General features: G+C 48.7%; 2 protein-coding genes and 1 pseudogene across 5 annotated transcripts; all 3 read right to left on the bottom strand.

Annotated features, from left to right (window-relative positions):
• Positions 1-19,330: 19,330 nt before the first annotated feature.
• C13H1orf216 (chromosome 13 C1orf216 homolog) lies at positions 19,331-25,418 on the bottom strand. 4 transcript variants are annotated; one of them, XM_072771983.1, is made up of 3 exons: positions 25,278-25,418; positions 20,981-21,674; positions 19,331-20,439 (listed from the first exon to the last, which is right to left on the bottom strand). In XM_072771983.1, the coding sequence occupies exon 2, from the start codon at positions 21,667-21,669 to the stop codon at positions 20,983-20,985; it is 687 nt and encodes a 228-aa protein (XP_072628084.1). In that variant the 5' UTR covers positions 21,670-21,674; positions 25,278-25,418; the 3' UTR covers positions 19,331-20,439; positions 20,981-20,982. The 4 variants fall into 4 exon arrangements, with proteins under 4 accessions (XP_072628084.1, XP_072628082.1, XP_072628081.1 ...); XM_072771981.1 differs by lacking the exon at positions 25,278-25,418 and adding exons at positions 22,709-22,945; positions 23,707-24,012 and having other exon boundaries at positions 19,331-21,674; XM_072771980.1 differs by having other exon boundaries at positions 19,331-21,674.
• An 11,678-nt stretch (positions 25,419-37,096) lies between these two features.
• On the bottom strand, positions 37,097-67,305 carry CLSPN (claspin). The gene is made up of 25 exons (XM_072771979.1): positions 67,157-67,305; positions 63,798-63,906; positions 62,834-63,282; positions 62,055-62,219; positions 60,492-60,569; positions 60,089-60,161; positions 59,321-59,429; positions 58,560-59,137; positions 53,375-53,566; positions 50,507-50,760; positions 49,361-49,536; positions 48,965-49,029; positions 47,958-48,157; positions 47,473-47,627; positions 46,294-46,520; positions 45,622-45,733; positions 43,416-43,491; positions 43,078-43,181; positions 41,093-41,257; positions 40,880-41,001; positions 40,511-40,638; positions 40,086-40,188; positions 39,444-39,526; positions 39,026-39,187; positions 37,097-38,493 (listed from the first exon to the last, which is right to left on the bottom strand). Exons 1-25 carry the CDS (start codon positions 67,178-67,180, stop codon positions 38,383-38,385), a joined length of 4,020 nt encoding a protein of 1,339 aa, XP_072628080.1. The 5' UTR covers positions 67,181-67,305; the 3' UTR covers positions 37,097-38,382.
• Positions 44,131-45,552, bottom strand: LOC140603205 (ATP synthase F(0) complex subunit C1, mitochondrial pseudogene; annotated as a pseudogene).
• Positions 67,306-70,465: the final 3,160 nt, after the last annotated feature.

Here is a 70,465-nt window from a genome sequence, read left to right as displayed (position 1 = left end):
TAAAAAAAATAAAATCATCTATTTATGGACAGAAGCATTTAAACTATCCTGCATTTATTTACTTTTATTTTTATTTTCTTTTTACTATCCTGCATTAAAGCACATTATTGATATTAGACTCTTTTCTTTTATTTCCCTGGACCCTCAAATAAGTAATAGTGACCTGGACTGTCAGACTCTGAGAGGCCCCTGACAGGCTCCCCTCCTGAAAACATGAGTCTCAGCTACCATTGTCACACCTCCGATCCCCTCTCTGCCCCTTCCCCCCTTCCCCAGCCCCTCTGTGCAGGCCTTCATTCTCTAAGACTCCCGGGGCCCCTTCATCTCCCATCACCTTGCCCCACTGCCCCACATCCACCATTTTTGTCCCCAAAGCTCTCTCTCTCTCAAATAAACTTTCCTCCCCAATCCAGATAACTACTTCCAATGGTCTGGAGTTGGTTCCCGGAAGACAGACTCCAAGATGGAAATCCGTAGGCAGGAAGGAAGTGTATTGGGGAGGGCTCTTGGGATTAGCATAAGTGGGGGAGGACGGAAGAAGTAGACTTGGGCAGATGAAGGAACTGAATGGTCAACACAAAAGTCACCACCACTCTCATAAAGCGCTCTGGAATCCAGACGGTCTTCAGATTTGGGGGGGCCTGGCTCTGGTCTGTCTCTGAGGTGGATTGCCCAGGAAGGCCATGTGACCTTGGGCCTCTTCAGCTGAGGGCAAATATGGAGAGGGATTCCGCTGGGAGCCCTCAGCCACTGACACTTCCAAGAATGAGGGAATGAGTGTTTTGGCCCCCAAAAAAGGGATCTGGGTGATGTACCGCAGCATGTGGTACACCTGCCACCACTTGGACGTCCTTGGGTAGCTCAAACTTGATATGCCCAAGACTGAACTGCCCCTGCTCCTTTTCTAGGTTCTCATGTTGTGGCCTAATTCCTAGACTTGTCAGGTCTGAGTCAGTTATCCCCCACTCTCCTTTACCCTACATCCAGCTGATACCTCATAGAGGGTGTTAGACTCGGCCTAAAGCCTCATGAACTCATCCCCATCTCCTCCTTCCCCATCACCACGGACCTGGCTGCTCGGGCCCCCACAGCCTTGTTAGGGCACCGTACTTCAGTTATCTTTGAGTATATTTAGTGGAAAGAGCCATGTAGCTCGGAACAGGTGCTGCATGAAAGATTTATTGGGATGCTGTTAAAAAAATGAATGAGGGGCGCTCAGGTGGCTCAGTTGGTTAGATGTCCAACTCTTGATTTTGGCTCAGTTCATGATCTCAGGGTTGTGGGATCGAGCCAGCCCCCCAGCCGCCACCCCCCCAGGCTCCATGGTCATTGGGGAATCTGGTTGAGATTCTTTCCCTCTGTCCCTCCCCACTTGTGCGCGCTCGCATGTGTGCTCTCTCTCTGTCTCAAATAAATAAATCTTAAAAAAAAAAAAAACAGTGATTACTCAATCTCATTAAAAATCAGGAAGGAGGGCAGCCTGGGTGGCTCAGAGGTTTAGCGCCTCTTTCAGCCCAGGGCATGATCCTGGAGTCCCAGGATCGAGTCCCATGTCGGGTTCCTTGCATGGGGCTTGTTTCTCCCTCTGCCTGTGTCTCTGCCTCTCTCTCTCTCTCTGTCTCATGAATAAATAAATAAAATCTTTAAAAAAAATCAGGAAGGAAGGAGAAAAGGAGGAAAATGAAAATAACAGTTTTCATAACATATTAATTCTAATATACATAATAATACAGAGTATATTTTGCTAGGTATATATACAGTTATATCTGATAACTATTGATTTTGTATTTATTAAATTTGCAAAGAAGCCTTCATTTCTCAAGAGCAATAGAGACCCTTTGATCCAGAAATCCTGAGACTCTACCTCAAGCACATGGTTTGAAATATGAGGGGAAATATGAACAAAGATGTCAATTATAGCATTATTCGTGATGGTAAAAAAAAAATGGAAGGATCTTAATTATCTAACACTAGGGGATGAGTTAAGTATGTTGTGGTTTGTTCTATGTAACATGATAAAATTATCAAAACTAATGGTCAAACAGTCAATGTAACAGCATGGAAAATGATTACTGCAATGTTGAGTAAATAAAATTGGGATTCATCATGCTTACACATCATGGTTGTGATGATGTAGAAAATATGGTTGGGGAAACAATCTGAAAGAAAATACACCAGCACGCTGAGTCATTGTATTAGAACAGAAGAGTCATTCCTGGTAGCGTTAGCTCCTCTTCTTTCACCATAATCTCCTCCTCATCCTTGGAGATTGACATTATTTTCTTATATATACTAGAGGTGAAATTAGTGGGTTGTGGAATTATAGTAACTCTATTCCAACCTTTTGAGAAATCCCTAGATTGTTTTCAAAGTAGCTGCATCATATTACATCCCCACCAGCAGGTCATGAGAGTTTCAAGTTCTCCGCATCCTCACCAACACTACTTATTATCTGTTGTTTTGGTTATAACCATCCTTGTGGGTGTGAAGTAACATCTCTTTGTGGTCTGATTTGCATGTTCCTGAGGGCTAATGATGTTCACTATTATTCATTTGTAACTGAAAATAATTTTTTTGAACAAAATAAAGTTGAAATGTTCCCGTTACAAAAGTAATTCATGCATATTATTAGATATTTTGAAAAAAAAATTTTTTTTAAAAATTTAACTGTACCCAAACAGCACCATCTAGAGGGCATCAGTGTAAAAATTTCAGTATTTCCTTTGATTTTTTTTTTCTTTCTACTCTTTCTAAAATATGGCTGAAGTCACATGACGTTTGCAATTTTGCTTTAGGCATTTTTACCTAATACGATAAAATGGAAACTTTCCCATGACTGGGTGAACAATTTCCTTAGCCATTCCCTTTGATGGACCTTTGATGGGCCTTTCCAGTTACGTATAATATTGTAAACAATGGAATAATACAGTAGTTTGATGCTGTTTTTTGATCTGTGTTCCATTTATCCAGTGTGGCTGAGATCTTTGGGGGCAAAGAACCTGTTTTCTCTTCCCTTTCCATCCACCCACATCCTCCTGGGACAGTACTTGGTACAGAGGACTTACTGAGTCTTCACTGCAGGACAGGCACTGCTCTGAGCACTTGACACACATCAATGCATTTAATCCTCTCAATCTTCCCAGGACTAAGTAATATTTTTATCATCTCTGTTTTCTACGTGAGGAAGTTGAGGTAGAGAAATTCGCCCAAAGTCATCAGCAAGTAAAGCAAAGAGGTGGAATTTGAATCCAGGCAGCCTGGTTCCCGAGTCTGAACTCTTAACCAGCAGCCTATACTGCTTCCCTGTGATGCTGGAGGCAGAGGGAACTGGTGATGGGAGACAGTCATCGGCGCTTTGGGGGCCGGTTGGTTTGATGTGTGAAACCTGGCACCCAAGCTTGTCTCTTAATTGGGAAGGGAGTGTCAGGAGGGCTTGGGGGAGGGAAGTGATTCAGATCCAACTCACAGGCTAGGCGCTTCCAAGTGTCTCCAGCCTCGCGCCTTTCCACTAGCCCACGAAGCGCCAGTGGTCTTTCTTGTTGCAAATCCCATCTTGTCACTTCCCTGCTCAAAGCTCTCTACCACCCTCAGGATAGAGACCCCAGCCCGCACCCAGCGGCCGAGCTTCTCTCTAGCTCCATCTCTCTCCACTCTCCACCTGGCCTCTCTTTGCCTTACCCACAGGCCCTACAAACCCCGCCACACAGGGTCTCACTCTTGTCCTTATTGGATTAGTACCCTGGACAGCTCTTTCTACCTCACCCCTGATGACTTCGGCCCCCTCAAAGTCCGCTTCCGCGCTGCTTGCTTCTAGAAGGCATGCTCCGAACCCCTTGACTGGATTCTGTTCCCCTTCCCCCGCCACAGACCTCTACTTCTCTCTTATAATTGCTTTTCTTAAAAACAATACTTTTTTGTTATAGAAAATTCAAATATAAGAAAAACAAAAGGGGATATGCTCACCCACAAACTCCAATTATCAGTTCACAGTCAAGCTGGTTTCACCCGAGCTTCCAACTACCTCCCTCCTCCTTTATTATCTTGAAGCAATTAATATAGAGCATTTTATTTCATCTGAAAACATTTAGCAAGCGTCTCTAGAAGATAAGGACTTTCAAAATGATAAGTACAGTATCATCATCATGCTTTTAAAAGCAAATTTTCTTTTTTCGCCTTTTTATTTTGAAAACTTTCAAACTACAGAAAATTGCAAGAGTAATTCAATGAACAACCCTACGTTTCTTTTTTTTTTTTTATTGGTGTTCAATTTACTAACATACAGAATAACACCCAGTGCCCGTCACCCATTCACTCCCACCCCCCGCCCTCCTCCCCTTCTACCACCCCTAGTTCGTTTCCCAGAGTTAGCAGTCTTTACGTTCTGTCTCCCTTTCTGATATTCCCCACACATTTCTTCTCCCTTCCCTTATTTTCCCTTTCACTATTATTTATATTCCCCAAATGAATGAGAACATATAATGTTTGTCCTTCTCCGACTGACTTACTTCACTCAGCATAATACCCTCCAGTTCCATCCACGTTGAAGCAAATGGTGGGTATTTGTCATTTCTAATAGCTGAGTAATATTCCATTGTATACATAGACCACATCTTCTTTATCAATTCATCTTTCGTTGGACACCGAGGCTCCTTCCACAGTTTGGCTATCGTGGCCATTGCTGCTAGAAACATCGGGGTGCAGGTGTCCCGGCGTTTCATTGCATTTGTATCTTTGGGGTAAATCCCCAACAGTGCAATTGCTGGGTCGTAGGGCAGGTCTATTTTTAACTGTTTGAGGAACCTCCACACAGTTTTCCAGAGTGGCTGCACCAGTTCACATTCCCACCAACAGTGTAAGAGGGTTCCCTTTTCTCCGCATCCTCTCCAACATTTGTTGTTTCCTGCCTTGTTAATTTTCCCCATTCTCACTGGTGTGAGGTGGTATCTCATTGTGGTTTTGATTTGTATTTCCCTGATGGCAAGTGATGCAGAGCATTTTCTCATATGCATGTTGGCCATGTCTATGTCTTCCTCTGTGAGATTTCTGTTCATGTCTTTTGCCCATTTCATGATTGGATTGTTTGTTTCTTTGGTGTTGAGTTTAATAAGTTCTTTATAGATCTTGGAAACTAGCCCTTTGTCTGATATGTCATTTGCAAATATCTTCTCCCATTCTGTAGGTTGTCTTTGAGTTTTGTTGACTGTATCCTTTGCTGTGCAAAAGCTTCTTATCTTGATGAAGTCCCAATAGTTCATTTTTGCTTTTGTTTCTTTTGCCTTCGTGGATGTATCTTGCAAGAAGTTACTATGGCCGAGTTCAAAAAGGGTGTTGCCTGTGTTCTTCTCTAGGATTTTGATGGAATCTTGTCTCACATTTAGATCTTTCATCCATTTTGAGTTTATCTTTGTGTATGGTGAAAGAGAGTGGTCTAGTTTCATTCTTCTGCATGTGGATGTCCAATTTTCCCAGCACCATTTATTGAAGAGACTGTCTTTCTTCCAATGTATAGTCTTTCCTCCTTTATCGAATATTAGTTGCCCATAAAGTTCAATATTAGTTGCCCATAAAGTTCAACCCTACGTTTCTCACCTGTTCACCAATTGTTAGCACCTTGCCACATTTGTTCTCTGAACCGCCTGACACTAAGCCACAAATATCCTGGTCCTTTATTCCTATACATTTCCGTGTATATTTCCCCCGAACAAGGAGATTCTTTATTTTTTTTAAAGATTTATTTATTTATTTATGATAGACATAGAGAGAGAGAGGCAGAGACACAGGAGGAGGGAGAAGCAGGCTCCATGCTGGGAGCCCGACGTGGGACTCGATCCCAGGACTCCAGGATCACGCCCTGGGCCAAAGGCAGGCACTAAACTGCTGAGCCACCCAGGGATCCCCCAAGGAGATTCTTCTATGTAACCATAATACGCTTTTCATAGTCAAGAAGTTTAAGAGGGATATGATAAAATATGTATAATGCAATACATGTTCACATTTTTGCCAAATGTCCCAAAGCTGTCTTTTACAGAATTTTTTTTTTCCAGTTCAGTATCTGACCCAGAATCATGCTTTGCATTTAGTTGTCTTTTTACCCCGTTTAATCTGGAACAGTTAATTCTTCTTTCGTGTCTTGACTTCAATGTTCCTAAAGAGTGCCTGCCTGTTTCCTACCCTGACCTTGAATTGGGGTTTGTCTGGTGCTTTCCGTGCTAGTTCTGCACCCCTCAGGTCCTGCACCTTTGGCAGAAGTGCTACCTAGGTGACAGTGTGTCCTCGGGGCTTCATACCAGGGAGTGGAGGGCCATTTGTCTCACTAAGATGATATTTTGATTGCTTGATTAAGGTGTCCTGTAATTGCTTTTAAGTGTTTAAATAATCTGGGGGTTTTTTGTTTGTTGTTTTCCTGCCAGACTGTGAGCTGCATGAGGGCAGAAGCCATGTCTAGAGCTCCACCTCCATCTCTGGATCCACCAAGCAAAGCAGGTTTAAACTGGGGATGTGCACCTGCCCTGCCCCCCCTTCAGCCTCACAGAGCCTCTATGAGGGACTGAGACCTCAGATAAAGAAAATGAGGTTTAGAAAGGGCCTGGCTCCCTAACACAGTGATTTCCTCCCACTTTCACCTCACCTGAACTGTCCCTCCCTTCTAAGACTCTCTAGGGCTGGCACCTGGGAAAAGCCCGCCCCCCCCAGCCCCCCCCCCCAATAAAAATTGGTTTCGATGGAAACAGAAATTCCCCCAAAGAAGGAAATCACATTAGCTGTCCAGAGCCTAGGGGCTGGAGGAGAGAGGTGGGAGGCCCTATTTGCATTTTTTCCATTAACAAGCTAGAGTCAGAGCTCGCTTGCCTGGGGAGATAATTTGAGAGGGAAATCTTTGCATATTTTATTTAAAAGCACGCTGCGTTAGGCGGGTAATAATGCGGAGTGCAGCGATTAGGTGAGGCCTGCGGGCGCCGGGGGTGGGGTCTTTTCCTCCCTGGCTCCCACCACCCAGCCCACCCCCAAGTCCTGGGAACCAGCCTCCTTGAAGGAACAGCCTCCTTAGGCCTCAGAGGCCGGTCGGGGCTCCAGCCTCAGCCGCCTGGACACTTTCTTGCTGAGTGAGCCCAAGAGGAAGGGCTCCCAAACGGGGACACTGGCCCTGCGGTTCTCAGCGGCTGGGGTGGGGGTGGAGTGGGGTGGGGTGGTGGTGGTGGGGATGGGGGTGGGGATGGGGGTGAGGTGGAGGTGGTGATGGGAGTGGGGGTGGAGTGGGGTGGGGGTGGGGTGGGGTGAGGGATGGGAGTGGGGGTGGAGTGGGGTGGGGGGGTGAGGGATGGGAGTGGGGGTGGAGTAGGGGTGGGGATGGGGTGGAGTGGGGTGGGGGTGGGATGAGGGATGGGAGTGAGGGTGGAGTAGGGGTGGGGATGGGGTGGAGTGGGGTGGGGGTGGGGTGGGGCGGGGAGGGCAGTACCGGGCTCTAGGGGGGGCTCTGAAGGTGTGAGAGAGGTGCGTGGGCTCAGCCACTGCGGGGGGCCCTAATGGCACCTGGCACCTGGGGACACGATGCTAACACCAGCTGCCCGGGGCACGCGCTCCCGGCGCGCATGCGCGAGCCTGGTCCCTAACTCCTGCCGGGGCTGCTAGGGCCTCTGCCCAGCCCTGAGGTCGCGCGTGGGCCAGAGGGGCCGGGGGCGCGGGGGCTCCACGAGCTGTCCCACTCTGTGCAAGTCACTTCACCTCGCTGGAGTCTGTCCTTCCTCTTTTTTTTTTTTCTTTAAAGCTTTTATTTATCTGTTAGAGGGAGGGAGAGCGTGCAGGAGGGGGGCGGGGGGTGCAGCCTCCCGCTGAGCTCACAGCCCTGCGCGGAGCTCCTCACAGGGCCCCGGGATCATGACCTGAGTGGAGAGCAGATGCTTAACCCACTGACCCCCCGGGCGCCCCTACTGCCTCTTTTATTAAAAAGGCACAACAGTGTCTCCTCCTCGGTGAGAGCAACGGGGAGAGAGCGGGGGGGGGGGGGGGGGGGGGGGGGGGGAAAGGTTTCAAGTAGGGGGGGGCGCAGTAGGGGACGTGAGGAGCTCCTGGGGGTTAGTGACCCTTCTCCCCGCCCAGTTTGCGAGGCCAAGGCGACCCTAACCGGTCCCTGCTCACCAGTGGGGGACTCATCAGGTCACAGGTCGGTTAACCCTGCTTGCCCTGGACCGTAGCTTCGCCGCCGGAGAACGGCCTTCGCTGCACCTGCCAAATACCAGAACCGGAGGCGACTTGAGATAATCTCAAATGTTATGAGGCGGCCCGGTGCTAGAGGTTCTGCGGGTCCTCGCCGTGTCCAGCCGGGCCAGAGCAACCTGCCTTCTCCATCCCCTCCAACCCCGCCTCGGTCCCCTCCTCCGTTAGGTGAGGGCAGGGCCATTGACTCGCCTCCCCCAAAATGCTTTCGCGTGCGTGCACCTCCCCCCCCCCCCATGACCTAGAAGGTCTTCTAAAGAATTAGGGGAGTGTCTGTGCGTCTCACACAAAAAGAAGTCTCATTATGGAGAAGAAGGTGATGATTGCACCTGAGACGAATTGGGGGGAGGAGAGGGATAGTGGGGAATCAATAAAAGATCCTGTTCCTGTCTGCCTGAGTTTGGGGATAGGAAGGAATTCGGGGTGGGGGGAGGCTGGGGGGCTCTATGGGTATCTGCCTTCCGCTTGGGTCAGGACCCGGAGGTCCTGGGATGCACATTGGGCTCCCTGCTCAGCAGGGTGTTTGCTCCTCCCTCTCCCTCTGTTCCTCCACCTGCTCAGGTTCTCTCTCTCTCTCTCTCTCTCTCTCTCTAATAAATACAATCTTTTTCTCCTAAGTCACTTAAATAAACAAAATCTAAGGAGGGAGAGGAAGAGGAGTGGGAGGGGAAGGTGGCTTGTGAGTCCTGGGAGGACCCGTGAGGATTCCAGGCCCTCTGGGCCCAGGAAGCAGAATAAGTAGGACCTTCCCTTCCCTCCATTTTCCCCTAAGAAGGAGGAAACCGTCATTTAAAGCATTAACTGGGGGGATCCCTGGGTGGCTCAGCAGTTTGGTGCCGCCTTTGGCCCAGGGCGTGATCCTGGAGACCCGGGATCAGGTCCCACATCGGGCTCCCACTGTGGAGCCTGCTTCTCCCTCTGCCTGTGTCTCTGCCTCTCTCTCTCTCTGTGTCTCTCAAGAATAAATAAATAAAACCTTTTTAAAAAATAAAGCATTAACTGTATAAATAATAATAGTAAAGCATTAACTGTAGGGGTGCCTGGCTGGCTCAGTCAAAGAACGAGTGACTCTTGATCTTGGGGTCATTAGTTCAAGCCCCACATTCCGTGTACAGATTTCTAAAAATAAGTCTAAATTTTTTTTTTAAATTTAGAGCATTAACTGCAAAAGTGTACCAGGAGGCAGACACCAGCTATCATTTCTCCCTCCCCCTTCCATTCCCATGGCAAGCTCCCCCTCTTCTCTGCTCAGAGCCACTTAGCCCCAGGTGGGCTGGTGGGGATGTTCCCTAACTTATAGAACCCTTTCTAAGTGCAGATGTTTCTCGGGCAAGGAGTGTATAACCTCGCTTCTTCCTGCTCAGGGTTTGAGGGGGAAGGTGAGAATGCAGAATAGTTTGTGGGGTCCTACCATCAATGGAACCCACATAAAGTAACTTCTGTTTATTCACCTGTAAAATGGGAAAATAGAGAAATGGCCCCTCGGAAGGCCTGAAAGACACCCATGCCCCTCGTCTGCTCTTGATCTCTACCTTATTCCCACCCGCTTCTCTGTCCCACTCCCATCTCCCCTCCTTCCCACCCTGTTCCCCAGCTCCTTCATTCACAAATATTCCACTTCCAGGAATCCTAAAAGTAGAACCTCCCATGGAAAGTATTCCCAACCTTGATGAATAAAAGCAACCTTCACTTTTCTTTTTAAAAGTTACTAATCAGATAAAAAAAATAAAAAGAAAAAATAAAAATAAATAGTTACTAATCACAAACGATAAAGGTGACCATTTCAGTAGACTTCATTACAATGAATTTCAAAACAGCATAAAAGGGACACCTGGGTGTCAGCGGTTGAGCATCTGCCTTTGGCTCAGGGTGTGATCCTGGTCCCTGCATGGAGCCTGCTTCTCCCTCTGCCTGTGTCTCTGCCTCCCTCTGTGTCTCTCACGAATAAATAAATAAAACCTTAAAAAAAAAAAGGTCAGCTTCTGAAATAACATTTGCTTCTAGAAAGGGTGAAAAATCATAGCAAAACCAATTAACAAAAAAAAAAAAAAAAAAAAACAAACCCACAACGCATTGGCCTGTAACAATTTTGCAATTTATAAAGCAATTTCAAGAGCACTTTTTTATACTTATAATAATCCTGTAAAGTAGATGATACTTGCTTTCTTACCCCCTTCTAACAGATGTGGGAGCTGAGGCTCCAAAAAATTAAATGACTTCGTCTCTTAGTCACAGGGCTAATGAGCTTGAGAACAGAATGGAAAGCTAGTTTTCTAAGGGCCACAGGGAAGAGGAGGGGAACAGAGATGGGAAGTCCCGAGGGGCTTGCTTGAGGTGAATGGGATGAAACCAGACACCACCGAGGTGGGAAAAATACACTCAGGACAGGATGCTAATGGCATTTGGGCGCGGAGACATGCACCTGCATGTTCTAGATGGAGCCTGTGTTGGGCTCTTGCGGGGCCAAATTCAGTCGACACCAAGCAGGCCCTTTTGAGGGACTTGTAAGCTCCCGTGATGATACCCAACAACCCTGGTACAGAAGCCCTCTTTCCAGAGGACTGGCTTCTGGGGTGCCCAGGCTGCACCCGTTACTACCCCATATGCCACCAAACCATGAAGGTGCTGGGTGCGCCGCAGACAGAGGTATGCCTGGCACACAGACGAGTGGGGTATTTTACCGACCGTAATACATGCCCCAGCATCCCAGGAAGTGACGTGATGCCAAACTGTTGAGAGTGAACATTTGTGACAGTTGTACAGACAAAGCCCCTTTCTGCACCGCAGTTGCTGGCTCAGAAGGACTCCTCTGTCTTTGGGGCAGTGGCCTGCTTCTGAACCCTCCGGCCCCGGGCCTGGCTCCCCAGGGCGAGGCCCCTTCCCTGTTCCTACAAGGCCCTTCCCCTCACCTTCTTTCACCCATTCTCCAGGTTGACACCAGCTCCTCTGTGAACTCTTTCTTGATCGGCCCTTACCTCCCTCATTGCACTTTGCACCCCAGATGCAGTCTTTCCATTCTCCACGTTCACAAATCTGATCTCCGGAACACTCAGTCGATAAAGAGGATCTATGGAAAAAGGGTTCCCTGCTCAAATAGGTTTGAGAAGCCCTTTTCATACAGCGCTCTCCTCTCAGGAACTCACAAGACATGCGGACACAGTAAAGGCCCTGAGGAGTCCTGCGAGAAGAGGTCCAGTTTGCATGGTTAAAGCCGGTGTTCCCCAGGCCCCTGTGATCTCGGAAATCTTTTACTTCCTGCCTATTATTCTGGAAAGTGTTTCCATAGCCCTGCGTACACAGTCCTATTAGCACTTGTCACACTGCACTCTGATTACTTATGTCTGGGCCTGCCTCCCTGGAGAGACAGTGACATCCCTGCGGCCGGGACTGTCTCTGCTCCACCTGAGTCCCCAGTGCCTAGCGGAGCCTGGAGCCTGGTAGACAGCAACAAATATTTGTTCAATGCAGGGATTTCCTGTCTGGGACTAAGATGAGGACCTGAAGGCAGCTTCCGGGCAGTGCCTGGGAGGAGGTCTCTGGTGACAGTGGTGACGGGAGCAGGGTGACACAGATCCGCTTGCAGACTGTGGGGTTCTAGGCCTTCTGGGGATATGATCCGTCCTGAGGGGTCTGGGACAGAGGGTGTCCAGCATCTCTGGGGGTTCAAGCCCCTCAAGTGGCCTCTGGGGCTGCCGTGGCCCAGGAAGGGCAGGACCTTGTTCCCGCGGTGTGGGTAAGGCAGGGCCAGCTGGGGGGGGGGGGCCTCCCTGACTCAGCCACTGCCCTGTGTAGCTCCCTGGACCCCGGGGCGCTGAGGGCTGGTTCTGTGAGGAGCGAGGCCAGGCGGGCGATTTCATTCCTTCCCCTGAGAGGAATCAAAATCCCCGTGAGGGCTCTTGAGGGAGGTGTTTGTGGACCAACCGGGAACCTGCAGCCCCGCAGGCGCTGGGGAAGATGGGCCAGAGGGAAGCAGGGAAGGCCTGGCCTGGGGAGTCAGCGGAGAGCTGCGGGGGGGGCGGGGGAGCCCAGCAGGAGGGCCTGGCGAGGCCCTGGGGAGGAGGACCCTTGCTGAAGGTGGGGAGGGGGGCGGGGGAGACGGGGGTGGGGGGAGGACAGGGGTGGGGGGAGCCCAGCAGGAGGGGCTGGAGAGGCCCTGGGGAGGAGGACCTGTGCTGAAGGTGGGGAGGAGGGAGGGAGGGACAGGGGTGGGGGGGAGCCCAGAGGAGGGGCTGGAGAGGCCCTGGGGAGGAGGAAGCCCGGCATCTGGTGACCCAGGGCCCAGGGTGGCTGGTGGGACGGGAGGCGGGCTCAGCTTGGGGATGGGGGGGGCTGGGTCCTGCGCACCTGGGGGGCGGGGCCTGAGGACGTGAGGCCGGGAGGGCGTCGCGGGGTCACCGGGAGGGGCCCCGGGGGAGGTGGAGAGCCCGGGTGCTGGGGGAGTGGGGGGCCAGTGCCGGGCTGGGGGATGGGGGGGCGCCAGGGGCCGGGCCACCCCCGTGTTCTCACCTCCGCGCCCCAGCGGGGAGCCCCGCCCGCCGCGCCGCCTGGGTTAATCCGGCAGTTTAGGGGCGCTGCCCCCGCCAGCAGGGGCGCGGGGAGGGGCGCGGGGGGGACACGGGGGCGGGGGGCGGCAGCTGTCCCGCGGGGCCGCGACAAAGGGCCTGCTGGCTGCGGCTGAGCCATTTGAGCCATTTTCACGCCTGTTGGGATTAGGCGCCGGGCCTGCCCCTCCCCTGCCCCTCCCCTGCCCCCCGCCCCGGGCTTTGTGCTGGGGCGCGGGCTGGGGAGGGTGCCAGGTGTTGGGCCACCAACGTCTCTACCCCGCTGCTCGCATCCCATGGCCCCAGCCCTCCCTCCTCTCCGGTGGGGGGTGCAGGCATCCGGGGAGCCCTGACCCTATAGTGGGATGAACCCCCTTTCCTGGAGTGGTTAGAGGGCCCTAAGCCCGAGCCAGCGCAGGGGTGAGGTGGGCGGGAGAACCCCCCAGGCCCGGAGGAGAAGCAGACCCCCTGGGGGGCACCTCTCCCGGGCGGGGCACCTTCTTTCCCCTGAGAGGGGGGAGCATGCATGCAAGGTCTGTGGCCAGAAGTGTGCATTTGTGAACGTGAGCGGGTTTGTGTGTGTGTGTGTGTGTGTGTGCTCGTGCATAGGTGTGCGCCTCTGGCCTCTATGTCTGGGGGCGGCCTGGGAGGTGTGCACTTGTGTATGAGTGTGGGTTTGAGGTCTGGCTCAGACCCCAGAGCACCCCCATCCCCTGCTCCTCTGCTCGCGGCCACTTCATTAAACTCCCAGGGTCTGGGATTCCAGGCCCTTCAGCAACGCTTTTCATAGACAGTGCGTGGCCCAGCGGCTCCTGCTACCTCATGCCCCTCCTCTCCAGCTCAGGAGCAGCTCCCAGTGGGTGGGCTGCTAAGGGCTCAGGTGTGAGCCCTTTCCATGTGTAAACTCGTTTATCTCTCACACGATCCTGTGAAAGTACAAATTATCCCCATTTGAGAGCTGACAAATGTGAGGCACAGCTAGTAAGGGAGGATCCGAGACAAATGGGTCCAATTTGCACTAGACATCACCATCCTCTGTGGCTCCAAACTTTTACTCCTTCTCTAGGCCCTTCTTCCTCCAGGGAGCCTTCCTGGATCAGGGGCTCACAGATTTCACGGCTTCCTGGTCCTGTCACCTATTCACGGCGAGATTAGGAGCCGCCAAAGGCTTATGGGGCCCGGAGACAGGTCCCAGGCTGCCACCAGGGGGGTGTTGGGCCTCCAGAGCCCCGCGGGGGGGGGCGCCCCCAGCACGTGCTGCAGCCTCCTTATGCCCCCAACTCCTTAAGCTCCTCCCTGGTGCACGCTTCTGTCCCTGCACCCCAGGCTCTCACCGCATCTGCCACACGTAAGGGCAACGACCTATTAGGAGACATTGTGGTCACAGAGCTAGGCCTCTGTCTCTCCCCCAGCACCCAGGCCGGACTTTCTCCCCACCGGACCCTTCCACACCTCACCCTGTCCCTGGGGCCTGCTCAGGGGCGGCTGTGGCCCTGCCCCTGTGGGTCTGGGGGGTGCACCCCCAGCTCGTCCCTCCTTCCTCCTACCAAGCAAGACTCCTCAGGGAGCCCCAGAAACCCGGTTAGACATCCCTGCTCCTGGTCATGGGACTGGCTGGCTGGCTGGCGCGGGTGGCTAACTGGCTAATTCGGTCCGTAGAGCACAAGCCTTCCCTCCTATCACAGTCCCAGGGACTAATCTCCACCCAATGACTTTAAAACAACCTCCCAAGGAAAGAAGCTTCTGGCAGAGATCTGCACAGGGGCCCGCTTCCCCTTCTGAGGCCCAGGGAGGCTTGCGTCACCCCTGGGGTGTTAGGCTCCTCTGTGCGCTCAGGCTAGGCCTGCTCAAGGGCGCAGCGGGCTCCACAGGCCCTGGTGGCTTCTAATGCCCACGAAGCACCTCCAGGTTCATTTCCTCATTACAGTTGGCACCGTGAAGAGTCCGAAGCAGCCTAGAAGGCCTCTGGACCCTGTCTGCCCCACACCAGAAGTAGAGCAGAGGCACCGGCACTTCCCGCCATCGGCCTCCAGCCTACCTGCTGGGCGACGGCATCCACTGGGGTCTTGCCTCAGTTTCTCTGCCCCCACACTCTGCTGGCCTGGCTGCGGCTCTAACTCCCTGCTCTCGTCCAGTTTCTCCTCTCACTTCCCCCCAACACCAGGGGCTGGACCGACAGGGGCCCCATACAATTCACCACACTGGTTCCTTGGTCTGGCTTTATCTTTTTCTTGGTTCAGACAGCTTTTTTATGGAAAGGAATACTAGGCAGCTTTATTTTTAAAAAGCCTTTATTTTTTTAAAGATGCCTTTCAAATTTTAGACTCCAACTCCATAAGGAAAAATTTGATTTCTGTAAAAGAAACATTTAAGTGTGCATCACAAAAGCACTATTTATAACAACTCTCATTAATGCGGTTTACTATGTGCCAAGTAGAGTTCTGAGTGTTTTGCATATTATATATTCATCTAATCCTTGCAGCAACCCAATGAGGTAGCTGCTACTATTGTCCCCATTTTAAGATGAGGAAACTGAGGCACAGAGAAGTTAATTCACTTGCCCAGGGTCACGGAGACAGAAGCAACGGTGCCAGCATCCAAATCCAAGGTCTGTGCTCTTAACCCCTGCCTGTGCTCATGAAGAGCCTTCATACATTGAAGAAAGACCCCCTCTAGAAATTCACTATCTTGTGCTCTGAGAGCTTGACGCTGTCTCCTTGTTAAGAATCTCCACGGCTAAAGTTGTTAACCTTAAAAATAAAACTGTCGGTTATTTTCCCCAGAAAGATGGGCCTATTTGACAACAGCAAAGAATTGCCATTCAGAATAAACAAGCTTCAGCAAACTGTAGACAAGTTTGGAGACCCAAGGAGAAGAATGCTCCTTTATAGAGGAAAGGGGGGAGTTGGGTCAAGACCTGTTAGAAACAAACAATACATTGGCCTCACTCGGAAGCTTGAAGTGCAGTGGCGGCCACTGGCTGAGCGGTGACAGTCTCTCGCTGGCTGGGCTGTTGCCAGGCAAGGAGAAAACATTTCTTCCTTCTGCTTGGGCAGCAAAGTATAGGCTTCTTCCTGTTGGGAAAGCCCGGTAGACCCTTCCTGTTGGTGATGGAACGGACTAGGAGAGATGGGGAGAGCTCCCCCTTCTGGCCTCCCTCCTCCATTTTATTTATTTATTTATTTATTTATTTATTTATTTATTTATTTATTTATTTATTTATAAAATATTTTATTTATTTATTCATGAGAGAGAGAGAGAGAGAGGCAGAGACACAGGCAGAGGGAGAAGCAGGCTCCACGCAGGGAGCCCGACGTGGGACTCCAGGATCACATCCTGGGCCAAAGGCAGGTGCTAAACCCCTGAGCCACCCAGGGATCCCCGCCCTCCTACAGTTTAAATGAGGTTTCCTTTATTTTTATTTTTATTTTTTTAAAGATTTTATTTATTTATTTATTCATGAGAGAGAGAAAGAGGCAGAGACACAGGCAGAGGGAGAAGCAGAGAAGCAGGCTCCACGCAGGGAGCCCGACATGGGACTCCAGGATCACATCCTGGGCTAAAGGCAGGTGCTAAACCCCTGAGCCACCCAGGGATCCCTGCCACAGGCAGAGGGAGAAGCAGAGAAGCAGGCTCCATGCAGGGAGCCCGACACGGGAGTCGATCCCAGGACTCCAGGATTACATCCTGGGCCAAAGGCAGGCGCTAAACCGCTGAGCCACCCAGGGATCCCCACCCTCCTCCAGTTTAAATGAGGTTTCCTTTATTTTTATTTTTTTAAATATTTTATTTATTTATTTATTCATGAGAGACACGCAGAGAAAAACGCAGAAACACAGGCAGAGAGAGAAGCAGGCTCCATGCAGGAAGCCGGATGTGGGACTAGATTTCGGGACTCCAGGATCACGCCCTGGGCTGAAGGCAGGCACTAAACCACTGAACCATCCAGGGATCCCCAAGGTTTCCTTTAATTAATTTTCAATTATTTCGGGATGCCTGGGTGCCTCAGTGGTTAAGCATCTGCTTTTGGCTCAAGGAGTGATCCTGGGGTCCTGGGATCGAGTCCCACATCAGGCTTCCTGTGGGGAGCCTGCTTCTCTCTCTGCCTGTGTCTCTGCCTCTCTCTCTGTGTCTCTCATGAATAAATAAATAAAATTTTAAAAGAATTTTTTTCAATTATTTGAATTTAGCTATAGCTCTCTGCTGGAACAACATCCCTCAATAAGTGGAATTGGTTAAAATTGGTTCAATAATTTTGTTTAAATGCCAAATGTCAAGGTGACAAGAATTATTAAGAGTTATTAATACCTTGGGGCTCCTGGGTGACTCATTCTGTTGGTCGGCCGACTCTTGATTTCAGCTCAGGTCATAATCTCAGGGTCCTGGGACCAAGCCCCCATCAGGCTCTGCATTTCGGTATGGAATTTGCCTAATATTCTCTCTCCCTTTCCCTCCTACTCTCTCTCTCAAATGGATAAATAAAATCTTTAACAACAACAAAAAATACCTCGAGTCATTGTTTCAGTGAAAAGTACACTTTGTGGGGTTTATTTATTTATTTTTATTTTTTCTTTGTGAGGTTTAAAATACACGTATCTTGTTGGGGAGAAGTATAGGGGAACATTAGATTTCTCTGAAATGTTTCAGTTTACATAAGAAGAACATAATTTTTATTTGTGTAATTAAAAAGCAATAAGAGTGGATCCCTGGGTGGCGCAGCGGTTTGGCGCCTGCCTTTGGCCCAGGGCATGATCCTGCAGGCCCGGGATCGAATCCCACGTCGGGCTCCCGGTGCATGGAGCCTGCTTCTCCCTCTGCCTATGTCTCTGCCTCTCTCTCTCTCCCTCTGTGACTATCATAAATAAATAAATAAATAAATAAATAAATAATAAATAAATAAATAAATAAATAAATAAATAAATAAATAAATAAAAAGCAATAAGGGCAGCCCCGGTGGCGCAGCGGTTTTGCGCCGCCTGCAGCCTAGGGCGTGATCCTGGAGACCCTGGATGAGTCCCGCGTCAGGCTCTCTGCATGGAGCCTGCTTCTCCCTCTGCCTGTGTCTCTGCCACTCTCTCTCTCTGTGTGTGTGACTATCATAAATAAATAAATAAATAAAATAATTAATTAAAGAATTTGTCAAAGAATTTTAAAAAAAAAGGAAAAAAAATGTGCCTCTATTTAATCAATCAAAAAATGCCTTCATGGGATCCCTGGGTGGCGCAGCAGTTTGGCGCCTGCCTTTGGCCCAGGGCGCGATCCTGGAGACCCGGGATCGAATCCCACATCGGGCTCCCGGTGCATGGAGCCTGCTTCTCCCTCTGCCTATGTCTCTGCCTCTCTCTCTCTCTCTGACTATCATAAATAAATTAAAAAAAAAATGCCTTCTGTGGTAGGCAGCCTCAGTAATTGCCTCCTGGCGATTACAGCCTTATAGACCCTCCCTTTGAGTAACTTGCTTTTTTAAAACAATTATTTAATTATCTGAGAGAGAGAGAGAGAGCAAGAGCATGTGAGCAAACGTGGGTGAGTGTGAGGGAGGAGGGCCCGAGCGAGAGAATTTCAAGCAGACTCCCTGCAGAGCACGGTACCCACATGGGGCCCCATTCCATGACCCATGAGCTCATGACCTGAGCTGAAATCCCGAGTTGGATGCTTAACCAACTGAGCCACCCAGCCACCCCTTGAGTATCTTGCTTTTAACCAATAGAATATGGCGACATTGAGAGGTCATCCCTTCCATGAGTAGGTTGCAGAAAATCCTGACCTCTGCTTGCTATTGCTCCATCACCTTCTTGGCTTGCATGCTTTGGTGGGCGAGCTGCTATGTTGGAAGAACCCATGTGGCAAGGAACTGAAAGTGACTTCCCTTGGAGAACTGAATGCTCCAACAAATAAGACCCCAGACCCTGGGCTGACTCTTTGGCTGCAGCCTTATGAGAGATTCCTACAGAAATTGTGAGATAACAAATGTGTATTATTTTACGTCCCTAAGTTGTGGGGTAATTTGTTATGCAGCAAGAGATACTTTATACAGATGAATTTTTGAGAAGCTAATTAATAAATCATCATACAAACCAATGTAAGACAGAAGGTCGGGTCTAGATTGGCACAGTGAGTCTCGGAAATCATATGCATGTACCTAACCCCATCTGTCAGAACCATCTGAGGAGCCTAACTCAGTCTTTTGCAGTCAGGGCACCCTTCAGGGAAGTGGTGGCTCTAGGGCAGGGTTGAGTAGGAGTGTGGTGGGGAGGGAGGGAGCATATGTATCCCTCACCATCGATGCCTACCGCCCCCTATCTTCAGGCCCAAAGGTGCCTTAGGACAAGGGTAATCCCATAAGGTGCTGTCAGGCTGAGGCCAAGTCTCCTCCGTCAGACTGAGAGGCCTCTGAGGAGAAACTCTTTGCCACCCCCATCAGCCACAGCAGGCTGGATTCCTCCTCCCCGGTGACTCCCCCCTCCATCGGTCTCCTCGCTCCCAGCCCAGAACCCTGCTTATAAGGGCAATTCAGATGGTGTCGAAAAGGGGCCACCAGGCACTGGGTGCAACAGAGACACAAACTCAAGAAATGCATTTCGCTGCCCCAGTTTATTCACCCTGGCTTGGCCCAGAGACCAGGTTCAACATGCAAGGGTGAGACACAGAAGTCCCCAGGACCATTGCTTCAGCCTCAGTCCCAATACCCTTCACCCCCCCCACACCTGTCAGGGATAGAACTCCTGAGAGGCAGGAAGAGTACCCGCATTTTGCAGACAGGGAGACTCAGCATCATGCCTCTGCTCATCTACCAGGATCCTGCATCCTCATGGCTCCCAAAAGCAAAGCAGAGCCCCCGGCTGCTTTAGTCCTTGGTTGTCCCCAGAATTCACCCACTCTCCGTTTCATGGGAACCTGTCAACCCCCGCTGAAAGGGCCATGCAGTGACCGAAGGGTGATGACCCAGTATCCTGAGAGTTTCCAGGGGCTGCGCTGCTGGCCCCCCTGTGCGCCCTGGAAGGCTGACCACGGCTCCTCTGGGCCCAGGCAGCCCGACCGCAGGAAAACAGGCCAACCGAATCTGACCTCCCGCGACGCTAAAGCCGGAGGGGGACAGCAAGTAGAGGCACAGAGACGAAAGGGAGCTTTCCTTCCCCGGCAGTCTTGGAACACCTTGTCCGGCCCTCGCAGGCGCGTCAGCACATTCGCTCTTATCAGAAGCTTCAATCTATATGACCTGCAACAGCTCCTTGGACGTGGAGAACATGGAGAAGCTGGTTTGTCTCCAGGTGGTAGTTTAGAATCCGCATTCTCCTAGTCCTCACAGGGTCTGCGGCTGTCATCTCCCCTCCCCATCTCCCCCCCCCATCTCCCCCGTGCCCTGAGGCAGAGTCCAAGGGGGACAGTCCTTTATCTTCTCTGATCCCCATCCCCCCGTCCCTGCCCCAGTGGCCATCACCACCCCCAGCGCCCCTCCCTCATTCTAAGTCTCTACCAGTTGCCAAAACTGTGGCCAAAAAGCCGTGGCAGGCCGGAGCAGCCCCCACACCTCCCACAGCGACTCTACTATCGGGGGACAATGGCCCTATTAGAGCAAAGTCAGAGGGAGAGAGCAGGGGGTGGCCTGGGAAACCTCAGGGGCCTGGGTCATCCACACCCGCACATATGACTGCAGGCGCCCCTCCTCTGGACCGATGGGACCCTGTGGAGAAAAGAAGGCTGGGGTTGGTGATGGGAAACACAGGGTGGGGAGGCCCCAGAGAAGCAACTGAGTACGGATCTGTAGATACTTGCTTAGGAGTTGGCCTGCAAACACACATGCTCCAACTACACACTTCCTGGGCCTGGCCCTGCACACGCAAAGGCACTTTCACATACACCCACCACAAGCCCACACACTCAAACTCACTCATCTGCACACACACCTTTTGCATATATATCCTCGCTCACGTACACATATGCACAAGCATACCTGTTCACGCCTACATATACACACGCCTTCCTACACGTGTGCTGTAAACACATGTGTATGCATTCACAAGTAGGCCTGCACCTAAGCTGGCTTTGTGGACACACGGTACACAGGTGCTGATTCACACAGGCCTGGCTGCACGTTAGCACATACGTCCTCACTTTTGCTTACCTGCACTCACGCCAGCCAAGGATTATGTACTTACTTGTGCGCAACCCCACACATGCCTGCAAATATATCCATGTACCCCTGCCCCCCTGTGGAGGCACACCCTTAGCCCTGATCCTGGGGCCCGGATGGGGCCACCCTCTGTTGGAGGCAGCGGATGAGCTCCTTCCGGTTGTCTAGGATGGTGTCGAAGCTCTCCTGCAGACGGGTCTGCTGGTCAACCAGCTGGTGCTGCAGGCCGCGGATCCACTGCAGCAGGGCCAGGCGACGGTACATCACCAAGTGCACGTGGTGCTTCTCCTTCTCCTGCTCTTTGTAGCGCTCCTGAGCCTGCAGCTGCCGCACCGCCTGGGCCACGGAGGGCAGAAGGGGATCCTGAGGGCCCGGGCCCCGAGGGGTGCCGCAAGCGGGCTCAGGACTGCTGCCGCGGCTGCTGGTGCTCAGGGAGCTGCTGGCGTAGCCATTGTCCTCCAGGGGGGAGCAGACGGTGCTGGCCCCACTCATCTTCTCGAGCTTGGCCCTAGGGATCTCCTCCCCTTCTGGTGGGCTGCGCACCTCCCCCTCGGCAAGTCCAGGGGCCTGGAAGGCCTGGTTGTCAGAGGGCAGCTTGGAAGAGCTCCTCATCAGCACGGGCTCCCCTTGGCCTGGCATCCCATGCCAATTCTCATTGGCGTCTTTGGCACTCGCCAAGAAGTTCAAGTTGCTGTCTGGCTGGAGCTCAGGCTGACATCCTCCAGGCGGGGCCCCAAGGAACTGGGCCCCCTCGGCTACCCCTGGCCGGATGGCAAACATCTGGTCTGCAAAGGGGAAGCAGGAGAATGAGTTAGAGTAGGACTGGGTCGGGGGTGGGGAATGGGGTGCCCCAAGTCGTGGCAACCTCGCTGCCGGGGTGCGGGGGCAAGGCCGCGGGTGGGGGCCAGAGGCTCCACTTCAGTCCCTTTCCCTCTGACAACACCTCCCCTTGTGGCTCTCCTCCCCTCCCCTCTCTCTGTTGGCTCCATCTCCAGCAGAGGCTCTTCTCAGCCCCCTGAGGCAGATTGTCTGCCCAGGACCTCATCTTCTTTTTTTTTTTTTTTTTTTTTAATTTTTATTTATTTATGATAGTCACAGAGAGAGAGAGAGAGGCAGAGACACAGGCAGAGGGAGAAGCAGGCTCCATGCACCGGGAGCCCGACGTGGGATTCGATCCCGGGTCTCCAGGATCGCGCCCCGGGCCAAAGGCAGGCGCCAAACCACTGCGCCACCCAGGGATCCCAGGACCTCATCTTCTGCTGGAGCTTTAAGCACCATCAGGTGTTGGCGACTCTCAGATGTGTCTCCAAGCCCCGATCCAACTGCTATCCGACTCTGCAACCAACCACAGGCTCCCCAAATTCTGCATGTCCCAACCAGCTCTCCCTCTCCAGTGTCCTCAGCAAAATGGCCCACCCTCCATTCAGTCACCCTAGCCAGAAACCTACGTGCATCCTGGGCTCCTCACTCAGCTGCCTTCCCCCATCTCGCTGGCCACCAAATGCTGACAATTCTTCCTCTAAAAACCTGTGTGTCATGGCCAACATGCACATGACAAAATGTGCCAGAGTGGCTTGGCATCAGGGAAATACACATCAAAACCACAACGAGATCCCACCCCACACCGGTGAGAATGGCTAGAATGAACAAGACAGGAAACCACAAATGTTGGAGAGGATGTGAAGAAGGGGGGACCCTCTTGCTCTGTTGGTGGGAATGGAACTGGTGCAGCCACTCTGGAAAACTGTGTGGAGGGTCCTCAAGAAGTTACAAATAGAGCCACCCTACGACCCAGCAATTGTACCACTGGGGTATTTACCCCAAAGAGACAGATGTAGCGAAATGATGGGACACCTGCACCCCAAAGTTCACAGCAGCAATGTCCACAGTAGCCACACTGTGGGAGGAGCCACGATGTCCATCAACAGACGATGGCTAAAGAAGACGCGGTATGCAGACGACGGAATATGGCTCAGCCATCAGAAAGGATGAATACCCGCCATTTACATCGACGTGGATGGAACTGGAGGATGTTGTGCTGAGTGACATAAGTCAACTGGAGAAAGACAATCATCATATGGTTTCACTCGTATGCAGGGACCATAAGGGAAGGGGGGGAGACTGAGTGGGGAAGATTTAGGGAGGGAGACAAGCCATGAGAGAGACTCCTGACCCTGGGAAACACACAAAGGGGTGCGGAAGAGGAGGTGGGGGGGCATGGGGTCACTGGGTGACGGGCACTTGATGGGATGAGCACTGGGTGTTATACTTTATGTTGGCAAACTGAATTTAAATAAAATAAAATAAACAAAAATAAAAAATTGTATGTGTTCGCAGAGATCAACCCTCACTTTCTCTTGGTTCAGGCCATTTCTTACCCGGACCTACTGATTGCCACAGCCTTTTCACTGATTTCTCTGCCTCCAGTGAAAAATGTAAACGTGGTTTGTCATAGCTCCGAGCTATGCGCTCTCTAAACTGCTAACCGTCCAGGTGGCCTACGGGCTGCGCTTCTAGGCCCTTGCTCACCCCTCCAGACCAGCCCCTTCCACTCTGTCTCCCTCACCACCCAGACTGCTCCAAATATGCCGTGAATATGCCGTCATCCGCTTCGCAGGATTCCCTGGCCTCTGGTACCCCACCCTTCCCTTCCCCTGTAAGCTTCTCCCTTGTCCACCCAGCAAATTCCTTTCTGCACCTGAAAGCCCGGCCCTCCTCCCCGCCCCTCTCCAGGCTGTGGGGTCAGCCTCCCCCACCGCCCCAGCAAACAGAGACAAGCCCAGTTAGATCCCCCCCCCCCAGGGGTCCCTGCTGCACCCGAACACAGGGCTTGGTTTCGTGTCCCTGGAACATCGTTGATGGTCAGTAACTGCCTCTATTTAGTTGTCTCAGTTTTGGACAATCTGGAGCTAGCAGCCTGAGCGTGAGGCCCCCGGACTGGACACGTGGGTTCTTCTATGTGCCATTGTCCCAGGAGCCAGCGAAGCAGCACCAAGCAGGTGTCCTCGCACAGCTGCGGAGGGACTCAATGGGGGAGGAGGACTGCAGCCGGAAGAGGGAGCCAGCTGAGCAGGAGTCTCCAGCCCCCACCCCCATTGCCAAAAGCCTCTCTCCTGACCTTGTGCACATCCCTCCACCTCTACTATCTTGTGACCCCCCAGCTCGTCCCATCCCGAGGCCCCAGAGGGAGGGCATATCACCCCACTCTTTCCTCCCCAATAACCACTTTTACCAAAATTAGGGTTTCAATTGACAAGAGGTTTCTGTCCACCGCAAATTGGCTGAATTGGGGAGGATTAGAAAGCTAGAGGATGATGGGCAGCCCAGGGCCTGACCCGGGAGACCCGGGGTCGAGTCCCACGTCAGGCTCCCTGTGTGGAGCCTGCTTCTCCCTCTGCCTGTGTTTCTGCCTTTCTCTCTCTCTAAGAATGAATAAATAAAAAATTAAAAAGAAAAAAAAGAGGATGAGTGAGAATGAGGGCCAGTGTAAGTACAGCGGGCACTAGGAGGTCTATGTGGGTGGCAGGGCCCTCCTTACACCCTGGGGGTGTAGGATGGTGCCCCTGACCTATGCCCCCACCCCCAGCAGTCTTGGAGATCTTCCCCGCCCCAAGATTTTCTCTTTTCCTGGGCTGGGCAGGACCACGGGGGAGGCTGAGAGGCGGTGGCTGCGGTGCTAAGGCTCCCGGGGTTCTCAGAGATGGCAAGATGGGAACCCAAACACCCCAGGATCAGGCTTCCCTCCAAGCTAATCTGCCAGTCGTTGGGTGTGGGGGGGAGATAGGGGTGGGGGGACAGGCGCTGGGCTGGGGGAGGCCTCCCTTCCTGCCCTGCCCTGCGGAAGAGGGCCTCCCCGGGAGTCTGAGGACAGAGACCACCCTTCCCGAAGCTTCAGCGGGAGGCAGCCTGGCGGAGGCTGCGACCCCGCCCCCTGGGGCTGGGCCCCCAGCCTCCCCTCCCCGCCCCTCTAACCCCCTCCCTTCCCCTCCCTCCCCTATCCCCCCTCCCGGAGCTGGGCCCCAGCCTCCCCTTCCCTCCCTGCCCCACCCCACCCCGGGGCTGGACCCCCAGCCTCCCCTCCCCGCCCTCTCCCTCCCCACCCCGGGGCTGGACCCCCAGCTTCCCCTTCCCTCCCTGCCCCCCCCACCCCGGGGCTGGACCCCCAGCCTCCCCTCCCTGCCCTCTCCCTCCCCACCCCGGGGCTGGGTCCCCAGCCTCCCCTCCCCGCCCCCGCCCTCCCCTCCTCCCTCCTCCCCTCTTCCTCCTCCCACTCCCTCTCCATCCCTCCTCTCCCCCCGCTCCCTCCATCCCCCTTCCCCCCACCCCGGGGCTGGGCCCCCAGTCTCCCCTCCCCTACCCTCCTCTCCCCTCCCCTCCCCCAGACTCACGGCCTGGACGCGCGGCCGGCGCTGCTGGCTGTGCTCCCCGGCCGGGCGGCGGAGCTCGTCCCTTGGGGCTGGGGGCGCGGCGGGGGGCGGGGGTCCTGGGTCGGACCTGGGGGGCCCGCGGGGCCGGGCGCGGGGTGCGGGGCTCCGGGGCGGCGCAGCGGCGGCCCAGGCCGGGGCTCGGGAGGCGGGGGGGGAGGGGGGGCCGCGGGGGGCGGTGGCGTCAGCGCGGCGGGGCGGGGCGGCCCGGCCCACGTGGGCGGTTCGGGGTTCGGGGTTCGGCCGAGCAGCCCGCGCCCCGGAACCCACTCCCGCGCCGCCGCAGCCTGGCCGGGCCTCCCGCGCGGTGATGCATGGGCTGACTGCGCCCCCGGGCCCCTCCGTCGCTGGCGTCACCGCAGATACAGGGACATCTTTCAAAAGGACGATGGGGTCACGTCAGCAGCCTCCCGGCAAAGCCGGTCAGACTGGGTAAACCGAGGCGCAGCTCGGGTGGGCGGCAGGTGCGCGCCCGTTCCCTCTGCCTCGACCTCTCGTCCCCTCCCCACGTGCGCAGCCCTCTCCAGATAGACCCCTCTGACCTCCTGGGCCACAGCTTGGGCCTCCTGGACCTCCTTCCCTTTTTTTTTTTTTTTTTTTTAATTTTTTAAGTTGGATTTTTTTTTTTTTTTAACATTTTACTTATTTATTCATGAGAGACACAGAGAGAGAGAGAGAGAGGCAGAGACACAGGCAGAGGGAGAAGCAGGCTCTGTGCCCTGAGCTCTTCCCCGCTTCCACCTGCTGAGGCCTGCACCCCCTCACTCCCCTCTTCCTAGGAGGCCACGGGAAGGGTTGGGACCTGGTTTCCAATCCGAGAGGATGGAGCTGGGTGGAGTCGGTGCTGACTCTAATGATGAGAAAGCACTAGCAGGTGTTGAGGAAGTTCCAGCTCCTCAAAATAAGTCCCGGGACACATTTCGGCCTCTGGGCATCCACGTGAGATTCTAGGGGGTCCCTTCCATACCCCACTTTACCAAGCAAAGCAAGCAACTGGCTACACCTCCTTCATGTCCTCCCCCATTAAAAACAAAATAAAACTAATATAGATTCATCTTTGAATCCTAATACCTCTTTTTTTTTTAAGATTTTATTTATTTATTCATGATAGTCACACAGAGAGAGAGAGGCAGAGACACAGGCAGAGGGAGAAGCAGGCTCCATGCACCGGGAGCCCGACGTGGGATTCAATCCCGGGTCTCCAGGATCACGCCCTGGGCCAAAGGCAGGCGCCAAACCGCTGCGCCACCCAGGGGTCCCTGAATCCTAATACCTTTTAAAATACTCTGGTCTTTCCCTCATCTCTATGACTCCCCCCCCCACCGCCCCTCCATCGTTTGCTATTTTTCAGACCTCAGCCCCATTTCTACATCAGGTGCTGAAGCCTAACTAGTCTTGTTTTTTCCCTCACTCACTGCAAGCTCCCCTTGCCTTTAACCAGGTGACCAAGGGGTCCTCGCTCTTTAGGACCTCGGCGGTCTGGAGTCATGTGGGTCTTCCCGCACCATACAGCTGTGTCAGATAGGTAGTTGTTCCGTGGGCCCAGAGCCACTCCCCCTGGCCTCTCCCGTGGACTCCATCTCTCCCAGATCTAACCGTGTGGCTCCAATGGAAGCCTGATGAGCCCAGGGATGGGACCCCCACTCCAGGTGGGTTAGTGTCCCTCTCTGGGACTTTCTGAAATAAAAGGAAGAAGAAGCAGGGAAGACATGAGGGCAGGGCTGCAGCAATCACAGTCCCTGCATGGGAGTCAGTGGGCAGTAGGAGAAAATGATGCTCGCACACGGAAGTGGAGACAAAAGGTGGAAGTCCTGGTGATGTTCCGGTCCCTGCTTCCTGAGGCCTTTCTATATATTCCCATAAGGTCCCTCTTTTGCCAAGCCTAACTTGAGTGGAATTTCCTTCACTTGGCAATCAAAGAATCCTGAGTAACACAAGAGCACACGGTGCTCAAGGGGGTGCCCCACGGGTCCCTCTCATGGACCTCTCAGCCCTCATTCTAGGGTAGCCACTCTGCTTCCCCGTGGGAGCCCTTATCAACCCAGCTTACACTGGGACCTCCTTTGAAATGCAGTGGAATCATGGGGGTGTCCTATCCTTAGAGACATTTCCCCCAAGCCACTGAAACCTCCTGGTCTGTAGGGGCTACAATGGAGGAGGCAGGAAGCAAACTCTTGGAAAAAGTCATCAGGTACAACCACACGTACCTCTGCCTTTTCATACAGACTGGCTCCAGATGACCAAGAAGTCTATGCCGATTGTTGACGTAGAGTCTACTGTACTCTGTGGGGCAGCACACGGCCTGGCTCAGCTGACGCAGCCATTGGCCTTTGCGGTGTTCTAGAAAGCTACTCCTTCCTAAAGAACACGATCTCTGCACAGTCGGGTGAATTCCAAGGGCGTCGGATTGTGGTCTCTCTCCTTAGTCAAGGGTAAAGCTGTGGGACAGGCCAGCACCGTGTAGTTAGGGCCGCAGGTGCTCAGTGGTCCTGGGCAGTCCATCGTTTACAAAAGCCGGGAGCCTTGAGAACCAAAACCCCCAGGAAGGCAGGGCAGCCACGTCTGCGTGATCACAGACAAGCAGATGTACACGTGTGTGTGATTCATTCATCAGAAGATTCCACAGTCAGGATGCCGAGGCATCAGTCATTCGATGTTAAAAGCGAGCATCTGTGGCTGTGTCCCCCCCGGCTACATAGATGACAGGGGGCTTGATGGGCAGGGACACAGAAATCCCCAGAGATGGCCAGCAGCGGCCCGAATAGGCCAGCCCTGGGCAGTGGGGACAGGTCCTGGACAGGCAGGCAGATGTCAGAGCCAAGAGAGGCTAGCAGGGGGTAAGTAGCCAGATCCAGGTTCGAAGGGCCTAGAGTGTCAGGCAAGGGTGGGGAGGAGTATTTCTACCCCCGGAAATAGGATGGCGTAAGAGCTCCTCCTGTGGAGGGTGAGGGTAGGATTAAAAGGTTTCAACCTCCTGGACTTCACTCCTCTTGTCCATTCACCCCCTGCAGCAGGGCTGTGCTGAGGGGGGACTGGGAGCAGAATCAGAACTGGCAGGTCCCCCCACAGCTCCAGGCAAAAGGAGGGAAGGAAAGGCTCCACAGAGGGCCTGCTTGAGCCAGGCTTTGAAGGATAAGCAGAAGCTCCCCAAGAGAGAGCGGCCAAGGCCCGGGAGACCACGTGGTGTGTATACCTGGAGTGTGGCCAGGGTGGCCCCGGTGGGAGGGATGTGGGGGGAGGACGTGAGGCTACAGTGGGCCCAGGTGTGAGGGGCCTGTCCCCCCCCCCCCATTCCTGCGGGCAGCAGGGGAATACCCCACAAGGCCGCAAGGCTTCAGCGGCCCAGCAAAGGACAGGCATCTGTGGGGCGGGAAGCTGTTGCTTCCTGCCTTGTCCTGTTTCCCTGGGCCCCCATCACCCCCTAGCACCCCGGGGATTCACCAAATCAAAGCATTTTCAACTTTGCAGATTAAATCAAGACGATGTGCCTTGGACACGGTAAAAGCACTGTGATTGTGAACATCGCCCCTTGCACTCCCGGTCTAGGCCCGGCCGGAGGACCTCTGAACCATCGATGTACCCGGCGGTCGGGCGGTCGGTCGGGAAGGCACATGAGAAGGAAGCTCTCAGTACCCCCAATTAGCTTGTCCTGGGACAGAGGCCCACAGCGCTGGTGACCTCGTTTTTCAAGCATCTCTCTGCTGCTTCTTAAAGCTACAGCGCTGCTCTTGTGTCAGGAAGCCGCTGTGTGATCACTTTAGGGAACTCGCTGCCACCTACCTAACAAGGCTGTTTTCTCAGCTGTCAAGTGAGGGGCAGGTACCTCAGATCTGAAGTCTTAGGGCGCTTTTTTTAAGCCTTGGAATCCACCTCACCCCCCCAGAAAATCTATGCAGCAAACCCAGACGGAGATCTTGTCCCCTCCCTGAACCTTCCACCCTAAATGGCTCCTGAGGAGGCTGCCTGAAAGCTTCTAAAGCTCCTGGGGGGCACAATTTCAGATGCCCGGCCCCACAGGAACCAGGAGACCTGGCGTTCACCACCCCTGCCTCCCCTGGGGCTGGGTAGTGGACACTCTCTTTTTAGGGCACCCCAGGGCTGACCGGCCTCTTGGGAACCCTGCTTCTGCGAGGGGGGGCGGGCGCGGGGGGCAGCCGGCTGCATCCGAGGGCCCCGCGGCTGTGGGAAATCCCAGAGCCCACGCAGAGGGGGCGAGCTGGAGAGGAGGGGAGGGCTGGGAGCGCTGGGAGGACGGGGTGTGCGCTCCATGCCTCCCAGCAGCTGCGCGGGGCCCTAACCCCGGGCCTCCCCCCATTCATCAGCCTCACCGCAGCCGGGTCTAGCAGGGCCTCTGGGAGGGTGGCGTGCAGCCACTTAGGCCCCTGAACAAAGGGCCTGGCTGGGTGCGCTGGGCGCCAGCGGCCTGCGGAGGGGGGTGCTCAGGATTGGGGAGGGCCCCCCCCCCCCCGGAAGCGCTCCGCTCCAGCTGCGCTCAATGCGGGAGCCAGAGTTAGGCGTGGGGCAGCGGCAGCTGCATCCCCCCTCCCCCGCCCCACAATGATTCATTCACGCTGAGAGCACACACCAGAGGACCTGCGGGGGTCGTGGCCCCGCTAGTCACGGAGTCGCGGCGCCCGCAGCAGCTCAGAGCGCCCCTCCGACTCCTCGCTTGGTGCTCCCGCCGGCCCCCCTCCGACTCCTCGCGCACTGCTCCTGCCGGCCCCCCTCCGACTCCTCGGGCAGTGCTCCCTCCAGCTCCTCGCGCTGTTCCCCCGCCGGCTCCTCGCGTCATGATCCCGCAGGCCCCCCTCCGACTCCTCGCGCAGTGCTCCCTCCAGCTCCTCGCACAATGCTCCCTCTGACTCCTCGCGCAGTGCTCCGGCCGGCCCTCCTCTTCCCCGCCCGCCGGCAGGTCCACGGCCCAGCGACCTCGAGAGGCCTGAGGTTTGGGGGCAAGCTCTTTGAATTGGCTCCACCCAATGTCAGCCGCTCTCCCTCTGAAACCGTCCTGGTCAGGTTTTGCTCAAACCCATTGCACAGGCAGAGAAACTGACGCAGAAAAATAAATAAATAAATAAATAAATAAATAAATAAATAAATAAATAAAAGGCGCGCAGCTTGACCGCAGGAGGACTGCCCCAGGGCAAGGGCTGGAGAAGAAGCCGGGCTTGGGGTTCAGCCTGGAGCCAGCTGACGGATGAGGGGCCGCCCAGCCGCCTGGGGTGAGCTAAGGGCCACTAACCAAAGGGGTCCTACTTGCTGTCCAAGCTGCTCCCCTTAGTGCCGTCCTCCAGCCACATCTGGCTGACTCCTGAAACGATCTGAGGGAGAAATCGGGGATCAGGGAGAGAATGAAGACAGCTAAGTAGAGGTGCTAAAACCACTAGGTTAAAAAACGTGTTGGGGGCTCCTGACCCAGGATAGAGCCCACAACCCTTGATCTTGGGGGTCATGCATTCAAGTCCCACGTTGGGGGGGGGGGATAGATTGTACTTAAAGAAAAAAAATCTTTAAAAAAATGGTGGGTGGGTCATTGGTTCTGAGAAGCTAAATTGTGCCAAGAATAAATTTGTTTTTGCCTTCTGGCCTCCACACCTCCTGTCGCCAAAGCCAGATCAAAAAAAAAAAAAAATCATAATAAATAAAACTAAAAATCAATAATGTTAGCAGAACAGGGAGAAGCAGATTGAAGTGACCATCCTCAGACGGCCCCGGGCCTCCTGGCCCCGAGCTCATAATTACCCTGTCACCCAGAAAACAAATCTATTGTGGGTGTTAAAAGTGGAGAGGCGGGGGTCCTGGGCGAGGAGCTGGCCCCGCTGGGAGGTGAAGGGAGTGGGTGGGAAAACAGGTTGGCCTTGGGTGCTGAGGGGGGACGGGGAGGGGGGACACTAACCAAAAGTAAGGCCTTGAAAGTTTCCGAAAGTTTTTTTCAGACGGGAGGGTAGACACATTGAGGGAGGTGATGCTGCCTGGTAGGGGACAATAGTGGTGGGAAAGCAGGGGGCAGGTCCCCAGCCCTCTCCCCGGCCCACAGGGCGGCCTGCTGTGCTGCTGCTGCCCCCTGGTGGGCCTGAGCCACAGCAGCAACCCCTCCAATGCCGGAAACCTGGAAACACCCGGGAAGTCTGTCCTTTCCCAGGCTGAGGCCTAGGCGGCCAGGACTAGCAGGCCCCAGGGAGCGGACGCTCGCTGAGAAGTGCCTTGGGGTCAGGGGGGCTCAGTCGCTTGTGTCCGACTTTTGATTCTGGCTCAGGTCAGGGTCTCAGGGTTGTGGGATCCAGCCCCACATGGGGCTCTGTGTCCAGAGCGGAGGCTTCTTGTCCCTCTCCTTATGCTCCTTCCTCCGCTCTTCTCTCAAATAAATAACATTTTAAAAAAGAGTGGGGGGGGGGGGGGCAACCTGGGTGGCTCAGTGGTTTGGCACCACCTTTGACCTAGGGTGTGATCCTGGAGACCTGGGATTGAGTCCCAAGTCGGGCTAGCTGCAGGGAGCCTGCTTCTCCCTCTGCCTATGTCTCTGCCTCTCTCTTTCTGTGTCTCTCATGAATAAATAAATAAAATCTTAAAAAAAATAAATAAAAAATAAAAGAGATAGAGAGAGGGCCCTTGGGATCAACATTGGTGGAAGGGCCGGGAAAGAAGCTGAACAGCCATTCAGGGCCCCCGATAGCCTGGGCCAAGCCCTCCGGGAGCTCTGAAGTTGGACGGCCCCTCAGGATGGTCCCAGAAAGAGCGTACAGGGCCAGCCCTTCATCCCCCTGTCACTGGAGGGGAGGCCATGCTGCAAGGGCCCTGACCTCAGGCAAGGGGCTGCAGAGGCGGCACCCCCAGGGGCCCTGAAGTCTGTCTGCAGACGGTGCTCCCAGAAACTAGGCCAATGAGGTCTTCCTGGAAGGGCGACGGGGCAGCGCACCACACACAGCACCGATGCTCATTAAACACGTGCTAAATTAGCCGCCGGGTTAGACCGAGCGTCAAGCTCCCGGGCATAGCCTGCGAGTCCATGATTCAAGCAAGCGGCCTTGGGAAACGGTCACGGGAGCCTTGATGCTCGAGCCCATGGAGCCACTCGCTCAACCAACACTCGTGGGCTTTACGGCGTGCCAGGCCTGGAGGGAGGCGCTTTACCCACGTTTTTCTTATTTAATGCAACTGCGGGGCTACTATGAACTTAGATTATTCACATGAGATCAAGTTGTTCAGTGCCTTGCAAGGGGCAATGACACTTTCAAAAACGACACAATGGGGGACGCGTGGGTGGCTCCGCGGTTGAGCATCTGCGTTTGCCCAGGGCGTGACCCTGAGGTCCTGGGATCGAGTCCCACGTCGGGCTTCCTGCGTGGAGCCTGCTTCTCCCTCTGCCTGCGTCTCTGCCTCTGTGTGAGTGTATCTCATGAATAAATAAAATCTTTAAAAAAATAAATAAAAATAAATAAACGACACAATGGAACACGTGCTCTTGCTGCTGTCAAAGGTCCTTCAGACCACAAAGGAGTCTTGACTTTGTTGTGTGTGTGTGTGTGCGCGCGCGCGCAGAGAGGACTTCGCCTCCAGCCAGATGCTTCCTCCCCCACAGGCAAGAGTCACGCCTCCGTGGCTTCTTGCTCCAATTCCTTTCTTTCTTCTTCTTTTTTTTAATAGCAGAAAAGTTTATTTCTCATTTTTGACATGATCTAGTGCAGTTTGGGCAGCTAGCCTGGGCAGCTTTCCACTAAGCCAGGGGTTAACAACATCTTTTTGATTTAAGAATTTATGTATTTATTTATTTATTATATAAATTTTTTTTTATTAAAGTGCAATTTGCCAACATATAGTATTACTCCACTTCTTTTCTAAGCACCTTGCTGCTCCGGGGTCACAGGAGCACGGGCTTAAGCATTCCCAGTTGTAGCTGCCGAGATAGTGCCTTCCCTGGGTATGTATGTATGTGTGTATTTATTATTATTTATTTATTTATTTATCTTCCCTGAGTATTTAAAGAACACTCTTCACCCCCTGCTCTTCGGCCATCGGATCATTAGAAAGTCATGAAAGGATGAGTCCGCCCCTTGATGTCCAACGTCCCCATGTACATGGTCATCTGGGGATCACTTTGATGGGATGGGTGGCGGAGGTTTCTGCTCCAGAAACTTCTCTGCACCCCGTACCTCTCGCTAAGCCGGCTCTGTGGGAGGCGAGGGCTGGAGGGAGAGGGCAAGGCCCTGAGCCTGCTCTCTAACAGCCCTGCGGCCTTCTGTCCTTGGCCCATCGAGGCTCCCAGCTGCCAACATACACATGTTAGTTTTCTCATTTAGATTCCAGTCGTAAGGAACTTGAAGGAAAAAGAGTTGCGTGTGTGTGTGTGTGAAGGGGGAAGCTTGGATGTCATGGGGCAATCTCTGGGTCTGACCACAGTGCCCTCAATATTTCTCACCCCCCCACACACGCACACGCACGTGCACACACAGGCCTTTCCTCCTGGGCCCCCAGAACCTAATTTTTCACGTTTGGAAAACCCAGATGATTTTTGCCTGGGTCCATCTGGTTTTCCAAATAACCTGTCTTTTTGATAAATAACGTAAGTTAAATTAGACAAGACAGAGAGAGGGGTCGAGCAGTGTGCAGTTTCCCCTTCCATCAGCCTCAGAGAGCAAAACCTTGGCCGTGCCCCCGCCGCCAGGCCTGCCCCAGCGCTTGGCAGCCGTGGAGCGGGCCCAGGGGTCCCCCAGGCCGAGCAGGCCCCCCGCCAGCCACGGCGACTGCCCGGCGGGGCCGCTTGTCCCCAAGGAAGGGGGGCCAGGCGCTCCACCCGGGCTGTCCCCCTTCCCGGCCACAGCCAGCACCAGGCGCCGATCAATAAGCTGAAAATGAAACCGTTGAGGTGAGAGGAGAGGACCGAGGGGATGGGGACGCGCGACTCAGACGGACGTGGCCCTCCCGGGGACGGAGACCCAAAGGCGACCCAGCCTGCTCGAAGCCAGGCCCGCCCGCTCGGCCCCCAGGCCTGGCCCCCAGCCAGGCCGGGGTGGGGGAGAGCCCACTCCACGCGTGCCCCACACCGTACCTCTGATCCCAAGTGCAACCCTGTGAGCCAACCTCCTCCTTTCCCTCAGGGCTCCTTTTGGTGACAAAGTTCAGAGAGTGGCTTCTCCGAGGTCGTGCCACTTGTAGGCTGCAGAACGGGGACGGAAGGCTGCACACCGCTGCCGCTTCTATGTCCAGCCCACCCTGCAGAGCTTCCTCGTGGGCACTTCCGCTCCAAGCTTTTTTCTTCTTTTAAAGATTTTATTTACTCATGAGACACACACACACACACACACAGAGGCAGAGACACAGGCGGAGGGAGAAGCAGGCTCCCTGCGGGGACCCCGATGCGGGACTCGATCCTGGGACCCCAGGGTCACACCCTGGGCCGAAGGCAGACGCTCCACCGCTGAGCCACCTGGGCCCCCCAACTCCAAGCTTTTCACCATTAGCTCTTCCAGGTTTCAAATCAATCACTTCTTGCTCAGTAAGTATTTATTGATTCTATGTGCCAGCTATGCTGCTACCTATAGTTTTGTTTTATATTTTTAAAAATAAGACTATATTTTCATAATCTTATATTTTTTATATTTTAAAATATAATTTTATATTTTTATTTTTCTCTATATCCAACATGGGGCTCAAATTCACAACTCCAAGAGCCGCATGTTCTATGGACTGAGCCAGCCAGGCACCCCTTTATGTTTTTTTGTTTTTTTTTAACAAAACAGATATGGTCAGTGGATCCGCTGACTGCACCAGCCAGGCCCCTCCCAAGGAAGATCACATTTTTAAGATCACATTTTTAAGATGTTTTTAAGATCTCACATTTGAGACACATAGGAGAGTACGCGCCTTTTAAGGAGTTGTCCACAAAGCATGATACAGTTGGGACGGTGGCGACTTCTTACACTTGTGGAGCAGCACTTGACATAATGCATTCACGTTCATTTTCCAACTGAAGCCTCAAAGCAACCCCGAGACAGGCATGAATTACGGTCCTCATTTTATTTTTATTTATTTTTTTAAAGATTTTATTTATTTACTCATGAGAGACAGAGAGAGAGAGAGAGAGGCAGAGACACAGGCAGAGGGAGAAGCAGGCTCCATGCAGGGAGCCCGACCTGGGCCTCGATCCCAGCTCTCCAGGATCAGGCCCTGGGCTGAAGGTGGCACCAAACCGCTGAGCCACCCGGGCTGCCCAGGGTCCTCATTTTATAGCTATAAATGGAGGCTCGGAAAGGTGTGGTGTTATCCATTCAGTCTTCACTAGGCAACACTACCTTCCAGGATGCCTATCAAGGAGTGAGGAGAGGGGGCACCTGACTGGCTCAATCGGTACAGCGTGCAACTCTTGATTTTGGGGTTGTAAGTTTGAGCCCCACAACAGGGCATAGAGAATACTTAAAAATAATATATATAAAAAAACAAGACAAATGGGTAGACTACAAGGCAGAAACAGAATGGCATCTCAAGTGTGCTATGATCGGATGGTATCATGACACTCCTCCCAGAAATGCGCTCTGCATCCTCGGGCGAACGAGTCTTACGACAGGAAGCTTCAAGAGTTATTAAACACGTGTAGGAGATAAAGAGCAAACATGCCCAGTGTGAAGCACGAGAGATTCTCAGAGGGTAAAGTTTGTGGAGAAGCAGTTGAGACGAGGGATTGCAAGGGACCTGAGCAGCTTGTCCCCACGGCTGCTTTGATGAACAGAACCTAATGCTTTATGCAACAGGCCGTAGGACGGTTTGTACAACTGTGGACTGAATTAATGAGATCAGAGACCTGTTCGTGTGAAGTAAATACATGTGTCCCTACCCCGCGGCGTGGAGCTAGGAGGGGGTGAAAGGGCTGGCACGGAGCAAATCTATCTCACAGGCCACGAGCTCTTACCCCTCCGGGTACATCGGTTCCAAGCTGGCAGAGCTGAGCCCTAGCAGGAGCCGCAGCAGCGGGCCCCGGGGCCTGTTTCATCAAAACGCAGCTGAAGCTGATGGCTCGACGTTTTGGGCACAGGCATCTGGGTCAGGAGGCGACTCTCCACGTCAGTCCTGTTAGCAAGGTCAAGGCTCAGCTTGCCGTCTGACAACTACACCGGCGAGGGGAAAAGTGACCCAGAGCTCAAGACCTAACTTCTCTTTCTCCAAAGACTGCTTTCTTTCCAGAGCCCAGAGCCTAGGACAGAAACCATTTGCTCCCTGGAATTTCTTTTGCATTGCATTTCTTTTTTTAAAAAGATTTTATTTATGAGAGACAAGAGGGAGAGAGGCAGAGACACAAGCAGAGGGAGAAGTAGGCTCCCTGCGGGGGGCCCAATGTGGACTCGATTCCTGAACCCTGGGGTCACGACCCGAGCCAAAGGCAGCCGCCTAACTGCTGAGCCACCAAGGCGTCCCCCTTGCACTGCTTTTCTTATCCTCAGTGGTCAATTCCAACCATCTTCTCCCTCTCTCCCCCCAGAAGGGATATGGGAAAGCAAGAGGGGAGAAATATGTCACCCTCCTTCCCAGTTCTGTGTGGCAAAGGCTGCCCACCTGGGACACCGTTTAGAGGGCTCCGGGGGAGGGGCGAAGCCCTCACCTTGGACCCAAGGCTCCTGATCAAAGAGCTCTGACAAGAGGTACCGTTCATGTAAACTCCCCGCTGAGAGGCCAGGGAGGGACAACTGCAGCAGGGGGCTTCCCGGGGCGGGGGGGGGGCGGGGCGGGGCGTGCAGCCTGAACATGAGGCTCCTCAACGTCAGACAGGCAATGACCTAAGAATGAGCACCTGATCCGGACGGCAAACCCTGCCTTCAGGCCTGGAGATTTATTGAAACACTACATACATATTAAAACATCTTTATATACATTTTCCCCTTTCCAAGATTACAAATATACAAATCCAAAGCATCTTGTGTATTAGAAACAATTGTAGAGAACCTACACCCTAACTGCAGCAATTACACTGGCGTTCCCCGTCTGCCAATAAAAAGCTGGCATGATTCGCCCAATTTCTCAAGTCCAGCTCCTGACGGCGAAACCACAGGATTCACATGGAACGTGTTTCCAAAGCAGCAGTGACACTCCATTTGGGGCGTGGGGGGATGGAATCGGTCTAGAATTCTGAAAGCTTCATGATTGTTCGGAGAAAACTGGGACTGAGGGCAATTCTCTTCAACAATGTTTTGATCATCAACTCAATAGTGGTCTTCTTTCTAAATAAGTCACGAAGTATTGTGCTCGGACTGGTCAGGGCAATAGACCCAGGTGAATGCAATAAATAATGGTTATATTTCTGTCAGGAGGAGAAGGGAGTCCTTGAGCAACACTGCTGCACAGTGAGAATTTAGTTCCAGAAGAGAGCTCTCCCTGCGCCATGGAATATGTACTTTGGACAGGCACCGGTGGGTGTCTTTATCCTCATCGTCCAGAAAATCCGGGCCACAGTCTTTCTGCCTTGAGTACCAATGTAAGCCCTTACTCTCAGGGAAGCAAAGGTCAACCGGCAAGCTGCGGCTGCCTTGGGAAGAGGCAAACAGGGAAACAGAAGGGGCAAGACAAGTATAACGGCCTGTCTCTTGGTTCCGAGGTCCTCCAAGACGCTCTCTTCCACGGAATCCAGGTCACCGTGGGGCACATCTTCGGGTGTGAAGGATTCATTCCGGTATCGACATCCCTTGGGTTCTCTCATTTCCATAACACCACACTTTTTCCTCCTCCTCCTCCTCCAACCACCCCTTTCAAAAAAAGTCTATCAACCCAGGAGGCTGCTAGGATAAAATGTCAAATATATAACGGAGGACGTGAGCCTTCACTCAAGCATCTGTGCATTGATTTTGTAAACGCTGCAGAATTAAGGTTAGTGGCCAACCCGGGAAATAATACTAGGAAAGGAAAAAGATGTCCAGAGCCATGCAGTGGGAAGAGCTGGATGGAATCTCTGTCCGTAACCTTAATGCACGGACTATAAAGGAAGGGGAGGAGGGGAGATCAATCATCCCCACAGGCATCGATTCCAGCCTTCAACACCACAAACTTCTCAAAGTAGTCTCAACAGGTGCCAGCACCTTTGACGATGTTAACTTTCCAAGTATCTGAAGATGCTTTGCTTCAATCCTGAAGTGCTATCATCTGTCTTGAGGCGCTTAGGTGAAGGGGATGTCTTTAAAGATGGACCCCTTCTTCTTACCTGGAGAGCAGAGAAAGAGTCAGGACCAGCTCAAGACTCCCACACAAGTACTTAGGTTCAGTTAGCTCTTAAGGCACTCATAGTCAAATCACGGACATTTAGGAAAAAAAGAAATACGAACTTTTTAGGAAGCTTTCAACGCTGATGACCTCCTGGGGGTAGCAGTCCTCTGATATTTTATTGGGGAGTGCAAGAGTGAACACCACACCCTAAGCCTTTAAGCCAGAATCATCTATCTATCTATCTATCTATCTATCTATCTATCTATCTATCAATCTATCTATCTATCTAATTTTTTAAAGATTTTATTTATTTATTCATGAGAGACACAGAGAGACAGAGACAGAGGGATAAACAGTCTCCATGAAGGGAACCCGATGTGGGACTTGATCCCAGGATGGCAGGATCACACCCTGAGCCAAAGACACACACTCAATCGCTGAGCCACCCAGGCGTCCCTAATTTTTTTTTTTTTGAAAATCAATCCATCAATCTTGCTGGGGACGGCCACATCAGTTCTCAAATTCCCTACCTGAGGTTTAGACGGTTCCTTCGCTGCCTCAGCCTTGACAGGAGAAAGTGTATGAAAGACAAAGTTTCTTAAATTTCGAGGTGCATTGGGGTTCGGGTCAGAGAGGGCAGCCAGTTTCTGAAGCACAGCTTTGGGCTGGTTTAGCAGGGAGCCTGTTTTCAGCTGAAGAGAGAAGAGTCATCAAATCCCAAGTGCCAAGGGAAGAATGAGAAGTCCGTCCCTCCCTGGCACCCCCAGATCCTGAGGGGACATATTCCTGCCCCACTCAAGCAGAAAGCAATAGCAGGTGCCCTTGACACCTACTGTCTCCTGTAGCCGCCTCCTCCCCCTAACGACAAAGTAACTCCTCCCTTAGCCTGACCTGGGCCGATGTAACATCGCAGATCCTGACATCAGGCTATCCATGTCCCCAACCAACCTGGTGGGCACTCTCTGGCCTGATGGCTTCAAAGGGATTTCTGAGTAAAGACTTTGGTTCTTGAATAACCACGGTGCGATTGGCTGAAAAGACAATAAAGGGAGGTTTGTTCTGGGCAGAGCTGGATAGAATTACCTTTAAATCTAAACAAGCTAAGAAGCCTCTAACTAAACCAATAAACTAAGGCTTAATAACCCGGATTATTTTATCATGGTGACTTGAAACTATAGTAAGGAGTGGCAGGAAGATAGACAACCAGCTTGAATGTTGACCGTTAACAGTAATAAGCAAAAGCAAGCGTGGTAGGCTGAACACAGATGGTGTCTAAGAGCCCCATTCTGGAATTAGCGCCGGGTTCAATATCCAGCTCTAACACAGTCTTGGGCAACCAAATAAAGAAGCTAAAATTCCTACTCTGAGTTGCCTTAGAACCATCTACGTCTACTCACAAGTACAACGTCCACTGCCCAAAAGTCTAAGATCCAAGAACACTGTCCTTTCCCATCTCGGAGGGTCCTCTTTAGCACAATGTGAGACCAAGGCCCCGGCCTACAGGGCAACAGTCCCTGAGGCTGGAGTCACTTCCGAGGCTCCTGCATGAACCATCCAGGAGACTGGGCCCAGAGGAGGACGAGAGCTCACCATTTTTCTGTAGTGCTTTGGCTGTAACTTTCTTGGCCAGCATCATAAACTGACTGTCTTCCCCGATGTCTTCTTCTTCAGCTGCAATTTTCCCCTGCTCTGCCTGAAAATAAAAATCAGACCGCATTAACATCAGTCTACTGCGCCCCCAAACGGTTAGCATGGCCTGGGTTGTAAAGCTAAGGTACCTGGGATAGCCTTGGTTTTCCCTTCTGCAACCTTTGTTGCTACAGACCAAAAAAAAGGATCTTGGACAAACAAACGTGAATGAACTGCCCGTCGTAATCTTCTCAGAACACAAAAGAAAATTCAAGGATTAAAAGGGACAGCAATATGCTGCCCAGGATCTTGAAACTATCCTGACAGGGGAGGTGAGTGGGTCCCCTCCTCCTCAGCAGCCAGGAACACAACAGAGGACTTCCTACCTGGTCCCGAAGCCACTGTTCTCGTTCAATTCGCTCCTTCCTCCAACGGGCTTCCGTCTCATCAAACTGCTCTTCCATCTGATCATCATCAGAGTCTCTGTGGAACAAGTCCATCTGGGAAGCATCATCTAAAGCAAAGAGTCAAGGCCATGAGCATTCTGCAGTCTCCCAGGAGAAGGCGCTCGGACAGATGCAAGGGACTCATCATTCATCACACACTGACACAAGCTTTTCCGTTCACTAACAGAAAGTCAGTTACAGCCAGGTCCTCCTCAGTAGCCTGCTGCGGTTTGGATTTCCACTCGTCGTCTTAGACGGGACACACACGTACACCATACCATCTGTTTCTGAAAGCAATGACCAAGATACCTATGTTTTTCCATCGGAATTTCCTCATTCGGCCAGGACCGTCACTATGCAGATCTCCATCGGCGAGGTACCTCTCTTGGTATAAACGTAGCTGTCGCTTATCATCATCCAACATCGTTTTCCTGCAGGAAAGATACAGGGTTCAAAGCCAGGACCACTCTGGCTGGTTGTGGAAACGTCCCATCACTCAGAAGGGCCTGCTGGGATACTGACATGTGTATTTTCTTGATTTGATTCTGTAGCTCCTCATCAGAAGGGAGTACTTCATCAATTTCGTCCTGTTCATATTCGTCGATATCTTCCCCATCATACTCATCTTCACTTCCCACATCACTCCCCGACACCTCTGCCTCATCCTCCAGGTACTTCTTCAATCTCCTAGGAAGGAATTTTGAAGATTAGAAACGCAACAATGAATACAGACACAGACTATGGATGCAGTGAGAAAAGCAGAACACGGAGCCACTTAAATTTTAATGATACACTTCAGTAATACTTAAAGTCTATCATTTAATACACACCGTATGCCAATACCTATGCTTCCCAGGCTTCATGGCATTATCTCAGGAGGGAGGACTATTATTGCCCTTCAATTTACAGTTGAATGACAGAGACTCAGAGAGTAAATAAATGACCCAAAATCACACAGCTAGGAGGTCGATTAGGTTCTCTAAAGCCAGAACTCTCAATCTCCTCTACATCTGGGACATACCTGCTGGAAGGTTCAGATTATTTTGTTCCGTATTTAAGCTCACCAGGATCGGGAGAGAGGTGAGAGATGGTATGGTAATGGAAGGTAATAGCCTGGGATTTCTTAGCAGCTGCCAAGTCTTGACCCTCAAGTTAGAGGCACACCTGAGGCTCAGAGTAACTGGTAGGTAAAACCACTACTTCCTAAGTTTTTGTGACCTCAGTTCCTACTGAGAACAAATCTGCTGTCACTTTGGGTTCAAAGTCCTGTCATCTATCATCACAAGTGGCAAAAGTTTGATGGCTTTCTGAAGGATGATTTTTATCAAAGACTTACATTATTTTTTAAAAAGCTGAGTTCCTCTAAATGCTAGGGATCCCAGGGAGTTCCTTAGAGGGCTAAAAGCCACTGAATTCTCTAATCTTTTCATTTACCCACTTGGAACAGCACAACTTTTAGCTGTCATTCTTTCTAAGATTTCTTTTGGACAAAGGATTCTCCAGTTAAGTAAGGTTTAAGAACCACTACCTTAGAAAAATCTATAGATGACCCCAAGCTGTAAGAGACAGTTAATTTGACAGGTGACAAATTAGAACCCCAAACTGATCTTAATAGAATGGAATGACAGGCTAGAAACAATAATATAAAGCTAATAGAGATCAATATGATATCTTATATGTGAATTCCAGAAGTCATCCGTGTACAATATAATAATGAATGCCTATTAAAATGGTCTTTATGAAACTTTTAATATCATGGGAAAATCATTATGGATATTCCAAGTGGGAAAAAAGCAAGACACAAAAATATATATACGAAAAAAAATTGCACAGATCTCAACTCTATGAAAACATATGCATAAAAGTGGTTATGGAGCAATCTACCATCCAAAGTTTCATTAGATACTTGGATGGTGAACACAGATGACTTTTTATTTGTAGCTTTGTCTTCTTTTAAATATTCTAAAATAAGTGGTTTACTTTCATGAGCAGAACAAAACATTAAAAAGGAATAAACGGGAGGTCATCTGCCTAAGACTAGGATGAGGAAAACCTGAAATGACAGTAATCCATAGGAAAAAAGACCCCATTCCTTAAAAAAGGAATTTTCATTGTCTACTAACTCCTCAAAATCTACAGCGACTCAGCTCTTAGGATCCCTGGTTACTTGACGAGTAGTATGCATCCAGAACAAGGACGTGGTTGTACCACCATATACAGCGGGAGGTGGACCACACCTGAGGATGAAGAGAATATCCGGTACGTGAGGAGTCAGGAAGCAACGCCGTGTGAGAAATAGCTGAAGGAACCGAGATATTTAGTACAGAACTCACCTAAGGAGTATATAATCATTTTTGAACACTCAAGAGATACCACGTGAAGGGGTGTATTGGATCTGTGTTGACCACGAAAAGCAAAGAACTGGCAGACTGAGGTAAACGGTGGCAAGCTACAACTCAACTGTGAGAACTTTCTCCAGCAATGGGAGGAATGGACATAACACCTACATTTGCCTTCTCAATTTCTCGGACTGCTTCAGGACCTCTTCCTCGTCATCATCTTCAGGGTCTTCCAATGCCAGATCTTCGTTATCAGAGTTACTGGGTTCATCCTGAAAAATCAGGGAGTATCACACACAAAGTTAAGCTGAACAAAACGTGTCCTCAACTAAGACAGGATTTATGAACTTCTGCCCAAACATCTCAATCTAGGAAATGGCTTCTGATAACATGCCAAACTCAGAATCCTCGCCCACTCAGATTCCACTCAGATTAGGAAAAAGACAAGACGGCAGCAGCAGTACCTGGAGTTCAGTTAGGATTACTTTGTTCCCTTCAAGACTCACCTCATCACTATCCAACTCGTTATCGTTTGGGACAAGCCGAAAGTCTCCAAATTCCTCCTCTTCACCTTCTTCTTCCCTAAAGTACAAATCAAACCAATAGGTTGCTGAAACAAACTACGGGGAGTCAGCCAACTTACAAATTGAAAATATTTTACTAGCACCAACCATCTCTTCAAGAGATAGGAAACAAGAGACCTTGCCTTTAGAAAAAAATAGTGATAAAATATACATAACACAATCATGTTGTGCAGCCAACCTCCAGAACTCTTCTCATCTTGCAAAACTTTTTATTTATTATTTATTTTTTTAAGGCAGGGAGGGGCAGAGAGAGCATCTTAAGTAGGCTCCATGCCCAGTGTGGAGCCCAACATAGGGCTTGATCTCACAACCCTGAAATCATGACTTGAGCTGAGATCAAGAGTCAGACACTTAACTGACTGAGCCACCCAGGTGCCCCAAAACTCTATACCCTTTATTTTTTATTTTTAAAAATATTTTATTTATTTATTCATGAGGGACACACAGAAAGAGAGAGAGAGAGGCAGAGACACAGGCAGAGGGAGAAGGAGGCTCCACGCAGGGAGCCCGATGCAGGACCCGATCCCGGGTCTCCAGGATCACACCCTGGGCCGAAGCTGGCGCTAAATCGCTGGGCCACCGGGGCTGCCCAACTCTGTACCCTTTAACCAACAATTCCCCACTTTTCCTTCCCCTCAGCTCCTGACAACTACCCTTCTACTTTCTCTATGAATTTGACTACTCTCAGTACCTCATCTAAGTAGAAAACTACAGTATTTGTATTTTGAGGACTGGCTTATTTCACCAAGCATAATGTCCTCAATGCTCATCCATGTTGTTGCATGTGTCAGAATTTTGTTCCTTTCTAAGGCTGAATAATCCATTTGTGTGTGTGTGTCCACCATATTTTGTTTATCTACTTGGGATGCTTCCACCTTTTGATTATTATGAATCATGCTACTATGAACATGGGTTTACAAATACCTGAAACTCTGTTATCACTTCTTTTGTGAATACGCTTGAATCATATCATATTGTTTTTAATTTTTTGAGGAATTGCCATTTCGATTTCTAGAGAAGCTTCCCACCAACAGTGGATAAGGGTTCCAATTTCTCCATATCCTCACAAAAACTTATTATTTTGTGTTTTTGTGGGTTTTTAAAAATTTTTTATAGTAGCCATCCTAATGGGTATGAGGTAGTATCTTACTGTGGTTTTGATTTGCATTTCTCTTGAACACTTTCATGTGCTTATTCTCTCCCTTAAAATAGAGAGAGAGAGAGAGAAATGTGTTTAATGGTGAAGCTTAGCACACTTTTAGCACCATATACGGCCTGAAGTTGAAGCAGCAGGGACAGGTAGGCGACTCCCATTAAGTCTCACATGGCAAAGAGGATGAGGAAGGCAACCAGCACACAGAAGAGCCCCGTGTCCTCAGGTCAAAGCCCAGAACGGCAGAGAAGAGCTGCTGCTTGAGAGACAGGTTCCTGGCACAGCCAATGATCAGGATGCCAAACACTATTCCAATGCCAGCCCCTGAACCAGCCACACCAATAAATGGGGCTGCTATGGCAATATCCCAGGAGACGACACTGGTCTGGAACTCCATCGGGCTACCTGGAGTTGGGGAGCTGCTCTAGGATGGCTGTGTAGATGGGATCACTGGCCTACTCAAGGAGGCAGACACAGGCCTGATTGGGCCCCTGGTACAACCTGAGATCAGAGCCAGAGGAATGAGCAGTGCCCAGTGGGCTGCACTGTCTGCCTCCCAGCTTTAGCTCTAGGTCTCTATTCTTGGCTTTTTTTCCTTTTTCTAAAAGAATTTATTTATTTGAGAGAGAGAGAGAGAAAGCATGAGTGGGGGCAGAGCAGAGGGAGCAGCCTCCCCACTGAGCAGGGAGCCCGACGTGGGGCTCGATCTCAGGACCCTGGGATCATGACGGACCCAAAGTCAGACACTTAACCGACTGAGCCACCCAGGCTCCCCATCTTCTTTCTTTCTTTAACCCTGTTTTCCACCGACTAAAGGAAAGCATTATAATTTCCTTACTTTGCAAACAAGACTCCAAAGTATCGCAAGACTCCCAGACAGGATATGAAGCCCTTAAAATGGGTCATTATTGTGGACCTCAGGATTTTATCAGAAGACGAGGCCTTCCTAAGTTCCCTTCAATCACTGAGACTTACCTGTCTGTGGGGAAAGATCCCGAGCAAAGAGCAAGTGCTTCTTCCATGGGATCACCCAAGCTGCTCTCTTTCTCCGGCTTATTTAACTCTGATGGAGCCAGAGTGGAGGCATCTATATCACAACAAAGAAAAAGATTTGTCACCAAGAAATAACAGCTTTATTCTCTCTCCCCAGCCATCTATAGACACTCCAGCTCAATACAGTTCTAAGGTAAGCTTGCCAAAAAGAGCTTACCATCCATTCATTCAACAAATCCTTATTTAGTGCTTACTATGTGCCAGGCACCAGGGATACAGTAGTGAGCAAAACAAAAATCCCAGCTCCCACAGAGCTGACATTCTAGCCATCAGGGAGACAGGAACATGCAGATGGAAATAAGTAGGCATTTATAGGAAATTTACTATTACAAGAGCACTCTTCTAAGCTCTGCATACATATTAACCATAAATGAGAAATCGCATGGCAAAAACTGAAGCTTAGGTTGACATTTTACCACCTTAAGAAAGCAAAGGCTCTAAACATCAGGAAGCTAAGAATTCAACCTACACACAAGAATATGTCACACCCTTGTTTTCTGTGAACTTTTCACCCAAGGGTAACAGGCTTCTTCTCAAGGACACTGACAAGATATTTGGTTGTGGCAAGCCTGACACTCTCTGTTGGCTATTTACCCTGAGAAGTGAATTTTCCTGAACAAAGATTCAGAAGTTCCTCCAGGTTTTCTTTCTTGTCGTTCTTCCTGGACAGAGTCTTTTCAGTTTGAGATGTGAACTTTCCAGTACATAGATCCAGTAGCTCATCCATGTTAGCATCCATGGCATTCTCATCCATACTGGCCAATGGCAATCCAGGCTTCAAAGCTTGGTACTGATTTCTGTGGTTTCTAACATTTAAGAACCTACAAATGCAATGAAGAATATAAGAAATTCTCTAGGAGAAACAACAAAGTAGTGGCTAAAACATTTTAAAGAGTTTTTTTTTTTTTTTTTTTTTTAAGAAAGAGTGGGGGAAGGGGCAGAGGGAGGAGAGAGAAAATCTTAGGCAGGCTCCACACCCAAGACAGAGCCGAAGGCAGGGCTCGATCTCATGACCCTAACATTATGACCTGAGCCAAAATCAAGAGTTGGACATTTAATTGACTGAGCCACCCAGGCACTCTGGTATTTCTAATAAAACCAAACTTAAAAGCTGAATCTCAGGGGCACCTGGGTGGTTCAGTTGGTGAGGCATCTGCCTTCAGCTCAGGTCACGATCTTGGAGTCCTGGGATTGGGCTACTTGCTTGGAGGGGAGTCTGCTTCTCCTTCTCCCTCTGCCCCTCCCCACTGCTCATATTCTCTCCCTCTCTCAAATAAATAAATAAAATCTTAAAAAAAAAAAAAAGGCTGAATCTCAAACCAGCAAAGGATCCAAACTGCAGCCTTGTGATAATCTAAAGAGGGAGGGAGTTTAATAAAAGAATAAGTGCTATTTGAAAGGTAAAGGGTAGAGGATCATTTCTGCTTTCAGACAGTGTCAGTGTTATGGCCGTGCAACGTGCCACGGGTCTGTCAATCCCCAATCCACACAACAAGCCTAACACAGCAGGACAGGTCATCCAATGCCCTTACACGAGCTGTGCATTTCAAGTAAAGCAGAGATCAAAGGATCAGAATGCCAGGAAAGACTATTTACGTTTTACTTTCTGGAGAGCTTTTGTTCAAACTTGCAGAATGTAATCCTAATGGTCTGTACACCTTCTCTTTCTCAGAAGAGAGAGCACAGATGGAGTAACAGAAGCTCACTTTATTTTTAAACAAAATTAAGCAGTACCCAGCACCATCCCACCCACAGAAACATAAAACTACCTACCCATCTGCATCCAACAGTTGGCTCTGAGTGTCATCTTCTAAACAGAACTGGAAGTCTCCTGCTCCTAGGAAAAGTGTCTTAGGCTCTGGGGAGGCGTTATACAGATCCTGGGAATCCTCTATGGGAAGTGAAGGCTCAGACAGCTTTCCTGAACTCTGGCACCAAAACAAAACCAAACAAAAACAAAACATTTTATAATTGTCATTCACTGTCATGACAACAACAGAAGTTGCTATTTCCAAGATTTTATCTACTCTCAGGCAATTGCAGCTGAGGAGGACAATGCATAGCCAAGAGAAGGATAAAGAAAAATATCTTCAGGAAAGTAAGAACACTGGATGAGGCTTGTTTTTAATACACAAAGGGGGTGGTTTCTTAAAACCGAGCACACATAACGTGGTGGGAGTTGGTTGGCTCAGATGCATTTTATTTAGCAGTGTGGGAAGTAAAAGGGGGAGGAGATTAGAAGACCATTACCATCTTACCTTCGAAGCTGAGCTGACCAAACTGGCTCGAAATAGCCCAGGGGAGGGAGATCTGAATCCTCCCGCTACAGGGAAAAAACCGGTCCCACGGCCTGTCTGTCTGTTGCAAGGCTGATAGGATGGAATCGTGGAGCCAATCAGCTCAAAGCTGCTATTGTGGCTGCTTTCCTTTGTTAACAACGAGCATGAATCATCTTCATCTAAAGAAAGAGAAATAACTTTTAAGTGTATGATTCCAGAAATAAGGTGGATCTGTTTAGGAAAAAGAATTGAGAATGCAACTATCAGGTAACATTCATAGGCAAACCCCTCAAGTTATGTGTCTAAAACATGAAGTTGAAGGTAAATTACAGTAGCAAGAGAGCATTATACAGTCAGGGTTTATCACTCTGAGCTACGTGACACCTGAAAGTTCCCAACTTTCTCTCACCCTGCCTAATGCCTATGATCACTCTCCCCATCATCCAATCATGTCTACATCTTCTTTTTATCTACTGTAACATAAATGTTCTCACGGCTCAGTTAATCAACACACACTACTAAGGACATATTTTTTTTTTTTTTTTTTTTTATGTATGATAGTCACAGAGAGAGAGAGAGAGAGAGAGAGAGAGGCAGAGACACAGGCAGAGGGAGAAGCAGGCTCCATGCACCGGAAGCCTGATGTGGGATTCGATCCCGGGTCTCCAGGATCACGCCCTGGGCCAAAGGCAGGTGCTAAACCGCTGCGCCACCCAGGGATCCCCTAAGGACATATTATATGTCCATGTTCAACTGTGAAGAAACGCAATACAAAATTTCAAAACCAGACCCGAGAAAAATCTTCTAATTCGTTAATTCCTTTCAGAAAAATTTTCTAACTCATAAATTCCTTTCATTGCCACAGGGAAGACGGAGAAAAGTCTACTGAGTTCAAAAAAATGCAAATCTTATGGAATTGTAGGCCTTCAGTACCAAAGCTAAAGGAGCTAAGAAAAGTCAAGTTCTGCATAAGAGTCATGACTTACCCAGTTTGCTAGACCTTTTGCCTGAGATTTCATCTGTTTCTGATTTTTCTTCATTAGGAAAGTAACTATGAAACAAGAAAGAAAATTGTTTACCTGTTTCTGCTACTTATTTATTTTTTTAAAGATTTATTTATTCGAGAGAGAGAGAGAAAGAGAGAGAGAATGCACACAAGTGAGGGAAGAGGCAGAGGAAGAGGAAGATTCTCAAACAGAATCTCCACTGAGTCTGGAGTGAGATGCAGGCCTCGATCTCACCACCCATGATGTCATGACCTGAGCTGCAGTCAAGAGTTGGACGCTTAACTGACTGAGCCACCCAGCCGCCCCATGTCTCTGCTTCTTATGAGAGAGGCAAACCCAAGGGAGTCTTATCTTTCCCTTGAGAGAATTACTTACCCCATCTTGGAAGAGTTGTCCTTAAATAGAAGCAAGGTAGAATCAGATGACAGAGGCTTGGGGACAGAGAGGCCAATGGACTTGCTAATGTCACTACTGCCATCACTATTGTCTTTATCCATTTCTTTCTCTTCTTTGGTTTCTATTTCTTCACCACTGAGAAGGAATTCTGCATTCTTCACCAATCACATTGCCCAAAAACAGAAAGTCAAAAAATTTAAAAGCAAATAGGCTGTTAGCCTGACATACGGCTGCTTGGTTACAGTTCACATCTTAAAGCTCAAACGGTAGACCTGAAGGAAGCTTGGTGTAATCATTGTCAGTAACATAATTTTCCCTGACACTCCAGGAGCTCTTTTGTACTTATTTTACCTTTTACCTCCTCAAATTGCTACGAGATTGTGAAAGAAGACCGGGTTATCACTTTACCAAGGCAATGAGAGGTTAAACAAGTAGCCTGAGATTGCAGGACAACTAGTGGCCTCAGACCAAAAACAGGCTGTGACATGCTGCCCAGTTCAGCCCCTGCTTTCTTGCTTTACCCAGGGATAAACGTGAACCAACTCTTACAGTGACTGCAGAGTTCCAACAAAGAGGCTTTTCTGTTCCATTATTATTATTTGTTTTTCTTGGTGGCTTTTTTCTTTTTATTAATACCCCAAACCCTACCATTATCTATCTTACCTAGGCAGAAAACAACACAATTGTAAAAGGGCAAGAGGCCCTTTTACAAATACTCTTCTCAGTGAAGAAAGAGACTCAGGAAGGTCTCAGCTTGCCTGAGAACTTATTCCAGACCTCAACCTGACCAAGGTTAAGACTGCTGTTCATTCTGAATAGAGAAAACTACATAAACAACGAAGATAAAAGTATCTATTAATATAAAACCACTTCCATTTTAGCCTTAGATTTCAGTAAGTAGACTAACAGGTAGAGCCAAAGGTAGGGCTCCGTGAACTGCAGGTAGCCAAAGGTGCTGATGGAACTGAATGCATTTGGACTTTGGTACATATGAGCTAGTTACGCAATCTCTGCCCCTGAAATCTCCTACACAATTGAACATACTACTCTACTCTAATTCAAATCTGATTTTCTCTTTCCCTTATCTACCTTGACCAAGTGACAAAATTAAATAATTGTCAGAACCTCCTGATTGCCTTCTTCCTCCTCTTCTTCCTCTAAATCTCCCTCTTCCTCCTTTTCTTCCTCTAAATCTCCATCTTCCTCCTCTTCTCCATCTTTCTCCGATTCATCTGTCATTTCTTCCTCCTCCTCCTCTTCTTCTTCAAATCCATCCTCATTATCTAATTTAAATAAGGCTTGGCGCTTTTGGCGTTCCTCATGCCTACGGAGTTTCATCGCTTCCTGCAGTTTGGCTTTCAGCACCTGAAGCTTTTCACCTGAACAAAAATATGAAGAAACACGTTAGACATAATGACCGATTATCTATTGCAATCATGGAAGTGTGCATTTCAGGGAACACCAGAAGTGTTGCAGTCACATCTTCAAAGGAAAATCAGAGACCTTAGTACTCTAAGCTTTTGTTATCTTAACAAATAAGATTATGAACTAAAGTGTAAAAGAGAACTTCCATAGTGATGTCCTATACCCTGGGTCAATAAACTGTACAGAAATTATAAAGTTATTAAAGAAGGAAAAAAAGGGGCGGAAGAATAGGACTCTGAAAATCTCTGGCTCAGAAGCCATGAAGGACAACAATGATAAACTTGCCTATATTAAAGAAAAGAAGAAACAATTCGAGAGTAAAATGGGCAAAGGGTATGTTCAAAGAAGAAACGAACATATGTGGTTAATAAACAAAAGTAATGCTTAACCTCATTTCTTTCTTAAGATTTTATTTTTAAGTAATCTTTATACCCAACATGGCACTTGAACTCACAACTGCAAGATCAAGAGTCACATGTTCCACCAACTGAGCCAGTTGGGCATCCCTCACCTCAGTTCTAATTAAAGAGATACAAATCAAAATAAGAGATCGCATTTTTTACATATCTGGCAAAAATTAGGTTTGATAATATCTCTTACTAAGAGGAAACTGGAACTCTTTTACACTGTGATTCAGCGGGTAAGTTGGTGCAGCTATTTTGGAGGACAATGGGATGCTATCTATCAAAATCTGACTCAATGATTCCACTGTAAGTAACTCTGCATCCACTACACCAACGTGTACCTGATACTGAGGTGCAACACTGTATGAAATGCCAAACACTGGAATAAACAAGATGCCCAGTAACAGCAGTATGGTCAAACAAATCCTGTTACAGGGGAATATTATGCGGCTGTTTTAAAAAACCCTCAAAAGCAAAATAATGTGTATCTGAGCTCTGAAGTTAGGTACTATGGATGAGGCTGCTGGTTCTACTACTTATGAGCTGTTTAATCTTGAGCAAGTTGTTTAAATGCTTTGCCTATCAGTTTCCTCATATATAAATATATAAAATAAAGATACTAATATTATTTATAGTAAAGCACCTAGAGCAGTGCCTGGCGGAGAGTAAGTATCCAATGTCTATCCGTCTGTCTCTCTCTCTCTCTCTCTCACACACACACACACACACAAAATGGTGTATGCATATTAATTTTCTTCCTAGGACACAAGAAATCGTTAACAGCTGCCTTTAGGAAGACTAATGTTCCATTTCATACATTTTCCTCAGTGTCTCAATTTTTTCTATGTGACCTATTTATTGTACTTTCAAAGTGGGAGTGGGGACAACAGACATTGTTAAAACAAAAAAGCAGATTAGAAAGCAGAATGCATAATATGATCAACATTATTGTTTGTTTCTAAAAACATATATAGGGCAGCCTGGTGGCTCAGTGGTTTAGCGCTGCCTTTGGCCCAGGGCGTGATCCTGGAGATCCGGGATCGAGTCCCATGTCGGGCCCCCTGCATGGAGCCTGCTTCTCCCTCTGCCTGTGTCTCTGCCTCTCTCTCTCTCTCTCTTTCATGAATAAATAAAATCTTTAAAAAATTAAAAAAATTTAAAAAAACATATATATACATACATGCAAAGTTTTTTTTAAAAGATTTTATTTATTTATTCATGAGAGACACAGAGAGAGAGAGAGAGAGAGAGGGAGAGGCAGAGACATGGGCAGAGGGAGAAGCAGGCTCCATGTAGGGAGCCCGACGTGGGACTCGATCCCAGGTCTCCACGATCACACCCTGGGCCAAAGGCAGGTGCTAAACCACTGAGCCACCGGGGATCCCCCAAGAGATCTTTTTTTTAAGACTTTATTTATTTATTCATGATAAACAGAGAGGCTGCCTGGGAGCCTGATGTGGGGACTCAATCCCGGGACCCTGGGATCATGACCTGAGTCAAAAGCAGACCCTCAACCACTGAGCCACCCAGGGGCCCTGCAGAAAGAGATTAAAAGGATACACAATAGGGATGCCTGGGTGGCTCAGTCGGTGAAGTGATAGACTCTTGATTTCAGCTCAGGTCATGATCTCACAATCGTGGGATCGAGCCCCGTGTGGGGCTCTGTGCTCAGCAGGAAGTCTGCTTGACATTCTCTCTCTCTCTTTGTCTCTGCCCCTCCCGCTACTTGCACCCATGCTCTCTCTCAAATAAACAAATAAATAAAATTTAAAAAAAAAAGGATACACAATTATAGGTGTCTGTGATAGAGGATAGTAGTTTTTTCTTTATTCTTTCTTTGTATTTTCTACAATGTTTATAGTTTTTTATCTTTTAATTTTTAAAAATTATTCATTTTTACTTATTTTTTTAACAATTTTATTTATTTGAGAGAGATAGAGTAAGCACAGAGGAAGAGTGAGAGGGAGAAGCAGGCTCCCCACAGAGCAGGGAGCCCGATGAGGGATTCGATCCCAGGACCCCAGGATCATGACCTGAGCTGAAGGCAGACGCTCAACCAATGAGCCACCCAGGGGTCCCCACTATAGTGTCTTCAGTAGCCACAAAGACCATCAGTGTACAAAGCATAAAGCAATCAAATAAACAAAAACAAGAACCCAAATACCTGGCTTTGTGCGGCTTGTTCCATCCAGCTTCTCAGACGCCAGAGTCACAGGCACCACGTCTGCCTTCAGCTCTTCCTTCCCATCCGTGCCCAAGCCTTTCACTATGATGTTCACATTCACCTTCTGACCAGCCCTGGGTTTGACTGCTGGATTCGCATGCTTCCAGAAACGCTGCTTCAAGGCTTCCAGTTCTAGATCCAAACACCAACCAGTATGTCAGTTTGCCACGCTTAAACTCTTTCCTTTAAGATTCCAGTTAAGACTCATAGGTTAAGTTTTTAAGATCAACAAAGTTGTAGGGGGAAAAAAACATCCAAAGACACCAAAAACTCCTTTGCTACTAACACCTCTGTCAAATTCATGTAAGTTAACCCAGACTAATGAAATGTTGCAACTGTTCTTCCTCAAAAATCATTTTAGGGTAGGAATTTATAACTGATGTTTCTAAATGTATGCAATTCTTTTTTTTTTTTTTTTTTTTAAAGACTTTTAAGGGCAGCCCAGGTGGCTCAGCGGTTTAAGCAACGCCCAGGGCCTGATCCTGGAGACCTGGGATCGAGTCCCACATCAGGCTCCCTGCGTGGAGCCTGCCTCTCCCTCTGCCTGTGTCTCTGCCCCTCTCTCTCTGTCTCTCATGAATGAATGAATGAATGAATGAATGAATAAATAAATAAATCTTAAAAAAAAAAAGACTTTTAATTATTTATTTGATATAGAGAGAGGGGGCGTGAGCATGCACAAGCAGTGGGGGAACGGCAGGCAGAAGGAGAGGGAGAAGCAGGCTTCCTGTAGAGCAGGGAGCTTGATGTGGGGCTCGATCCCAGGACTCCAAGATCATGATCTGAGCTGAAGGCAGATGCTTAACTGACTGAGCCACCCCAAGCACCCTAAATGTATGCAATTTTTGAAAAAATATATTAAACTGGTAGGACCATTAATAATACCATAATTATTAATCATCCAATGGCTTAATTTTTAGTAAGTTCCAGCCTTTTAAAAACAAATTCCCTATTCTGAACATTTCACTATTTATTAGCAATCTTACTAAACACAGGGAAGGTCAATTAAAAAAAAGGGGGGGGGGGCAGCCCTGGTTGTGCAGCAGTTTAGCGCTGCCTGCAGCCCAGGGCATGATCCTGGAGTCCCGGGATCGAGTCCCATGTCAGGCTCTCTGCATGGAGACTGCTTCTCCCTCTACCAGTGTCTCTGCCTCTCTCTCTCTCTCTCTCTCTCTGCATCTCTATGAATAAATAAATAAAATCTTAAAAAAAAAAAGAATATATATCATATAAAAAAAAAGGAAAAAAATGACAATTCATCCAATGATGTAACCTAGCAACAGGACTAGAAAAGTCTGTTGGTGAGACTGTTAAACTTGTACAATCAATATAATCAGAAAGGAAATTCTATTTACAGGTGGCCTCTATACCACACTTATCTTACAGAGGGGACTATATATACTGGGAGCAGTAGGTTCAGTGGTCCAATGGCAATAGTGCCTCTCCTCACTTCCCCATTGCTGTAATAGCTCAGAATTTCTTTCTCCTTTCTCCCTCAGCTAGCTGCTATCTGGCACCATCACCTGCTGCCTCTGTGGGAGACATCATATCACTGTGGGCTGTTTTAAGAGAGCTGACAGTTACAAAGAGAAAAGATTCCTTTGGGGTCAAGGGATGCTGGATATTTTCACAAGCTTTCTCTTCTATATAAGATGTCCAGAACACTCCACGTTTGGTTCTTTTTCTAAAATGCACTCGAATTGTATTTTAGTGGTTTTACAGTTACCAGCTAGATGTGGTTCTTCCTTCCTTAAAAGGGAACAGAAGAAATGGAAGGAAACCTGTTCATTCTGAGTTCCTAGTATAATCAAGTAGCAAAAATCCAGCTCCAAAGGATGATATGTTTACCTAACAAACAAAAGTGTAAGGAGAGAAGATGTGAGTTTGCACCCGCATGGTGGTTCAGTGAGGCTGGAAGCAATGGCGGGATGAAAGTGGAAAGCCAACAGAAATAGGCAGGTCATTATTGGCACCAACAGATTAAAACAAATGGATGTGGAGCAAGATTTGCTTGGGACCTAAAGTAATAATGAGGCAGAGGAGTTGCCTTCATTCTTCTAGAGAAAGCCAGGGTCCTTAGAGCTCTTCCTCTCCAACATATCAGGACACCTGCTTTCCTTGCCCTTTACTACATGACTCAACCATCTTCCTCCTTGCCCTAGAAATCCTGCTCAGGTTTCTCTCTGTCCACCAGTCTTTTTCCAGGATCCTTTCATGTCCTAACTGAAGGGTCTCTGCTCCAGCTTAGGTTTCCACCAGCAGCATGAATCTAAAACTATGCTCATCCCCATTGTTCTTAGTCCAGAAAAACAGAGGAATTAAGGGCAGAGATGATCCTCTACACTATTGCAGGCAGCAGGAGTTACACATTTCTAGTACCCCGATGTTTAGATCTACATGCGTTTTCTCATGGAAACCCTACTCTATGCGAGGTTAAGGAAACTAAGCTGTTCCTACTACTTTTATTCTTAACTCCTTTCAATGTGTCCACCATACTTGCCACCAGATTGACCTCCCCAAAATGAGTATCTGATTGGGTCATTTCCTTTGCTAAAAGTTTTTCAGTGGCCCTCTACTAACAAAAGGCAAAAGTCCAAGCTCCTACCATGGCCTCAAAGCCCTGTATGATCTGGCCTCCAGTTACCCATCCTCAATGCCTTTGCAATCTTCACTCCAGCTCACCACAACACCCTGTATTTTCTCTGGTCATTGTTGGATCTTTTGTGGGTCTCTTCCCTCCGCCAAGAATGCCCTCCCTCACTTCTCTGCCTTGGTATCTCTACTAGGCTTTCAGGACTCAGCTCTGGTATCAGTTCCTTTCGGAAATGTTCCTGACTCCCCAAGAGACATTCCAAGTGAGGTACCCTTCCTCCAGGCTCAGAGAATAGACGCATTCACTATCCAGTCGTGTAATGAATGCCCTGTTTGCCTGTCTGTCACTACTACCAGGCTTTAACTTCCTTGAGAGCAGGGACTATGTCTTGTATACAAAGCATCCGACACCATGCTAAATAAAGGTTTATTGCACAGATAAATAAAAGTTGATCCTAACTTCATAAATATGGGACTGGCTGGTATGGAAATCCAACTTTGATGTCAAATACTATTTCTGAAGGAAAACATATTCCGACCCAAAAATAAATGCCTACTATGTGCCAGGCACTGTGCTAGTTCCCTATATAAGCCAAGTAATGTTGGAAAAATTACCCAGCCTCTCCAAGTCTCCATCTCTTCACTGCAAAATAATACCTGGGGCTACGAGAATTAATAACAATAATAGAGAATCTATCAGTGTCTAATGTAGTAGGTACTCATGAAAAAGGTTTCTTCCCTTTCCTGTCTCAGTCCAGAACTGTTTAGAGAGCTTCAAGTCCCAAATAAAAAAAAAAATCTCACAGTGTCTAGTATTGTTAAGTACTCAAAAAATGTTGCTTCCCCCTCTCTTACTCTGGAGCTGTTTAGATAACTCCCACACCACAAAACTTTCCCTCCGTGTTTCAGGCAACAGCTTATTTCCCTGCTTCTCTGCTAATGGAGCTACGTTAGTTTTTTTTTTTTTTTTTTTTTAATTTATTTATGATAGTCACACAGAGAGAGAGAGAGGCAGAGACACAGGCAGAGGGAGAAGCAGGCTCCATGCACCGGGAGCCCGACGTGGGATTCGATCCCGGGTCTCCAGGATTGCGCCCTGGGCCAAAGGCAGGCGCCAAACCGCTGCGCCACCCAGGGAACCCATCTACGTTAGTTCTGTTACACAAACCTTTCACTCCATGTCCTGCTCTGGTTAAACTGACTCACACATCCTCCCAATATGCACCATGCAGAGCTCTTCTTGTCCCTTTCAAGAGTGTCCTTCTCTCCACTTCCAAAAAGCCCACTCATTCAATCAATAGAATCTCTGGGCATAATTTACACACCAGATACTGTTGATGACAGAGCACCTGCCAACCATAAGCTGTTATGGTTACGATGTAAATAATTTCACTAATAATAGAAATAGGAGCCACTATTTGAGTGCTTCTTTATGCATTTCTATGCCTTATTTCAACAAATCTTCACTATAGTCCTGTGAACTGGATTTTCTTTTTTCTTTCTTTCTTTCTTTTTTCCTTAAGGTGCCTCAGAGAGGTCAAATGGCACACTCAAGGTTAAACAATGAGTAGCACAGTCTAGATTCAAACCTTGGTCTTGCTACAGAGTCTAAGCTCTTATCACGCCAAATGGCCTCAATGCAGAGGAGGGAACACCCAATTCCGCCTACTAATCAGGAAGTCTACCTAATATGGTAATATTTAAACTCTGTCTTGAAGGAGCATTCATTCATTCACTCATCCAATATAAACGCCTATAATATGTCATCCACTGTGGAAGCACTGGTGATAGAGTAGGGAACAAGCTAGAAGATCCCTATTCAAAGTATAAAAGGAAAGGCAGTGAACAAGTAATTACACCCACCTACTCTTCAAGCCTTCTTCTACCCACCTATTGGAAGAAACTAATCCTTCCTCTAAACTGCCCCAGCACTTTATTCTAAATGTTTCTTTTGGCAAAGACTACTTTTCCCTTTTGTTCATTTAATTTTTCCAATTATCAGTGACACACGTTCATTATAGATGTCACTTTCCACCTTCTCTCTGGTATTACTGTTACTTGCATACTTATCTTCCGTACGAGAGCATAAGTAGCTTACATGTACAATAAATGTCAGATTTCTTTTGGTATGCTGCCCTACAACACCTTGCATGTTATGGATAATTTAATATTTGTTAAATAGTAGGGGAAAAATAAGCTTTTTACAAACAATTTACCAAACTAAAAGGTCTCCCTTTAATGGTGAAAACGATGAATAATGCTTTTTTGAATGTCATGCCATAACAAACAGCCAATGCATCTCTTTTGTGTACTAACCTATCAACAAGCTTCCTGTTTTAAACAAGGTTGAGAACATTCTGATGACAGGCCAGATTCATCTAAATAGAATTTTACCAATATCTGGTACAACTACAGCATAAGATCACGTGTGGTTATCATTTCCTCCTGGGTTCCCTAACCTCCACAGGAGCAAATACTAGACAGCTACCAGAATAAATTACTCTGGAGGCTCCCCCACAATTCAAAGGATTACCTCTGTTGGTTTCAGGTTCTTCAAGTATCACAAAGGAATCTTCATCAGCACCCAGCCGAGGTTTAATGGAAACATCTACTCCCAGTTGCTTAAGCCTATCCAGTGTGAACCTCCTCACTTTTTCGGGTTGCATAATTATGGATTTAGTTTGCTGCCTGGGCTCTTCCACCTTGTCATCTGCTTCTTCTGTTTTCTTCAGGCCTTCTTCTCTCTCCAGAGAATGAGGTTCAGGTGCCACAAGCCCTCCGGCCTGATACTCTTCATTGTCCTCATTCCCGAGGGAGCTGGATTCCTGCTGAGCCACGTAGCTGTCCTCAGGTGAAGGTCTGTCATCACTCTGCTTCTGTTTCTCCTGAATTTCTTGCTCTTCACTTCCCATCACATCCTTACTGCAAGACTCCTCTGATCCAGTAGTGATCTGGGCTTCATTTGAAGCTGCAGGGAGTGCATTAATGTCCATTTCATATCCCGCACCTCTTGTCTGCTCAGAATCTTTGCTTTGGTGGTCGTTATTCTTCTCGCTTGTATTTGCGGTGTCTATGGATTCTTTGTGATGGCTTGACTGATACTTAGATGACCTAGAGAAGGGAAAATGAGCTGACGTTGAAAATTATCCTAAGTGGGAAACTCTCATCTCAGTATATAATGATATTCAGCTAAATCAGTTTGATGAGTGAGGAATCTGAACTTTTTACACCAGATGTTTGTTACAAAACTGAGTATTTGCAAAAATTATAATCACAAGGAAAGAGAGTTCTTACTTCAGTAGTGCCATGGCATTCCCCTGGCAAGTGGGTCGGGGTTTACGTTTGAAGAAATCATGAATGGTTTTATTCTCAGGCATATGATATGGAAGATTAAGCGCAGACTCTATAAAATCAAACAAAAGAAGCAGCAAATACATTTACTGTATATTCTGAAATGTCACTTCATATCCAGTTAACTAAACAGTACAGTGAAAGCCATCACCAGAAATAGAAAACAATCCTGGCTTTAATAAAGACAGGATTTTTTTTTTTTAAGATTTTATTTATTTATTCATGAGAGACAGAGAGAGAGAGAGAGAGAAAGAGAGAGGCAGAGACACAGGCAGAGGGAGAAGCAGGCTCCATGCAGGGAGCCCGACATGGGACTCGATCCTGGATCTCCAGGATCACGCCCTGGGCCAAAGGCAGGCGCCAAACCGCTGAGCCACCAGGGCTGCCCTAATAAAGACAGGATCTAAGTACAAAAGAACTCCCTGAAGACCAGTGGCTTTTAAATCTGGTTGTGAAATCAAACTGATTGTGGGTGGCTCACTTGGTTAAGCATCTACCTTGGGCTCAGGTCATGATCTCAGGGTCCTGGGATCAAGCCCCGTGTTGGGCTCCCTGCTCAGTGGAGAGTCTGCTTCTCCCTCCACCCCAACTCCACCATTTGTGCACTCGCGCTCTAACAAAATCTTTAAAAAAATATTTTGCCACGGCCAAGTTGAGCCTACAAAGAAATATTGTGATTTGCCTCAAAGTTACTGTACTGGCTTACGTTACCTCGAATAAGGCGTTGAGTCTCACTATGCAGTTTTTTTAATGCTTCCTTACTTAATCGGGCTGCCTTCCTTTCCTTAAAGAAAACAAAAAATGAGACTACATTAATGCTATTATTCAGAAAGCTATTCATCCTTCAAGAGTTTGCTCTTTCCAAGAAAAAGGATGGAGAGGCAAAAGCAAGCACTAATAGATTCAGTACAATATAAACTCAAAGATATCATTTATTTGTAGATCACATAGAATTAATTCAACACAGTCCATATTTGTGTCCCTACCATGTACAAAGCAATATCTTGGGCACCAGGAAACTGTGACAGATTTGATAAAATATTTATCCCTCAGAAATTCACCATCTCCTGGAGAAAGAAAATCAACATGACAATTGTACAGAGCTCTATCTTACCTTCCTTATGGTGCCTTTGGATAGCTCAGTCTCTTCTTCAAATGGATAGACTCCACTCTCCAAAGACAGTTCCTTTTCCTAAAAGAGAAGATTACAAGCTGAAAAATATGGACAAAAATTAAACCTAAGGGGCGCCTGGGTGGCTCAGTCGGTTAAGCGACCAAGTCATGATTTTAGCTCAGGTCATGATCTCGTGGGTTATGGGATTCAGCCTTTGTGGGGCTCTGTGTTGAGCAGGGAGTCTGCTTGGCATTCTCTCTCTGTCCCTCCCCCTACTCGCTCGCTCTCTCAAGGAAATAAATCTTTAAAAACATTATTAAAAAAGAATTAAGCTGAAATAAGAGGAAATTGCCTACTCAAAAGATTGCTTTTGTATCCCAACATCACATCATGCTACATTAATAACAAGCCAATAATTATTAAATATAAAGTTTTAAACATATAGCATCCCGGGTTACCTAGATGGCTCAGTGGTTGAGCATCTGCCATTAGCTCAGGTTGTGATCCTGAGGTCCTGGGATCAAGTCCCACATCAGGCTCTCCACAGGGAGCCTGCTTCTCCCTCTGCCTGTGTCTCTGCTTCTCTCGAGACATATTTAAATAAATTTATTTATTTATTTACTTATTTATTTATTTATTTATTTATTTACGATAGACACAGAGAGAGAGAGGCAGAGACACAAGCAGAGGGAGAAGCAGGCTCCATGCCGGGAGCCCGATGTGGGACTCGATACCAGGTCTCCGGGATAGCGCCCTGGGCCAAAGGCAGGCGCCAAACCGCTGCACCACCCAGGGATCCCCATATTTAAAAATGTTTAAAAAAATAAACGTATAGCATCTCTATAAAGCTTAGAAAAAAAAAAAGCTTAGAAAAAACTTTGCTGCCTCAAATGGAGCTTGAGCTCTCATTTCTTACACGCCTTTATTATCTTTCCCAATAACTCCCAAGGAGCTAAAGATAATCTTAGCAAGAATAATTGCACTTCCAAACACTCAGGACAATGATGTTTCACTACTGATACCTTCCCAGAAACACTTTTTTTTTTTTTTAAGATTTTATTTATTTGAGCACACGAGAGAGAACATGTGTGCACAAGCAAGGGGAGAGGCAGAGGGAAAGGGAGAAGCAGACTCCCCACTGAGCAGGGAGGACCATGCGGGACTGGATCCCAGGACTCTGAGATGACCTAAGCCAAAGGCAGGCAGTTAACCGACTGAACCACCCAGACGCCCCACCAGAAACACTTTAGGTTCATTTCTTAGAGGCCACAGGAAAATAAAACTTGTATCTCTGCCCCATTCATACCTGTTTCTTATACAATATAAAGGCTCACTTTTTTCCCCCTGACATCCTATGAGGGTACTCAAAATACTAGCTTCCACACAAGTTAGCACATCTATCACTTGTACTGCCTGATTCCAAAATTAACAGCCAGAAAACTTAAATCAATTGCCACATGTTTTTCTTCAGTTAAAAAAAAAAAAACTTCCAACAGTAAATCAGAAAATAAAGCAAAGGTTAGAAGCAGTGGGTTAGCTCTTACGCAATCATCTTTTACTTGCCTTGTGCTTTTTTACTTTGTTTTTCACAGCTGCCCTTATCGATTCCAAAGACTCTTCGTCTTCCAATGCAGAGTTAGTTTCCTCCTCCTCCAACCCAGTTTCAAAAAGGTCTTTATCCACGAGAAGACAGCCACTATCATTAAATGGCTGTTTCACATCATCTTCCTGGATAACGCATAAAGAAAAAAGCTAAATCCAATCACTCAAACTCCAATATTCCACAATATAATAAGCTAATTTGGATCAGGCAATGAAAAGCCCATACATAGTACATCAACAGACAAATATATGGCATTTTAGAACAGTCTCCTGGGCCCCTACCCACAGTCATCCTTTGAGGTCCATGCTGTGATTTTACTGCCCAAAACCAACTTAATAAACAGTATATATATTTTTTGCAAAATCAATTAAATACTTATTAAGCAACTACTTTATAAAACTTGAAGATGGTTTCTCTAGTCAGCAAACCAGACTTGACGTATGGATGCCTAAAAAATTCTCCTCTGAAAGTTAATTTTCATCAAATCAGAAGCAGCAGTTATTCCATACGCTTGCAAAGAAAATCAGAAATCTACTTTATTTGGAAGTGTCCCCTATTTATCTAAAATGGAGAATGAGACCAGCAAGTTTTAAATTCCATTATCTCAATACTTGCAACGCAAAACAATCAACTCGAAGCTATATTCTGCGTGCAGAAACCTCAAGAACTAAAAGCAACTTGCTCTAAGATGTTAAGTTCATCCACCTTAGAAAGAACAAATTTGTTCTTTTAAACATACCTCACTTTTCGTTTCCTTCTTTTTTAGCCGCCTGATTTTTTCCATCTTTTTTTCCTCTTTCTCAAGTCTTCTCTTTGATTTTACTTTTGCTTTTCCTCCAATTCCTTCTTTATCACGTTTGGGTTTTTTGGAAATCTTTCTGTCGACTGTGAAGTCCACAGAGTTTTCAGATTGGAGACTCCGCTCTAAGCAAGGCATCACCTGGGTTTCAAGGTTTTCCTGATACAAAGACTCCTCGATGTCACTTTCAGCACTGTCTGCCAGAGTTTTGTAAATCCTTCTGACTTTTCCATTTTTTCCGGCATATAAGTTCTCTTTATTTTCCTCCTCAACACTGTCATAGGGAGTTTGCTCTGGGGAGGCATTTGTGTCCTCTCTCTCAGAATCACTGTCTTGTAGCACCTTCTTGCTTTTCAATTTCTTACTCGTGAATATCTCTTCATCTGAATCTGGAGGAAACAATTTTTTTTAGAGGTCTACTGTCATTCGGCCCTCCTCCTAGTCCCACTGGTCTTCAAAAATATCCAATTATTCAAGTGCTATGTCACCTCGTGAAATTATGTAGCTACCACTAAGAACTGATTGTAGCAAAGCAAATCTAAAAATAGGTTTTGAAAAACATTTTCCCTGGAAAAATGTCTCTTACTGAGAAATGTAATTATATATATTTACAAAGTGTAAAGTTGTTCTAATTCTTCTGGCAGATGTTAAAAATCCTTTTATTAAAGGATGAATGCATGCAACAAGGCAATGTGGTAGCTTCTAGACATTTTATACATTTAATAACATAATAGAAATAGCTAATGTCAAAAGGCTACAAGCACTATTATTTTGTTTATATAATAAGACAAATAATACGGTTAAGAATAATTTAACGAAACAAAAGGATAATGAAATTAATCCAGTCCACTTACAACCCAAGCTCCTACATTCTATTCTTAAAAATAAAATCACTATTACAAACCTCCATCACTCAAGGGCACAATTGTTTCACAGCTGCCTTGTCCACTGTCTGAAGGACTATTGGCTCCTTCCTGTGAAATGAGCTTTGGATCACTGATTTCTAGGTGAACCTAGAAAATGAGAACACACTTTGCATTAACCAGCTGATGACAAAAAGCTCTAAATATCTAATGATTCACAAATCATCATAGGACCATAAGACTCAAGTAAGGAAAACACCAATACAATGGTTCAAAGAGGGATCCCTGGGTGGCGCAGCGGTTTGGCGCCTGCCTTTGGCCCAGGGCACGATCCTGGAGACCCGGGATCGAATCCCACGTCGGGCTCCCGGTGCATGGAGCCTGCTTCTCCCTCTGCCTGTGTCTCTGCCTCTCTCTCTCTCTCTCTCTCTGTGACTATCATAAATAAATAAAAAAATTAAAAAAAAAAAAAAAAAAAAACAATGGTTCAAAGAAGTGATGACATTAAGAATTACTGCACAAGGGGTGTCTGGCTGGTTTGGTTCAGTGGAACATATGACTCTCGATCTTGGAATTGTGGGTTCAATCCCAGGATGAGTGTAGAGATTACTTAAAAATAAAACCTTAGGGGCAGCCCGGGTGGCTCAGTGGTTTAGAGCCACCTTCAGCCCAGGGCGTGACCCCGGAGACCCAGGATCGAGTCCCACGTTGGGCTCCCTGCATGGAGCCTGCTTCTCCCTCTGCCTGTATCTCTGTGTCTCTATGAATAAATAAATAAAATCTTTTAAAAAATAAAATAAGGGGATCCCTGGGTGGCTCAACGGTTTGGCGCCTACCTTCAGCCCAGGGCATGATCCTGGAGTCCCGGGATCAAGGCCCACGTCGGGCTCCCTGCACGGAGCCTGCTTCTCCCTCTGCCTGTGTCTCTGCCTCTCTCTCTCTGTGTCTCTCATGAATAAATGAATGAATGAATAAATAAATAAATAAATCTTTAAAATAAATAAATAAAATCTTAAAAAAAAAGGAATCATTGGACAAAAAAATTCATTGTTCATCTTTGAAGAGTGCTACAGAATCAATGCTTTAAGGTACATAAACCAAAAGAATTAAGCATTTATTACACATTTTTTTTGGGAATGTTTCTCAGTATATCCAAATGACATGTTAAATAACATCACAGAGATGCAATCCAGATGTGAAAAGCTCTGTAGTACAAACTGTGGATTTCCTTAACAGTAAACTGCAAGAAAAAAAGACAAATGGGGAGATCTATATGGAGTTAAGATACACACACATCAACAATTGCAATATGCAGACTTTGGATCCTGATTCAAATAAACTGAAAGTATATGTATATGTGACTCAAAGAAATCTGAACACTAACTAGATATTTAGTATTAAACAACAATTGTGAATTTTTTAGGTGTAGTAATAATATTTGTGGTTATCTGTTTCGGGAAGTCCTTTATCGTAGAGATTAATAATGAAATATTTGTGGATGAAATGAGGTCTGAAATATGCTTCCAAATAATCCAGTGAGGGGGGAAAGTGGGTGAGACTATAAATGAAACAAGACTGGCATGATTTGATAACTTGAAGTTAGGTGATAGGTTCTTTTTACCAACTTTGCTGTGTTCATGTAGGTTTCAAATTTCCCAAATAAAACCATTTTAAAAGTCACAAATAAAAAACATGAGCAGGATGGTGTTAGGTGACTTGACTAGTTAGCAACCAGGCTGACCCTAGAGGCCAGATCTCCTACATCCTTGGCTTTCTTTTCTTTTCTTTTTTTTTTTTTAAGATTTTATTTATTTATTCGTGAGAGACAGAGAGAGAGAGAGAGAGAGAGAGGCAGAGATACTGGCAGAGAGAGAAGCAGGCTCCATGCAGGGAGCCTGACGTGGGACTTGATCCCAGGTCTCCAGGGTCTCGCCCTAGGCTGAAGGCAGGCGCTAAACCCATGAGCCACCAGGGCTACCCATCCTTGGCTTTCTTTTTTTTTTTTTTTTAATGTTTTAAAATTTTTTATTTATTTATGATAGTCACAGAGAGAGAGAGAGGCGCAGAGACACAGGCAGAGGGAGAAGCAGGCTCCATGCACCGGGAGCCCGATGTGGAATTCGATCCCGGGTCTCCAGGATTGTGCCCTGGGCCAAAGGCAGGCGCCAAACTGCTGCACCACCCAGGGATCCCCATCCTTGGCTTTCTTAGGGCTCTGAATCCAATTAAGGGGAGGGAGGGTGTGCATGTGTGTAAATATTAACATCTGTACTGTAGTCAGGCACTTCCCACCTTAATGATTTCTCAAAACAACTATTAAATTGATTTAAATGTTTGGTACAGTTATTTGAATAACAACCAGGGTAACAGGCACTGAGGAGCCCCAGAGGATCATCACGCATGTTCTGATGGTTCTCCCAACAACCTAAACAGTTAAGATTCTTTGTGGGTGCAGAAACTGAGTTTGGGGAACCACATGACTCAGCACATAGTGATGCTCCTCATCACCGAATTCCGGGCAGTTTGTACCAATATCAGCAACAGCCACCGCCAGGAACAGGGTGAGGACAAAGTCCAGTCTCAAAACCTCGGTCATCAAGATTAATACCTTAGTGCAATATTTTTTTTGTTTTTATTTATTTATTTTACAACACTTTTTTCTAAAAATAAATGGAACTGGCAAAGCTATGGCTCACGAGGTCAGCCAACCACTTTTGCTAACAATTTTTTTTTTTTTTTGCTAATAAAATTTTTATTGAAACCAGGGCCAGGATTTAGGGGGAGGTGCAGAGGTGCAGAAGCGCAAGCGCAGGCAGGGGCTGGCTGGCTTGCTTGCTGTATCTAAAAATTCAAAATACTGGATTAAAACACTATCTCGATTACGGAGTTTTGGGTAGCCCTCTTAAAGGTGCCCCCAAGGCTGGTGCCTCCCCTGGTCCCGGCCACACGACCTCAGAGCCCCCGCGCAGACCCCGCCTCCCGGAGGCCCCGCCTCCCATTTCCGGGGAACCGCCCCCCTGCCCAGCAGCCCAGGTGCTTCTGCGCCTGCGCCGTCCTCTGTTGGGGGAGGGGAGCCAGACGAGGAAGAGCCCCCGCGGCAGGAAACCCGCCGCAGGGGCGGCCGGGCGGCCGGAGGAGCTGCGGCGAGGCCGGCTGCGCGCGCCGCAGGAGTCAGGAGCGACGCGGCCAGCCCGGCGCCCGGCGGGAGCGGAGAGCCGCGAGCCCGCGGGGCCGTGGGAGCCTCCCAGCAGCCTGAGCGCGCGCCGCCGCCGCCGGGCACGCCGGGAGCTGTAGTCCTCTCCGCCTCCGCGCCCCGCTCGGGCCGCTCGACCCTTTCCCATCCCCGCCCCTGGGCGCCGGGCCTCGGCAGCCGCGGACGGCGGCCTGTGCACTAACTCACCTCAGAAACCACTTCGCCGGGCATGACTCCGGCCTCTCCCGCGCTTCGCTGTGACGGGGCAGGTCTCGCGTTCCCGTAGCGCGGGCGCAGCGGCTCCCGCGGTCTCCAGTCCCGCAACGCTGTTTGAGCTTTCGCGCCCAGCCAGCGCGGAGGCCCCGCCCCAACGACCTGCACCAATCCGGAGGCGGCTTTCTGCGCGAGGCCACGCCCCCGCGCTGTCCTACCAATCAGGAAGCGGCGCCGGCCAGACTCGCAAATAGAACCCGGGTCGGCTTGGCGGGTCCCGGCTGCTCCAGTCCCTGCGAGCTCAGGGCGGCTGGTGCCCCGTCTGCGGGACGGTCGGGCCCTCTGGCCTTGCAAGGCCCTACCTGGGGAGCGGTGGCTTTGACCTTTGGCCCTTGCTGCAGCGCATGTTGAGGAGTAAGCCCTTCAAGCGGGAAGATCCCTGGGCCACTTCTAGAAGACACCTGCGGGGGTTTTCTCCGGGACCTCCATCCCAGGAGCAGCTGCGTCCCACCTGCTCCTTGTACACGGAGCATTCACGCCCCTGAGCATTGACGAAAGTTCTATGGGCTTCTCAGATACCAAAGAATATCCTTGGATGGCCTTTACAATTTTATTTATTTTTTATTATTTTTTAAAAGATTTTATTTATTTATTTATTTATTTATTTATTTATTTATTTATTTATTTATTTATTTATTTATTCATGAAAGACACAGAGAGAGAGAGAGAGGCAGAGACCCAGGCAGAGGGAGAAGCAGGATCCATGCAGGGAGCCCGATGTGGGACTCAATCCCGGGTCTCTAGGATCATGCCCTGGGCCAAAGGCAGGTGCTAAACCGCTGAGCCACACAGGGATCCCCTATAATTTTATTTAAAGTTAATTTGAGGATGTAGGAAAATACCTACCCATCCACTCCTCAACTCCTCAGACAAGGCAGGAATGAAGAATAAAAGGTCCGGAGTCAGACTAATCCCAGACGATTCTAATTCCTTGTGACTATGCTGGTTACTGTCTTTTTGCCCCTCCAGGTCTATTCTCATTCCTTATCCTGCTCTGCCCAGGGCAGGCTGACCACTCCCGGCTGTACTACCCAAGCCCCCTTGCCCTCTGGCTTCCGGTTGAGTCAAGTTCCTGGAAGGGACTTTACAAGATGACTGTAAGCAGGAAGTCAGAGGGCACCAAGAAGGGAAGGCCGCAGTAGTTACCATCCTTCCCTACTTCACTCTCATGATCTTATCCATTGATAGGTGACCAACTCATCTGAATTTTCCCACGACTTTTCCAGTTTATTTTTTTTAAGATTTTATTTATTTATTCATGAGAAACACACAGAGAGAGGCAGAGACACAGGCAAAGGGAGAAGCAGGCTCCATGCAGGGAGCCCGACGTGGGACTCGGTCCTGGGACTCCAGGATCACGCCCTGAGCCAAAGGTAGACGCTCAACCACTGAGTCACCCAGGCATCCCACTTTCCCAGTTTTAGCATTGAGAGTCCATCTCCCGAGAATCTCAGTCCCAGGCAAACCAGGATAGTTACCTTAACCCCTGGCTTCCTCTATCCAAGTTTCCAGCTTTAGCTGGATTCAGATAAAAATTCTCTTTCCTCATCTTTATTTCTTTACCTCCCCACCACTTCTCAACCCACTTTTTCTCCCCACATCAAGACCCCGCTGTACATCCTCTTCTCTCCCATCCATCTAGCCACATTTTCACCCACTTTGCTAGTTCTACACTGATGATTTCCAAATATACATTTATAGCGCTTCTCCTTCATATCTACAGGGCTAACATTTATCGGAGGCTTACCCTGCGACAGAAACAGTTGCAAGAATTTTGCAAACATCTTATTTAGTCTTCAGAATAAATTTGTAAGGTAATACTACTGTCTCTACTTTAGCGGGACATAAACCTTTAAAAGGCTAGTAACTGATGGAGCCAATATTCACACCCTGCTCAATCTGACTCCAGAGCTCATACTCTTCAGAGAGGCCTTGCCTGAGCCCCACTCTCCACTATCTCTCCATCCCCTGCTCTGTTTTCCCCAATAACAAGTCTGCCTGAAATTTTATTTTTATCTATTTGTATGTTGTTGCTACAGGAGGTCAAGTACTTTCCTTTACCACCATATCCTCACTATCTAGAATAGTTGGAGCATGATAAGAATGATCTGAAGAGCTGGTAACAAGGTTACTGAACCCCACTCACTCCCAGAGTTTCTGATTTAGTATGTCTGATGTGAGGCTCAAGAATTTTCTTTTTTTTTTAATATTTTATTTATTTATTCATAAGAGACAGAGAGAGGGAGAGAGAGGCAGAGACACAGGTAGAGGGAGAAGCAGGCTCCATGCAGGGAGCCCGACGTGGGACTCGATCCCAGGTCTCCAGGATGGTGCCCTGGGCTGAAGGCGGCGCTAAACCGCTAAGACACCGGGGCTGCCCGAATTTTCTTTTTTTAAAAGATTTTTTAAAAAATGTATTCATATCATAAATAAATAAATAAATAAATAAATAAATAAATAAATAAATAAATAAATAAAAGGGATCCCTGGGTGGCGCCGCGGTTTGGCGCCTGCCTTTGGCCCAGGGTGCGATCCTGAAGACCCGGGATCGAATCCCACGTCGGGTTCCCGGTGCATGGAGCCTGCTTCTCCCTCTGCCTGTGTCTCTGCCTCTCTCTCTCTCTCTCTCTCTCTGTGACTATCATAAATAAATAAAAATTAAAAAAAAATAAAAAAATAAAAATGTATTCATTTGAGAGAGAGAGCAAGAGAGCACAAGCTGCCGGGAAGGAGCAGAGGGAGAAGCAGGCTCCCTGGTGAGCAGGGATTTCCCCTATGCAGGGCTGGATCCCAGCACCCCAGGATCATGACCTGAACCCAAGGCAGGTTCTCAACCGACTGAGCCACTCAGGTGCCCCCAACGCCCGAGAATTTCCATTTCCAACAAGTTTCCAGATGATGCTTATACAGCTGGTATGGAGACCACACTTTGAGAACCAAGGGCTTAGAACATACCTGGTTCATGATAGGGAAATCAATATTTCTTTTTTTTTTTTTTAAGATTTATTTATTTATTTATTTATTTATTTATTTATTTATTTATGACAGAGAGAGAAAGAGAGGCAGACACAGGAGGAAGGAGAAGCAGGCTCCATGCCGGGAGCCCGACGTGGGACTCAATCCCGGGACTCCAGGATCACGCCCTGGGCCAAAGGCAGGTGCTAAACCACTGAGCCACCCAGGGATCCCCAAAATCAATATTTCTTGAACTAATTTGGTCTCGATAACTATATTATTCTTGAA

This window comes from Canis lupus, chromosome 13 (genome assembly GCF_048164855.1).
Source record: "Canis lupus baileyi chromosome 13, mCanLup2.hap1, whole genome shotgun sequence".
NCBI lineage: Eukaryota > Metazoa > Chordata > Mammalia > Carnivora > Canidae > Canis > Canis lupus.
This window is presented reverse-complemented; position numbering and strand designations above follow the sequence as displayed.

Coding starts and splice junctions, on each gene's coding strand:
- CLSPN (XM_072771979.1), bottom strand. CDS start 67,180: ATGCCCGGCGAAGTGGTTTCTGAG. Junction 41,258..43,077: donor GAGAAATTGAGAAGGCAAAT/GTAGGTGTTATG, acceptor ATTCCTTCCTAG/GAGATTGAAGAAGTACCTGG. Junction 39,527..40,085: donor CAAAGCACTACAGAAAAATG/GTGAGCTCTCGT, acceptor TTGTCTTTTCAG/CCAATCGCACCGTGGTTATT.
- C13H1orf216 (XM_072771980.1), bottom strand. CDS start 21,669: ATGTTTGCCATCCGGCCAGGGGTAGCCGAGGGGGCCCAGTTCCTTGGG.